At 29.0% G+C, this 72,089-nt stretch overlaps 6 protein-coding genes and 1 pseudogene across 17 annotated transcripts; 3 read left to right on the top strand and 4 right to left on the bottom strand.

Moving 5' to 3' along the window:
- The first annotated feature begins 13,503 nt into the window (after window positions 1–13,503).
- On the top strand, window positions 13,504–16,013 carry LOC113868669 (probable NAD(P)H dehydrogenase (quinone) FQR1-like 2). Of its 3 annotated transcripts, none has more exons than XM_027504472.1 (3): window positions 13,504–13,699; window positions 13,847–14,217; window positions 15,449–15,937. In XM_027504472.1, exons 1-3 carry the CDS (start codon window positions 13,652–13,654, stop codon window positions 15,675–15,677), a joined length of 648 nt encoding a protein of 215 aa, XP_027360273.1. In that variant the 5' UTR covers window positions 13,504–13,651; the 3' UTR covers window positions 15,678–15,937. The 3 variants fall into 3 exon arrangements, with proteins under 3 accessions (XP_027360273.1, XP_027360272.1, XP_027360270.1); XM_027504471.1 differs by having other exon boundaries at window positions 13,504–13,720; window positions 13,763–14,217; XM_027504469.1 differs by having other exon boundaries at window positions 13,504–14,217; window positions 15,449–16,013.
- Window positions 16,014–20,339: 4,326 nt separating this feature from the next.
- LOC113868543 (aminopeptidase P1) lies at window positions 20,340–31,887 on the top strand. Of its 6 annotated transcripts, none has more exons than XR_003505392.1 (18): window positions 20,361–20,565; window positions 20,713–20,776; window positions 21,204–21,343; window positions 21,916–22,200; window positions 22,354–22,476; window positions 23,615–23,932; window positions 24,213–24,299; window positions 24,475–24,542; window positions 24,907–24,973; window positions 26,018–26,152; window positions 26,302–26,382; window positions 26,895–26,949; window positions 27,063–27,167; window positions 27,288–27,359; window positions 27,549–27,673; window positions 28,465–28,624; window positions 28,801–28,871; window positions 31,522–31,887. XR_003505392.1 is itself a non-coding variant. In XM_027504207.1 (17 exons), the coding sequence occupies exons 1-17, from the start codon at window positions 20,473–20,475 to the stop codon at window positions 28,812–28,814; spliced, it is 1,992 nt and encodes a 663-aa protein (XP_027360008.1). In that variant the 5' UTR covers window positions 20,340–20,472; the 3' UTR covers window positions 28,815–29,363. The 6 variants fall into 6 exon arrangements, 4 of the variants coding, with proteins under 4 accessions (XP_027360008.1, XP_027360011.1, XP_027360010.1 ...); XR_003505393.1 differs by lacking the exon at window positions 31,522–31,887 and adding an exon at window positions 29,739–30,093; XM_027504207.1 differs by lacking the exon at window positions 31,522–31,887 and having other exon boundaries at window positions 20,340–20,565; window positions 28,801–29,363.
- A 2,053-nt stretch (window positions 31,888–33,940) lies between these two features.
- Window positions 33,941–35,511, bottom strand: LOC113870284 (UDP-glycosyltransferase 72E1-like). The gene has a single exon (XM_027506873.1). It carries the CDS (start codon window positions 35,423–35,425, stop codon window positions 33,941–33,943), a length of 1,485 nt encoding a protein of 494 aa, XP_027362674.1. The 5' UTR covers window positions 35,426–35,511.
- An 8,683-nt stretch (window positions 35,512–44,194) lies between these two features.
- On the bottom strand, window positions 44,195–45,624 carry LOC113870283 (annotated as a pseudogene).
- Window positions 45,625–49,337: 3,713 nt separating this feature from the next.
- On the bottom strand, window positions 49,338–51,012 carry LOC113870303 (BES1/BZR1 homolog protein 2-like). Of its 3 annotated transcripts, none has more exons than XM_027506895.1 (3): window positions 50,580–51,000; window positions 49,799–50,375; window positions 49,347–49,759 (listed from the first exon to the last, which is right to left on the bottom strand). In XM_027506895.1, the coding sequence occupies exons 1-3, from the start codon at window positions 50,802–50,804 to the stop codon at window positions 49,650–49,652; spliced, it is 912 nt and encodes a 303-aa protein (XP_027362696.1). In that variant the 5' UTR covers window positions 50,805–51,000; the 3' UTR covers window positions 49,347–49,649. The 3 variants fall into 3 exon arrangements, with proteins under 3 accessions (XP_027362695.1, XP_027362696.1, XP_027362697.1); XM_027506896.1 differs by having other exon boundaries at window positions 49,347–49,770; window positions 49,831–50,375; XM_027506894.1 differs by having other exon boundaries at window positions 49,338–50,375; window positions 50,580–51,012.
- An 8,116-nt stretch (window positions 51,013–59,128) lies between these two features.
- On the top strand, window positions 59,129–62,848 carry LOC113870301 (probable L-galactonate transporter). Its single transcript, XM_027506892.1, has 4 exons — window positions 59,129–59,498; window positions 60,618–61,241; window positions 61,442–61,617; window positions 61,782–62,848. Exons 1-4 carry the CDS (start codon window positions 59,407–59,409, stop codon window positions 62,378–62,380), a joined length of 1,491 nt encoding a protein of 496 aa, XP_027362693.1. The 5' UTR covers window positions 59,129–59,406; the 3' UTR covers window positions 62,381–62,848.
- Window positions 61,607–66,165, bottom strand: LOC113870305 (NEDD8-conjugating enzyme Ubc12). Of its 3 annotated transcripts, XM_027506900.1 has the most exons (7): window positions 66,029–66,101; window positions 65,725–65,780; window positions 65,239–65,351; window positions 64,213–64,321; window positions 64,008–64,086; window positions 63,746–63,862; window positions 62,981–63,665 (listed from the first exon to the last, which is right to left on the bottom strand). In XM_027506900.1, the coding sequence occupies exons 3-7, from the start codon at window positions 65,345–65,347 to the stop codon at window positions 63,528–63,530; spliced, it is 552 nt and encodes a 183-aa protein (XP_027362701.1). In that variant the 5' UTR covers window positions 65,348–65,351; window positions 65,725–65,780; window positions 66,029–66,101; the 3' UTR covers window positions 62,981–63,527. The 3 variants fall into 3 exon arrangements, with proteins under 3 accessions (XP_027362699.1, XP_027362698.1, XP_027362701.1); XM_027506897.1 differs by lacking the exon at window positions 65,725–65,780 and having other exon boundaries at window positions 62,803–63,665; window positions 66,029–66,165; XM_027506898.1 differs by having other exon boundaries at window positions 61,607–63,665; window positions 65,239–66,122.
- Between the last annotated feature and the right edge of the window lie 5,924 nt (window positions 66,166–72,089).

Below are 72,089 nucleotides of genomic sequence, written 5' to 3'. Positions count from 1 at the left end.
ACCTTATTTCAAGATAAAACGAGGAAATTCATTTTCATATATAGAGAATGAAGATGATGACAACGACAGACTCGAAGATGGATTCCCATTTGCCATCTATCCCTCGAAATGTCATTGTCGTTTTGTTTTCAATCTCATCTACAGCGATATATAAGACAATGTATTAGTCAAGTATAGCAACATCTTCCCAGTTCTAACTCAAAAATACTACTGTAAACAGCAAAATATTGTTTACCTTTAAAATATATTGCAGCTGGAGAACGACAATGACGGAACGAGAATAGAGGAGCAAAGAAGAGAGATAAAAGATGAAAAAAAAATAGTGTTAAATTACTCGTCAAATTTTTTATTTTTTTCCTTTCCTATCAATTATTTAATTATATATTTTTTCTTTCTCTTTTTACTGTATAAATATTATTGAAAAATTACACCAATGTAATTCGTTACACTTTATTTAGTTGGAGGAGAAAAGTGAAAACGAGAAGAATTTGGAGAGACATAAGGTGTCTTATGTATTTAGTTGAGAGGAAGGAAAGAGGAAATCAATTGGAATTTACTATAAGAGATCTACCAGAAGTGGGAGCTATAAATATATATTTTTATAATATTAAATATTTTGTATAATATAAAAAAGATAAATTTAAAATGATTTTAAAATGTTAATCTTTATTAAATGAATATATTATTAATATTTTTACAAAAAGTCATTTTATGTAATTTATTTATCTTTTATTAAAAAATTATTATTAAATAATAGTGTTACATTTTATTTTATTTTATTTACTTTTTTTCACTTTCAATTTTCTTTTATCTTCCTTGTTTTTGATAAGGGCTTTGTTGTTGTATCTTCCTCCTCTTAAACCGGGTGTTGTGAACAGGGATATATACCATTTCCAGCGACCAAACTCCGTTGAAAATTAGCAAGTACGATTTTTGGTTGATAACGACGACTTTAAATAGATAAATCCAGAGGAAATTTTAGATAAATAAAAAATAATTTTTTAAACTCTTTTCCGTGGATATTTTCTATTTCATGCTAAAAATAGGTAAATATTTTTTTATAAATATTACTCTTTTAATTTTTAAAATATTAAAAAAATAACAATCTTTAATTTAAAGAAAATATATAATGTTCTTTGAAGTTTAGAGGACCGTATCAAGCACTAATTAATAATTTAAGATATCTAAATTTACTACAAATTATTTAAAATAAAATATAAATAAATATTTTTCTTGTAAAGGGTGTCATTAAACGAGCAATGTAAATAAATATTTTTAAAATATATAAAAGTTCGTATACAAGATGTTTACATAAAATGCCTTCATTTAATTATTCATAATATCATATAGTATTAAAAATATTAATATAAAAGTTATATATTTAATAATTATTAATTTAGTTTCAATTTAATCATAATTAAGCAATGCAACGGTAAACAAGTGTTTTTATCAATTCAATCTTTGGTCTAAGTTTTACAAATTTTTGTATCGTTCTCATGCTACAAAAAAATTCTCATTTACTATCAAACAAAAATATTAAACATGAAGATTAATTTTGTTGATATTATTTACATTTAATAAAAAATTATTAATATAGTATATATTTTAAAGATCTACAGTCTACACTAATCTCATGTTTGGCTTAAAGAAAATAAGATGAGGAGTCTTAAAGTGAATAAGCATTAAGAATAAAATAAATAAATTTTTTATTTTTAAAATACTTTTATTTATCTCTCCAATTAAATAAAAATAACTATTCATAATTTTTATGTTTGTTCTCTCATCTAAACATAACATAATAATAAAATATATTATACTAACATTTAAAATATTTATGATAGACTTTATTATTCTATATTTAAAAATATTTATTACTATAAGAACATATCATATTATTAATATAAATTAATAATATTTACATTAATAATTAATTTTTAAAAAAATTGTATTAATAAAAAGTAGTTTAATATTAAATCGTTGAAAAATATTTTTAAAATTTCAACTCTGAAATTTTAAAAAAAAAAAACAGTTGGCATTACGTTAAATTGAGTGTAGTGCAACAGAACCGAACAACGTGGACCGTGATCTGACTGCACTCCGTGTCACCCATGGTCACTTTAGATTTCAGACTTTCCTATCTTATTATTATTATTATTTTCCTAATCTTTGCCGTAGCCTTGGCCTGTACAAAATTGGAGCGAGACGTGGCAACAATATAGTCAACGTTTAGGAGAATATTCAGATTCAATGCTGGACAAGAAATAAAGCTTGTCCACTTTGTCTGTCCTTCTAAAAGGTTTCACCATCCTAACATGTTGCCATTGGCTAACTAGCACAAAAGGTACAGCTCGTGGGATTAATGAATTACCCACAAAAAATAGATAAAGTTCCTTTGATATTTTTCTCCCCTGCTATCCATTAACCATTTCTTTCTAACACATCATCGCCTTTCCTCTCATATGCAATGATCAAAACTAGCTTATCTTCCAGGGTTTCTTAGGGAGACAAGGGTTGTTGTAGTTTCAGACCTTTTTTTTTTTTATCATTATGGCACAAGCTCTATCCGCACCATTCATTGCAAACCTTTCAGCCTATCGTACGAAATTGCATAGCCCTCTCTCCTTTCATGTCATCTTTTTTTGTGAAAGTGAGATTTGGAATAACTTTTCTACTCGCTTAACTACTGGCTATTTTTTATTTTCCCGTTGATTAATCGTTATTTCCATCTTTCATAAACTATTGTTAAGCTAAAAATATATGTTAAAATCTCCTAATTAATCCTTGTTTTAAATGTTACGAACACAAAATTAAGGGAGTTTCAATAACTTGATAAGTTGATCCCCACTAATTTAAGGGAGTCAGAAAATATTAATTACTTTTTTAAGTTTATTATTTAATCCCTCTGCTACTTTGTTTTTGGTCCATAGACCAAAAAACTAAATGGAAAAATCCAAAATTTCGATGGTGAATTTCCACGATCGATCCAGGAGACTGGTACCAAAGAACTAACAATTTGAATGTGATGGCAGCATAGAAGGAAAACATGTTTAGTTGAGATTATATTTGAGAAAATAAATATATATATTTTTATCAAAAAATTATTTCAATTTAACAAAAACAAACAATTATTTTATGAAAGTAACATATGGGGAGAATTTTGCTTACAGAAGGCAGAGGCTAATAGATTTATTTATAACTATGGAGATCAGTGTTCACAGAAAAAACAGAGAAAACTTTGAATTTTTATCTTTTCGCTCGATAAGTTTTTCATAGCGATTAACATTGTCGTTGCTTAAAAATAGAAGTGCATGTAATGTAAACTTTGAGTTACAAAAACTCTATGCAAGTTAATATTTTGGAATTGGCTCTAAATAAATATATATTCAGTAGAGGAATCTTTTTTAAAGAAAGAATGTAGATAAAAAAAGGTGCGTAAAAGTTTTGGACGGTATCCTTTCGGAGCAAGTAATAACTTGCCATGGCAAATAGTTAAAAACAATAAGAAAGGAAGAAAGAATCCTTTCCATAGTAAAAGGGTTTACATTGATTTTGTTTTATATTATTTATTATTCTCTTCTTGGCAACATTTGACATTTGTTTAATATAAGTGTGAGAGGGCTATTTTTCTTTTTTCTTTTTTTTTTTTTTAAATATCCTCCTGCTCCTGCTCCTGCTGCAGTTCTGGTGATGATTAGAGAGAAAAAAAGATGAGAGCTGAGTTGTGAGCCGTTAATTCGTTTGAAGCCGGAATTGAGTGGGACACAAAGTTGAAGCAGAGCCACGGGGAGAGAGTTAGGACGATAAAGACGTATTGTCCATACCAATTGCCAAAGAGACGCACATGGGTGCAACTTAAGAACCTTAACGCGTGTCACCTCCCCTTATGGACTTTTAAGGGACCACACACTGCGTCTCAAGTCCACGCGTAAGCTCACTATTCACCCAAGCTCTGTCAGACCATTTTTATATTTAATTTATCAATATTTCTTTTCACATATATATTCAAAAATAATACATGCTAAATTTTCATAAACGAATTTTTAAAAAAAATTATAATATTGAATATTATAAAAATGTTAAATCTCATAATATATTATAAATTTTAATTAAAAAATAGAACGATATGAATTTTGATTGTGTACTACAATAAATAAATATGAGTCCCTGTCCACTCTTCTTCCCCACCCAATGAGCAATCAGTGATTATGTGATGTTATTATTCGATATTCGGGCTACACGAACTGTAGCCGCCACACTTGACAACGCCCGCACTCAAGAACCATTCCGAAATTACATTTGATTGCGTCCGTTTTTGTCCCTGTGACTGATTTAATTTTACTAGCGTGGAGAGGGGCAGGGCAAAGGCGTTACAACTTACAAGAAAAAGATTACTTAATATGGTGAAAGTGTCTTCCCCTGCGGAAAAGAAAGACAAAGGCTCCTTGTCAAAAACTGGCGAAAAAATAATATACCCCATGAACGAGGATGGATTCAACGAACCATGTCGAGAAAGCTAGAAAGTGAGGGGCGAATTTTTCAACAGTGTCAGCAGCTATGGGGCACTGATTGGGATGGATGTTTAATTGTTCACATTATTATATCCAGGCGCTCACGTCCCTTTCAACCCAAAAGTGAGTTTCGGATGTGTTTTGTCATTTTTCCATTTGTGAAGGGGAAAGCTCGGATTATTGCTGTGGTGGGTACAACAGACATATTTATTTTGAGTAAAATAAGATAAGATGAGATTACAAACCCGAATGCTTCGTCAAGTTTACTTGAGTTTATAACTGGATTTAAAGTAAAGATAAAGGTGGTAATAAAGGATAAGGACCAAGGTGATAGAGCACGGTCAGCAGTTAAAAATAAGGAAAGAGAGAGAGAGTCCCCGAGAGATTCGCCCTTAAGTTATATATTCTTGCAGCTCAAGTTGATTTTTTATGTTTAATTAATTAGGCATTTGTTTAATGGAGAATGGATAATATATGCCAAAGAATGAAGATGCGCATGGCACGGAAGGGATTCCTTTGGTTATGCTTTTGAGTTGTTTGTCAGATTAATAATCTTGACTTTTAACTAAATTAATCAAATAACTAAACTAAAAAGGACTTAAACAAGTGGGTGTCATGTTTATCCCGACACCTACAGCCCTTGTTTCCCATCTCCCAACTTTGGTTTAGTTTGCTAATGAGGTATCCTCATCAAGATTTTCAGTCACACACCCTGGCTAATCAAGTGCATTCCCTTCATTATGGAATATCGTATATATTTAAACTAAACCTACTTAATTAAAGCATATTTGGATGCACCCCTCTACCCGAACAAATTAAATCTAATGATAACGAGAGCCTGTTTAATCCCCCCCACCTCTTTCTTTTCGATAAAGAAACATGATCCAGTTCTTGAGTGGTCCCGCTAGCTTTTGTGAATTTTTTATTTTGGCTCATTGGACTAGTGAGATCCAAGATAAAACTCGGACCCATGACCCATGTGTAACAATTTTTATGGGCATGCAACATTTTATCAACACTTGGTCTCTACCACCTTTTGGGTGAATAGACATCACAATTCTTACAGAAATTAATATCCAGCCAAAAAGAACACTTCTAGGACTTCCCCGAACCCTCGTCCGCTCCTTCCATATCATATTGTAATAAATAATAGTAGATATATTAGTTATGGACATCAGTAACCCCTCAATTCTCAAGCCTTAGTAGGTTCACATTTTATCAAACACATTGGAACCTATAGGTCCTCTTTATGCCTCCCATGCATGCATATATTGCATGTATAATGATATTATGATAAGTATATATACATGTGAACAATGTCATCCGCGCGGTCAATTTTGTTTGTGTTGTATGCGCCACACACAAGACACTTCCATGTTTCCCTCCTTCCAGACTTAGCCCTTTCACGCTTTAGCCTCTAAATATGTGTTTGATTTAATGTCATTAGGTATCAATTATTTTATTATGTACGTAATATACAGGCATAGATTGTGCAATTGAACAAGTTTCCTCCTTTAATATTTTATTAAAAAAATTTAGCTATAGACCTAGTTTTCAACAACCCCTGAATTGCGCCATAATTTTGGCCATTATCTAGTTTCGGCCACTTAATTATGACTTAGGCTAATTGAGCTCTAACTTCAAGATTGAGGGAATGGCTCACGCACCCTAAGCATCACGAGCCAATCACCTCATAACGCACAAACCGAAGTAGTGTCCTTGGTTCACGACCAAACAAAGGTTTATTTCAGCTAGCGCGTTGCCAAAGTGTTAGATAAAGTAACTCACAATCAACTAAACGCAACCCCATTGGTGGAAAGATGCTACGGTAGTTGTCAAATACTAGAAGAAAAATTAAAGAAAGAAAAGCCATCAAGAAAGAGCCGAGCTTTCCATTGGAAGGCAAAGCCCTAGCAAGTTCCTTTCATCAAAAGCTCCACATTTAACCATGAAACACACACATAGCCAAACATAAAAGTTCGATTATTCGCTATACTTAAAAGCAAGAAATCTCCACACAGCTAAGTCAGTATCTTCCAGAGGGTTGTATAATAATCAAAGATTCTACTATTACTTGATTTAACTTTTTTAATCCCTTAATTAATTGCGATTAAAGAAGAGGCAAACGTACGAAACGTGGCAGGTGAACTAGTGGGGATGTGGCGTTTCTTCGTCCTTCGATTCCAATTTATTTCACACTCTTTAAGGGATTCCAAGCTGGCTGTCTTTCATTCTGTAAACTACCACTGGCCTAAGCACATGGTTGCCACTGATATTGTTGTTATCTTTTCCATAGTTTCTTTTCTTCTTCTTATTTATTTATTTTTGCTTCTAAATTTAGGAGGGTGCTTGAGGGTAGCTGATAACCAATGCTTTCGTAATAACATTGGGAAGTAATTAAAGACAATGCTATAAATGGGACATGTGTTAGGCACAAAAAATAGCCGCCTGTCCATCCAGCAGATATGGAATCTTGGGGTTAAAGAAGATCATTACGTTGATTGATTTCTCAGGTGTCCTTTGATCCGAATACAACTAAACAAGACTTCTCACCCGCTCTTTCTTGTACTTTTTAATTTTTGCTTTGCGTGATGCATCACAATGTTTCGTGGTCCTTGTGCTCACCTTAAGCCTCTCTTATTTTGTGGTTTTGGGCTTTGGATTATATGTGGGACACCGACCCAACGTTATATGCTTGAATCAATTCAATGGTACTAGTTGTATGTGAATAAACTATATCTGTAAGTCTGCTTCACTTCAATTGGAACCTAGAAGTAAATTTGGACTAACTAGTATAAAATATGTATGGTTCCTCATGAGGTAAGTATATTAATTTTTTCATATCCTTTGTGAGCTCATCGAAAGATTTCAATGATTAGAAAACATAAATAAGAATCACATTTCGCAATATATATATATATATATATATATATTTTTATTTTTTTTTTATTTTTTTTAATTTGCTTCTTTTGCTTGTGCAAACCCCACTGAAAGAAAAAAGAAAAAAGAAGAGAAACCTACTCCTACAGTTACAGAGCAAGTCAAGTAAGACTTTTCTTCTGTTTACTGCAATGCGTGGAACACATGTGGACATATATTCTATGCGGGCATTTAAGGAAATACGTGATGGTGAGACTTTGAAACGGATAGGGCAACAGATGATCAGACAACGAAGGATAAGGTCACGCGTTATGATATTGTCGTACCTAAAAAATGCAAGTGCGTGAAGACCGAAAGACAGTGTTGCTAAATTATGTAAATCAATACACAAATAAAAGAAAACTTAAACCAAAAAGTTTTTATTATGATAAAATTGATGTTGAATTAGGAAAACAAAGTATCTTAATGTTAGAAATTTTGAATTTGTGCCTGTGTTAATTGGTATATTTAATTTCTATTTTAAGATGGGACATATGCATGACTTTGATGTTTTCCTTATGACAGTGATATGTATACATGTTTATTGAATTCAATCTTCTTATGATAAAATTTTCGATAAGTAATTATATGAATAAAAAAGTAAGCAGTAAATTAATACATTTTGTTTATAATTTAAAAATAGTTTATACTTTTTTATTTTTTAGAAATTTTATTATTTAATTTCTTTAAAATTTGAAGAGTACAAATTATTTTTAACTTTAAAAATTATTTATTTTTCTTATTAATTTTTTGTTCTGAGTACTTTTTTTATAAATTCGCATAAATTAACCTTATTTACTAAATTATAGTGTAGAATTTTGGTAATTTAAGGTGTAAGTGGGTAAAGATTCAGATAATCGATATTATGAAAGTTATGGTACTCTCTTCGGTCTTAACATTCGGTTATGTATTTTTGTTATTAAAGTATATGTAGTGAATATAAGTAGAAAATCAGTTTCTTAGAGTACACAGTTGAAGGTAATCGGTATATTAGATGATTAAAACTCAATTTGGAAAAATTTATTAATAAAATTTATTATAAATATTAAAAGTAAAATAAAATATTTTTGAAATTTAAAATTAACTTATGTATCTTAATTTAAAATATAAAACAATTTTAAAAAATGAGGTATATAAATTGAATTTAAATTATAAAAATAATTATATTTACTTTTTTCTCTCTCCTAATAAATCTATTTAAAACGAACTTAGTTTTGCCACACTCGATTCATCGTAGTTTAGGTCATAGTTACAACGGTATAATTTAACTATTAATTTATAAAACTTACGGAAGGGCCCTTTATTGTTCCAACTGAGTTTATAACGACTTCTTCTGATTTCTTCTATTCACACTTTGAGAGAAAAAAAAAGTGACACTGGTGTGCTTTTCTCAAAGTGAATGATAGTTGTGTTCATATTAGTTAGTACTTTTAGGTATTAACTTGGCATTGATTCCTTTGAAAGAGATTGATTGGATTAGAATTTTTCAGCATATTATGGAATGAAATAATAAATTATAATTCATTAAATTTAAATTAAATAAAAAGTTCAAATTAAATCTAAGAGTTGTTAAACTTATATTAGTATAAGAAAATTTTTTCCAATATATATTATAAAACATACTTTTACTAACGAGTATATGTTTTTCTATCCAATTAATGAGAAACTATAGTAGGTCTGTTCATAATAATTTTATAACATGATCATATTTTGTTTAGATACTATTTGTTTCATACTATATAGTTAAACATTTTTTAATGATACTTTTAATTTTTTTAAGGTTGTGACTTAATTAATTAGGCGTAATGTTTAAATTTATAGAATTTTCAATATGAGTCAATTTAATTCCAGTCCTCACGAAACCATGATCGAGATAGACTAGATGGAAAAAAGAAACTAACTTAATAAACAAATGTACCATACATCAAGTTGATTTCAATCAACAAATGAAGCCAAAATTAAATTCAGTCGTGATGACGTACTAGACAAAGCAAAATAATCTGCTTAAACAAAATGATCACCCTACAAGATAGTAGGAAAATATATTTCTTTCTATTTTATAATTAGTACTAATTAGTAAGCATTTTGTATATTATATAAGGACTTTAAATTAATTTAAAATATAAAATAAATATGTAAAATTAATTTTAATAAATAGTCATAAAACTATAAATAGCTTAAGTTTAGGATAAAAGTGAAATTACAAGAAAATCAAAGAGTTTAAGTTTAATAGTATACAAGTAACTGAATTTAAGAGAAAAATAAAATTTTAATCTACAATAATTAAAAGATGGGAATTTAGGATAAAAATAATATAAAATAAAAATTTGAACAACGTTATTTATTATCCAAAGAGATAAATTACTTAACGAATACTATATTCACAATAGTTTTTTTTTTTTTTCTTTTTCTTTCTCTCTGGTGTAGCTTATTCACAGGAGTTGAATACAGTTTTTGTAGTGTTTTGATTTTTCGCCAGAACTAATAAATATGACATTTAAGTGCTAATTGGGGCGTATAAATATATGTCAACAAGTTTTTCTCCCCTTAAGATTTATGATCAATGCTACATTGGTTCTGTTCTTATTACACATTTGGGCCTTGAGAAAAACAAAATGGATACCAGGTCCTACCTTTAACTGTAAATTTTGAGGGTTGAGCCAAACTATGCATTTAGCCAATGAAAACAGATGGACCAAATTGGATCCCAAAACAAAAACCAACGAAAACCCATCCAAATACAGGGCCTGACAAAGGGCTTGGACCTTAGATCCGAAGTAACATTGACGAAGGCCACTTTGACTCAATGTACAAAAAACAATATGTACACGAAATAAGACTACTCACATATAGGTTTTAATTTGCACAACTCAACCCCTACGATTTTAAATTTTTTTTGTCAAGCAATCTTTTGAATATCTCAATTGGTACTTATAAATTAAAGGAGGCTAAAACTAAGCACTATAGCAGTACATAATAGATGAACAAATAAAAATAAATATGCATGTTCAAATTTGAAAAAAAAAAAAAAGGAATTTCTAAGTTTAAAATATACAAAAACAAGTCTTAAAAAATTCACAACTTTTCTTTATAAGAAAATATTAATGGAGCTATAGAGGATGAAATGTTTTTTTTCTCTCCTTTTGAATTAACATATAGTCGAATAAAAGACTGAACCAGCCTGTCTAAAATAATTACCAACAACTTTAAATGTTGTCTTCTCACAAGAAAAATAATAATCTAGGTCAACAATGGATGAACATGTCAAGTGAAGCTACAACACAATGTTGAGTATATAAGACATGTCTCTGATAATGAGATTACAAATTCTTTGATTTGATTAAAACAGAAAAGAAAAGACAATAAAAGGTGAGAGGTATGAAGATGAAAGAAGAAATAAGAGGGGAAAAAATTCATATAAGAGAGAAAATAACTCATCTAATGTGAATAGACTAAGCAAAAGAGGAAAAAAAAAAAAAAAAACTCTGCAATAGTAGAAGAGGAACCTCTAAGTGGGAGGAGCCCTTAAGGGAGCTATACGATTGTAGTTAGGTTTTCCTCTTGATAAAAAAAGGAGAAGAAGAAGAGAAAAAGTCAAAGGGAACAACAATGCAACATACTATGATTAAGTGAAGTATCATGCTACGTTTGGTTTCACCGAATTTAAAGGGACTGAAATCTCTGAGAAACGAAATACATAAACTTTTCACATTTTCTTGGTTTGATTTGAATGAAATATAGTGTTGAAATGTTTTTATTTAAGTGGTTCCACACTAAAGCATTTCACTACAAGGGAGACATAAAATGCAACCGTGAAAGCGGCAATATTTTTTTTTTCATATTTTTATTTAGTTGTTTAAAAAATAAAAATTATTACTTTATAACACAAAACAATAAAAAAATAAAAAAATAATCACATATTAAGAAATAAATTATAATAAAAAATTTAGGTTTTACCGACACCGGGTTAATTTTATAAATTTACAAATCAATATATTTACTTGTAAAAATGTCAAAATATTTAGCTATTTTTAAGTTATAAAATCATAAAGGTCATTTATGACTAACCTAGAAATCAAGTATCTTATATATAACATTATTGATGAAAACAAGCTTTAAGGGTTCCGTAGTAACACTGTTTAGTTGAAAACTTCTCAAATTAAACCAAAGTATAGCCTAAAACAAATGATTGCACACGATATTGCAAGAGTCCAAGACCGAAGGCATTGAATAAATTGATGTTAATGATTTCAAAGGCTCACCAAACAAAATCATTAGTGACCACAGATATCATTTGAAGGAAAAAAGAATGGATGATGAATTTATATTATTTTTAAATTAAGAAAGTTATATAAAATTTTAAAATTAAATTAAATATTAAGATATTAATTTAATACTAATATATTTTTTAATTTTAAAATATTTATTAAAAATTTACTCTTTATATTAGTTATCTTCAGAAATAACTCCCAAATAAACATTTATGAAATATCAAACATGCACCTCAACATTGTGGGACATGTTTTGTGAATGCGTGAGCGTGAGTTTAATTTCTCGTAATGCACTTTGCGTTTATTCTATTTTTCTTTTATTCCTTTCTTTTTTGTAAGGCTCATTATAAGTCCTTTTCTGGACAAAAAAAATCTTAATTTAAAAAGCACCGTGAAAATTAGAATTAAATAATAAAAAAAAAACAATGAAATAGAAGAAAGATTTAAATAGATAAATGCATATTAGTTAATATATTGTAGCAAAGTCATGCTGTCATAGTGCACTTACCGTGTTGTCTCTTAAAGGACTTTGGAATAATGGAAATCTAATCATGTGTTTGTTGTTGAAATCCATATTTGCGAATGGTAAAAGTAATTCAAACTCCTAACATTTTGACATGCAATCAATCAACAAAAGATAGTTCTTAATTTATGATATTAAGACTTAATAAAAAATATTAGAAACAATTTGATCGAACAATTAACGAGCAAAACCATGAAAAGATACCACCAAGACTTGTACTCTCAAATAGCTCAGCCAGCATGCCTTCAAATAGTGTTTGACACTCAAATCACTTGTCTTCAAACAATATCAAATTCCTTGAATCCTTATAAAATCTTCAATCTCCTCTTAAATTAATCTAGAAAAAAATAAAATAAAGTTTTGTCATGCTATTCTCATTTTTAACCTGTTATTTTTTTATTCACAGTAAATCGAATTGAAAAAGAAAGAGGATCAAAGTAAGAGAAATAGTTCTCATTATAAAGAGAGAGTGAAAAACAGCAATGTTCTTCATTATTCAAAGACGTCCTTACGACATGATACACGTATATTTATAAAAGATTAAATAAAAATTATCTCCTAATTAATAAACTTAACCATCGATCTTTATCTAAGACCACTTCTTCAAACGTTGACTCGTAATAGTTTCTTTAATTTTCCTTTTATAAATCTTATTATGACTTGATTTTGACTAAATTGAATGAAGTACTCACTGTCTGGACTAAAAAAATGTTTTATAAAACTGTGTTTTAGATAAAAAGAAAAGGCTAATAAAATGGTTTAAAGCGGATTGTATTATACTACAGTGTAAACAGTACATTACCCAAGAGTTGGTGCATACAAAATGAAGCGTATTTATAAGCTGAATGATGTGGATTTCTCAAAGTTGTCTTCAGTGGAGGATTTGGGGGCTATCAAATTTGTCAATTCCTTCTAGAAGTCGTAAATGGCATTCCCTTATCATCCATAATAATCAATCAACCAATTTAAATTATGAAACGCATCGTCGCCTTACAATGAGAATTCGTTTATCCTTTTCTCATTAACCAACCAAACCAAACCAACCTTTCAAAACAATTTTAGATATTTTTTATTGATTTAAATGAAGTGACGCGTTTTGTCCATGTCGTATCGTATGTGAGTGGGATTCAAGAAAATAGAAACGATCGCGTTAAGCTAGCGAGCGACAGTGTCGTACGCAGCGGGTAGAAAAACGTCGTCGTTTAGATTAGGTTGTGGACGTGTCCACTCTTTATTTGAACGGAGTGAGGGTGACATCACCAATCATTCGAATGTACTCAAAACAAGTCTGAACTCTCAGCTCTGAAATTCTGAATTTTCAGTCCTACTCGGATTCTTTCATTCCCTTTCGGTTCTCCAAATTCTGCATCGTTGCCACACTCTGCACTCTTCAATTCCCATTTCACATTCCCAATTTCCCTTCGCTTTTGATGGGGAAAGGACTAGGCTGTGTTCCCAGCAAGAAGAAGACACCGCCGGTTACCAACGATTCTCCGCCGGTAGCCGCCGGAGGGTCGAGGGACGCGCCGATCCCGGCGGAGGAGGACGCCCACGCCGAACACACAAATGCGCCGCAAATTGAAGAAACGGCGTCGGCTTCGATTCCGGCTGGTGCGAGATTGAAGATCTTCATCGTGTTCTATTCGATGTACGGGCACGTGGAAGGACTTGCGAGGAGGCTGAAGAAAGGCGTGGACAGTGTGGAAGGCGTGGAAGGGGTTTTGTATAGGGTTCCGGAGACATTGTCGATTGAGGTGTTGAACATGATGAGGGCGCCGCCGAAGGACGATACCATCCCGGAGATAACTCCGGGAGAATTGCCGGACGCCGATGGGGTGTTGTTTGGGTTTCCGACGAGGTATGGGGCGATGGCGGCGCAAATGAAGGCTTTCTTTGACTCAACGGGACAGCTGTGGAAGGAGCAGAAGCTTGCAGGGAAACCTGCTGGGTTCTTTGTTAGCACTGGCACTCAAGGAGGAGGCCAAGAAACTACTGCGTAAGGGTTTTTTTTTTTATTTATTTATTGTGTTAGCTTTTGAAGAGCTCTCTGCATTTGGTAATCTTGGAGTTTGTTTTGCCTCAATGTCGATTAAATTGCTGTGTTTGGACATTAATTGATTGCCTGTACTTTTTTATTCTTTACTGCTTTTATACACAAATGCATAAAATAGAGTCGTTTTTATTCTCCGGTAGACTCGCCAGTGAAAATTGAAAGATTTACAGTGTGGTTGTTGACTGGCAAAACATAACATAGCATAACACTTGATGGTAATGTTATTAACACAATGTATGGAGCTTTCAATTGCTCATGGATGGCAATTTGCAACTTGCTAGTTTTGCGTCCTAGATATTGAGATTTTGTCTTTTTGATTTCTCAACTTTGAAACGAGTAGCTACAACACATATACATTGATTTTATTGTGAAGAGTGGAAAAGAGGCTGTTTTTCGAATTGAATTCACTTCAATAGCTATCCTTTGCACGAAATGAGATCAACGATAGGATTTTGGTGTCTGAAAAATTGGTTGGATTTGATTGTAAATCGTCGTAATGATAAAAATTTAAAATACCTTGTGGAATTGGCTGGTCATTTGTCAAGAACATCATATTTTCACGGGCATCATAAATGTATGTGCATATATATGTATAAGTCTGCAGGTTTACATTTGCATCATCGTTTTTATTTTCTACTAGTCAAGAGAGGGAGAGAGCGTGTGTGCTAATATGTTCTGCTATTGCTTAAAATGATTGTCTGTCTGGTATATTCATTTTTAAGATGAATAGCGTGTATGGAACATCTTTACAAAACCACAGTAAATTGCTTGGTATGCCATATTATTAGCGCTGAAAAGCTTTATCCATGTGATGTTTCTGGTCTCAGTTTACGGGGAGCTTTCTTCGGGTGTCTTAGACAGTTACCTCAGGTTTTCCGTAGAGCAAGAGGACATAGTTTTCTCTTCTTCCTATTCATTTGGAGTATGCTCTTCTATGTTGATACAGTAACCGGAAACTCTAGCTGTCTAGCGGACATGCAAATAAGTCAAAATTGAATGTGTATTTTATAGATGTGCATATCTGCAGTCTGAAATCCGAAGACCATCACACACTCTCTACATTTCAAGATAGAAAGATTTTATCTCACTTGATGGTGGAAATTAGAACGGTATCTAAGATGATACTGCTAGAAAAAGCATTATGAAATAATTAGTTTTGTGCTTTTTGTTGCAGTTGGACAGCAATCACTCAGCTGGCACACCATGGAATGCTATTTGTTCCTGTTGGATATACATTTGGACCGGGAATGTTCAAGATGGACTCCATAAGAGGGGGTTCTCCATATGGTGCAGGAGTGTTTGCAGGTGATGGCACAAGAGAGCCTAGTGAAACAGAACTGGCACTTGCAGAGCATCAGGGCAAGTATATGGCTGTTATAGTCAAGAAGCTCGCCCAGTCATGATGGTGTTTTCTTGATTTCATTCAATTCTTGTTGATCGTCTGTATTTTTTGACCTTTCCTTTGTTGTCAAATCGGTTCTGGCATTTTACCATTGCATCGTGACGAGGAATGACAGCTCTGTTCCACTATCAATTCTGTTGGGGTTGGGGATTCCCATGTTGTTCTAGGTTCTGCATTGTTCCGGAATCTGTAGATGTTGATAATTTTCATCAAATAATAATGTCTATTTGTGTATCTTCCTGTCCCCGTTTTTTTTCTTGGTGTGCCTTGTGCATGAGTGTATTATGACCTGGGAAAATTATGAGTTTGATTATATGAATTATTAAAAATTATACAGTATGTGATACTTTATGCTGTTATTTTTATTCTTTTTTTTTTACCTTTATATATATACACACACGTTCTAAAAATACACTCCAAAAATATAAAAGAAAAATACCTTTAGATGTCTACTTCTAATGATACATAAAATATTTTCTTAAATTTATTTTAATCTTGACATGACCTTTTGATGACTTGTGACCATGACATTATTGGAGAGAGTTGAAAAATAATTAATTTATTATTTTTTAATTTGTTCATATATTACTAATTTATTATTAAATGTAGCCACTAACGATGAAATCATTTTTTTGTTAGAAAAAGGAGCTCAAAAGTCTAAAATAAAAGACAAACTAGGTACAATGTTTAGGACAACTCTGAATACTAAAGTTTAGATACAAGAAAGGCAACAGATGGGTAGAAGGATCCATAATCTGAAAATAAGAAGTTAGGGAATCTAGCCCTAATTTAGCTAAAAAATATGCATATTGATTTATTTCTCTACATATATAAGCAAATCTTACAAATCTAATAGATTTTAAAGTATTTTTAATATTACAAAGTAAAGAAAATAGAGGGTAGGAAGGAAGCTGGACATTCAACACAAGAGCAATTGCATCCTTATAATTACTCTCAATCCAGATTACTTAAATTTTGGCAAAAATAACCATCTGAATACCAAAATAAATTCTCCAAAGCTTAGCAAGGAGAGGAGAGTAAAAACTCAAGCTTCTACTAAATCCAAAACAGAATCTACCATTACAATCTCGAATTAACCTTCCACAGGCAGTCACCCCATTACAATTAGAAATAACTCTATCCACATTTAGAGGAGTTCATCTAACCATCCCAAAATCAGAAACTTAGTTAGAAAAAAGATGTGGAACTAAACCTGCCATTAAAAGAAAAATAATCAGCATCATATACAGATTTTTGGGCAACACTACCAGGCTGAGAAATGCAATTCTAAAAAACAAAAATATTTCTAGCATTCCAAAAATTCCAAATAATACAACCAAACAAGATAGACCAATTATAGAAGCAAGAGTAGTGAGGGTTAGAGAGATTAGACAGTAACTAAAGAAATTAGACAATAATCAGTTGAAAATTTTTGAGCTAAAAAAAGAGACCCACTGATTTGGGAAAATAAAATTATCCCAAACCTTCTTAGCAGAAAAACAATCCCACAATACATTCATAATAGATTGAGGCCCATCTTCATATCTAGGGCAAGAAGAAGACTTAGCCATACCTCTAAGAAATCACTCATCATTAGTAAATAATCTACCATGAGCTAATTTCTAAAGAAGAAAAGTAATTTTAAGAGGATCTTTTCACTTCCAAATAATTTTGAGCAAGTCAATCCTACTAGTCGGATGAACATTAACATTATCCAACATATAACAAGCAAACTTGAGGAAAAATAACCCATTATTGGAACTATTCAAAAAAGCAGAATCAGGCCCTGCAAGTCTAGAAGGGGGTTAATGGAAGAAATGTGCTAGATTTTATCCTAGTCCCAGCTGCCTTAGGCAACAAACAAAGCAACAGGAGCCTCCAACTCAAGCTCAGTGCTAGGAATAACCACATGGTCAAGTAATCTATCAATATGGGGATCCAATTATCAGTCCAGAATTTAATAGACATTCCACCCCTAACACACCAGCTTAGACTTTGAAAAAATTCAAGCCAAATACTCATTAGATTTTTTCATAAATAGGACTAACTGGAAACTTTCTTAACACTAAAATTCTGATCAAGACTAAAATTATATTTATGATAAAGAACTTGAGCCCATAAATCAGAGCGAGTTGAAATCATTTTTGTACTTAGTAGAGCAAGTTAGATGTATATTATGAATAATATATCTGTTTTATTTTATTTTTATATAAGATATAAGTAATTAATTTATTAAAAATAATATGAAATATGATATAATTTTATTGTATCTTCAATTTTGTTTATAAAAAAATAATTGTCAAACTTTTTTATTCTAATTATAAAAAATAAATGTGTTAATTATTAATCTTCTTTTATACCCTTAATTTATTATTAAGTTATATTAATTAAGCACCTACTTATTTTTCATGCAAGCTACTAACTTAGTTATTTAATACAATGAGCATTTTTGAAATAATATTAATATTTAATATATGTATTGTTTTTATTGATTTTATAAATTAGTTGCTTATTTTTTATAAATAGAATTAAATGTAGTATTATATTTCAAAATTAGTAGTTACTGTGTTGTTAAATTGATAAATTATATATTAAATGATTGATATATTCACTTATGAGTAATACTTTTAGAGTTGACAAAATAAACTATATAACTCATTTAAGTTCAAGTTTAATTCTCATTAGGCCTATTGAATGAAGTATTAAGAAAAAAAAAAAACAAATTAATATTTAAAGTTCTAGCTCTATATTTTATTGAGCGAGTTTCATTTTGTTGATTCTAAATATTTCATTAACACGAAATTCATAATAAAAATTGTATAATTATATTAAAAAATAATAATTAATATATTTAAAATAAATTTTATTTATTATAAATAAAATTGGACAATATTGATGATTATTTTTTATAAAAAATTAAAGAAAATAAATAAATAATTCCTTTTAAATTATTTTTAGTAATTGTTTGCAAAAGAGAGTTTTATAAAGGAAAGAGGGAGAATATATTTTGTATTTTAAATAAATATTTAAAGTGGACATTTTTTATAATAAAATATATAAATTGATGTATTAATATAACTTTAATATATTGATTGTGTATTTATCATTATAAATGATATAATTTTAAATTTTAAATTTTAAAAAATTGTGTTTTTCTCTGAAACTCCCTTTCCAAATATGCCTTTAGTGGTTTTGACTCTAGGCTTTCTCCATCTATAGTTATATATAGTAAAAGGACTATTCTTCACATGGTATAGGTCCATAAGTGTACACAGAAGCTTTTGTAAGAGAGAAAAAATTCACCTTATAAATTAAAATAAATTTATAATGTTTACTTTTTCAAAGTATTTTAATTATTTTTTTCAAAATAGGTAATTTATAAATTGATTTAAACTTATAAGAAGTACTTTATTTATATATTTTTCACAAATATTTTTATAAAAATTTATAGATTTGATTAGCTTTTGTCGATTTTTTTTTGGTACCTGCCCTTTTTTTTTTGTCGTTGTTGTTATATATGTCTTAAACCACATATGAAGGGAAAATCTATCATTTTCTACAGTTCTCTCCGAACTGCCCAGTTGGTAAAAGGCCCAATAGCAACCATTCTAGTATATTTTTTAAAATTCATATTATTTCAGGAAAAAAAAACTTTCATACTATTTAACCCTTCTTTTGGCGTTTTTCACTTGGTTGGATATATTCTGTGTATTTCACTGCCAATACTCGTAAGAAAAAAAAAAAAAAAAGTTAGGCCAACCTGCCTCCAGTCCATTGAAAATTAACATAAAATAAAAAATATAAAAAAATATTTAATAATATTTTAAAATTAATAAAAAATAAAATTTAACTAAAAAATAATTATATTTAATTTTAAAAAAATTAAAAATGGGTCAACATATTGGCTCTTTATTAACTTGCATTTAGGCGTATTAAATGAGATGACGGGGGAAGAACCTTTGGCCTAGTTTTCCATTTGAAGTGGATTATGTAAGTCATCATCATACCGGACTTAAATTGATATTCTTAATTTTGCAGAAAATTTTTTATTTTAAATTTTTTAAGTATTAACATATTTAATTTCATTAAAAATTATAAATTTTAATAAAAAAATATTATATATAAATTCTTATAGTAAATTGGTTTTATTTTTACCGAACCTCCAACATACTGCATCACTGTCACCAAAATTTTTTACACAGCATTCAACTCATTGAGCACACGGATCACTGGTTCAAGACACATTAAGGGGGGAGTGTTTTTAAAACCTTCATTTGAAGCTGACATTTTCAAAAATATTATAAGCATTTTGTGTCTGAGCACATCTTAAAATACGTTTGGTTAATATGTAAACTTTGGTTTTGTTTTTAAATAATCTAATAAAGAAAAATAAAGGCAGAACATAACGATGGAAGCAATTTTCATTTTTATATCATAAAAGTTAAATAAAAATATAAAATTTATTTCTCTAAAATCAAATATTATTTGTTTTCTTTATTTAGATTTGATATCAAACAAAGCCGCCCTATTTAAAAATAAAAATATTATATTAAATATATAAAAAAATTATATATATTTTAAACATTATAAAATAATTAACATGATATTAATAAAACAAAATAAAATTAATATAAACAAGATAAACAGAAAAGCTCATAAACATTTTACGTTTCCTAGGAATTCGGCAGGTATACGGGATTATCGTTTTATATATAAACCGATCAGAGTTACTTGTGTCACTCAAACTGGAAGTAGCGAGACTGAGAAAAAAGAACAAAACAAAACAAAAAAAGAAAATGGAAGACACGCTTTCTGCGTTGAGGTCTTTGATGGCTTCTAACTCTCCGCCTCTTGATGCCTTGGTTGTGCCTTCTGAAGATTATCATCAGGTTTATCATCTTTTCTTCCTAATCACTCTAATAATATTACTTAGATCGAAGGTTTCAGTTTTTTTAATTTCTTTCCTCTAAGCTGATTGATAATTATTTTATTTTTAAATCCGATTTCTCTTCTGCGATTCTAATTGCACTTTGCAGAGCGAATATGTATCTGCACGAGACAAGCGCCGCGAATTCGTTTCCGGCTTCAGTGGAAGTGCTGGTAAGTTTCTATCTAGGATAAAATTTCCTGTATGCCTTTCCGTTCTGGTTTGTTCTTTTATTGCAGCATCCATTAGTTTAGGGATTAAGTTGTCTCGTTTTACTGCAATTGTTTCAACACTTCACTATCTCCTACTATTAGCAGATACGCTTACGCATAATTGGTTTCTGTGGAAGTATATTTTGTTTCTATAATTTTGAAAAAAAGATTTAGGATTTGTTGCTAGCTTGTCACTGGATGGGGATTCTATGCCCGGGCCAATCCCCGATGTAAGATGGACTGTGGAATTGTTGTTGAAGTTAGCTGTACTTGTTGTATGCTATACAACTATGCCATTGTCTTGTGTATTTCATAAAATTAGATTAGTATCTTTTGTGTTGTTTTTCATTATGGTTTTAATTTTTTTTCTTTATAAAATGACATTCAGGTTTGGCACTTGTAACAAAGAATAAAGCACTGTTGTGGACGGATGGACGATATTTTTTGCAGGCTGAACAACAACTTAGTGATCAGTGGGAGCTAATGCGTATTGGTGAAGATCCTGCTGTAGATATCTGGATGGCTGATGTGAGTCACCTGCTCTTGAATACTTTTAAATAGCGGCCTTTGATATATATAATTGTTGAGTATTGAGACAAATGCCAAATTTAAGGAATGGTTTCCTTTTAATATGGTAAACTCTTCTGTCTTACCACAGCATAATATTGAAGTTTGGATCAAGAATCACTCTATCTACATCTCTGCATTATTGATAAGTTGCTCACAAGTAGCTTCCCCTTGTTTAGGAAGAGTTGATTGAACTTGGCCTTGCTTTTGCACCATTAACATTTGTAATTGTAGAGATAAAAGAAGGGTTTGGAAGAGAACTAGACACAGATAGGCAGAGGGAAGAGACAACCTACGAACTCTATAGGATGGAAATGAAAAGTAGGAAATACTGTTAGAAATTAATAAAAAAGTATCATGTAAATAAAGCATAAGTCTAAACTTACTTTTTATGAATGAGGACAATATACTGGATTAGTCTTGCTATATCCATGAACTGCCCAAGTGGTCCATTTTCTATTCACGTCCCATTATAAGACTATTGTAATTTGACTGTGGGATATCTGTACTAACAAGTCATTTCATTTCACTAGAACTTGCGAAAAGATGCATCCATAGGGGTTGACCCTTGGTGCATTTCAATTGATACTGCCCAGAGATGGGAGCGTGCATTTGCCGGAAAACAGCAGAGGCTGGTTCAAACGACAAAAAATTTGGTAGATGAAGTATGGATAAATCGCCCACCAGCAGAGATTAATGCTGTTATTGTACATCCATTGAAATTTGCAGGTCGATCTGTTGCAAATAAGTTGAAAGATTTGAGAAAAAAGCTTGTACAGGACCAAGCCCGAGGGATAATTTTCACAGCACTTGATGAAGTAACCGCATCCTCTTGATAACTCTTCCTTTTATGTTTCTTTTACCATGACAAATGTTGCCTGAGTTTGAGGATATTTTCTGCCCCAATTGTTCATCCTTTTTAGGATTATTTTCTTTTTCATTTTGTTTCCAATGATGTGGCTACATTACAGGTTGCATGGTTGTATAATATTCGTGGAAGTGATGTGGCATACTGTCCTGTTGTTCATGCATTTGCTATTGTGACATCCAATTCTGCTTTCATTTATGTGGACAAGCAAAAGGTTTCTGTTGAGGTCAGTTTGAGTAATGTCTCATCAGCATGAATTTTTTCCAGATTGAGGTTATCAAATTGCAAGTTAATCTGTGAATTGTCAAGCTAATTTTTTAATTGTGAATTATTGAATCTTAAGATTGAAAGATACAATGAAAAATAGCTTGAATTATATCTTATAAAAGATTTATAGAGCCCAATCTAACAATTTTTAACTAGAAATTGACAATATAACCCAACGATAAGTCTCACAACACAAAGTCATAAGTCATAACTAAGTGTGTGAAGCCTCAATTTCAAAAGAACAACAAAGCAATTGAACAGCTAAATTGATTGTATAGAATGAGTGAGTAATTATGTGAAGCCCGTGTTTTAGAAGAATGAAATTAAAGTAGTGGAATAATCAAAGGGTGCAGACGATAGTTCTCCTTCATATTCTCTTCATTAAATTATGTAAGCTTATCTGACTTTTCAACTTCTTTGACGATATTTGATGAAAGAAAAGCACAAGAGAAAAAAAGAATTTTTAAATTGTATGATTTGTATCTTTGATACAGAACAGCACCTATGCATCCATTTATTGGATGATTAAAAGTCATCTGCAATTCATCAAATGATGTGAATTTCTGGCTTACAAAATTGTAATAACAATGTTCCAGATAATTTTTTACATGGCTGTGAACAATATACTAATTATATAAGTATATTATATCAAATTACTACATATATATTGTTTAAAAATATGATAAAAATTATTTTCCTTATGTTAAAGATGAGAGAAAACGAGAAAAGCATGTTGTGAATTCCATATATTTTCAACTACACCACAAGCTGTATATTTATATTAATAAAGGTAATCATAATTATAACTACATAATCAGGAGCAAATATATGGTACTAAATTACTATAATTATATGGATACTATTTTCCTAAATAGCATATTTGTATATATTTAACACCTTATTTATGCATATAGAATAATAATCCAAACCAATGAATTATTTCATGGTCAAGTTAAATCAAAGTTTATTTACTTTGGAATGTTAAGAAAGATCTTTTGATAGAGTATTACTTTGGTTCATGTTCTTCATGCTGATATTGAGAGGGCCGAATTTGGAGATATGAAATGAAACTCATTGAAAAGTGTGTTTTGTGCCAGGTAAAAACTCATTTAGAGGAGAATGGAATTGAAATTCGAGAGTATATGGCAGTAAGCTGTGATGTGGCATTGCTAGCAACTGATGAGCTTGATGCTGTGTCTACTGCCAAGGTTGCTTTAGCGGAAGTTACAATGGAGGCTGAAAAAGTTCCCAGTGAAACTAATAAGCGTGTAAATGGTGAACATCAAACAGAAGAAAATAGTCAGAATCTCGTATGGGCTGATCCAGGTTCATGCTGTTATGCACTGTATGCAAAATTGAAGCCTGAAACAGTTCTCTTGCTGCAGTCACCTTTGGCCCTTGCAAAAGCTTTAAAGGTTATATGCTTGTACTCCCTTTTACTTTATAAAGGTCATTTGATTTTTGGTGCAGCACAGAAGTTAGTATTGAGCTTTCTCAAACCCATGCTTGTATGGATGATTGTTCCAGAATAACAAACAGATTTTGATATCCCCTTGATTTATTATTTTAAAAGGAAATGGAGAAAAATAAGTATTAGCAGTTAATTTAGTGAAAAATTATTCATATCTTTGATTTTTCCCCCTATTTCATTACTTGAAACTTTGTTTATTTCTTTTGTTACTCCAATACTTTTAGAACTCGGTGGAATTGGATGGGTTAAGAAAGGCACATATTCGGGATGGTGCAGCAGTTGTTCAATATCTTGTGTGGCTGGATAAGAAGGTTTGCATTTGGATCTTGTGTCTCTAGAATATGTTTATTTTTTGGAGGACAACCATATTTTTCATTCTCCTCTCTAAATTTTTATATTTTTGTTTTTCATTTTATTTTAAGTCACTGAAAAATGCAATATATTTTTTAGTGTAAAATGATGCAAAAAGTTTGGTTCAATGTGCAGATGCAGGATATTTATGGAGCATCTGGTTACTTTTTGGAGAAGAATTCTGTGAAAAAGAAGGAACATCTGTAGGTTTCTTCTCAAATTTAACCTGGCCTGAACTCTGACATGCTTATTATAATATACCTTTGTGGAAATTGAGAAAAAGTTGGCAAGTTAGTTTTATTTGTTAACAGGGGAAATCATGACATTGAGATGAAAGTCCCCTTTATAAAGTTTTTGAAAAAATTAACATATCCTTTATCAGAATGTTGTGAAGGTGAAATAAGAATTATTTTAATCTTTGGTAAGTAACAGTGATGTTTTTTATGATTACTGACAATTTTACACTTTAGAGTCTGAGCATATCTTTCACAGTAATTAGCTCCATATGCATCATTATAAAGTTAGATCACATGGTATACTTATAGAATTCTTTTAAAACTTTGGCAGGGAGTGCTTGAAATTGACTGAGGTGACTGTAAGTGACAAACTTGAAGGTTTTCGAGCATCAAAAGAGGTGGAGCTAACAAAACAATTAAGTATTTATTTGGATAAGCTTTTCTTAGGCAAAGGTTTTAGTTCAAGAAAAAACAGGGAGAAATACCAAAGATTTTGGATTTTGAAATAAGCAGTAGAGAAAAACTATTTTCAACTTTCCCAGAAGGCTGGAATTTTTTTCAATCTTCTTTATAGAAAAAGCACTTTTGATAAGAACACAGTATGTAATTATCAGATATTTTGAACCAGAGGCAGCATCACTGTAATGTAGGTAGATTTTTTTTATAAAAAAAAAATTGAAGATCATTTGGACAGTTTGGTTTCAAGAAATACTTTTTGTTTTCATTTTCTATTTTTACTTTTAATTATAAAAATGTCACCTTGTTTTCATTGTGTTTTCTATTTTCAAATATTGTATTGGAAATGTTGAAAACAATTAAAATGAAAATAAGATATTTTTGTAATTAAAAGTAAAAACAAAATATATTTCAAATCAAACAGTCCCTTAATTTTTTATGGAAAAACTAAATTAGCCCAACTTTGTCCTTCTTCTGCTACTAGATTCGAATAAGATTTTTTAAGATTCATCAGTAGGGTCACGTGTCGTTCCTGGAGTTCCAACTTAAAAATTTCCATCTCCCTTATCCTTGATACATTTTCAATATTTTGTTCTCCGTTGGACTTATTATGCTCTATGGTCAGATGGTCACCCTAGAATCTGATCAGCCCATTCTATGCTCTGTGACTGACCTTTTCAGATGTTGCTTACAGTATTTCTGCACATTCTGGATTTAAGGTGCACTTAAAATGTTATGACCTGTTTTGGTACATAACATGTAGGAGTCACACGTTAATAAGGAATCAAATTTTACTTTTGCAACTTGGTTTTGCTACCATAATTGACTGCATTTGCTTTAGCATATAAAGTTACGAATTTGAAGGGAATGAAAATAATGAGCAAATTTTTTGTTTTTTGTTTTACTTATAAAAACTTCAATGGAATATGAATGCCTGAAAGTTTATGTTTGCTGAAATTATTGTAAGTTTTCCTCCTCCTTTTCAGCATTTCAGAGGATTGAGTTTCCCTACTATTTCCTCAGTTGGCCCCAATGCAGCTATCATTCATTATTCTCCAAATACAGAAACATGTGCCGAACTTGATCCTGACAAAATTTATCTGTTTGATTCTGGAGCCCAGGTCTGTGTAATATTTTAACAGTTTGCACTTTGCAGCAGACATTTGCTGAAGTCTGCAGAAAATGTTTTTATCAGTGAATTTTGTTGTTTTCATGTTTTGCAACCATGATCTCCACCTCTATGTATTGATAACTGGTGGTGTCTTTGAAGTATCTAGATGGAACAACTGATATTACACGAACAGTTCATTTTGGGAAACCTTCAGCTCATGAAAAAGCATGTTATACAGCAGTAAGTGCCTTTATTTGCTGTTTTTACTAGTTATGTAATTTCATATTTGCTGTTTTTACTAGTTATGTAATTTCATAACTATTCTATGAACCATTTAAGGTTAAACTAGTAATTTTCTCTCCGTAATTTTTCTTATTTTTTCCTTTTAGTCCCTATATGAAAAGTGTTATACAGATCAATCTCTATCGTTTGCCAAGTGATGACGGTGTTAGATGTTTATTGAGTTGATTAACATTCCCAAATATAGAGGGTTATTTTTTTTATAAAGGGACCAAAATAAAAAGTGTCCAATTTTTAAATTTAGCCTTCATTTAATATGCAAGATTATTTCCCTTGATGGGAAGTGGGACTGATAACAGGAACAAATTTCAAAATTATTCTTTTTCTGATAGATATTTTGCGAAGGGAAATGCTTTATTATTATTTAATATTATAAACACAAGTAAATCTGGTAGGTTATTAATCAGTGACCTAAACATAGATAATCATACTCTGTTATCCACTTTGTGCAGGTCCTAAAGGGTCACATTGCTCTTGGAAATGCTAGATTTCCAAACGGCACAAACGGTATAACAAAAGAGACCATTTTGTGTGTCAATTTCTGTGAATACGATGCGGCTAGTCACCATATCTCCCATTGAACTTGGCTACTTTTTCCTCTTTCTTTCCATTACTTTCAGGTCATGCTCTTGATATTCTTGCTCGAATTCCTTTGTGGAAGGATGGTCTTGATTATCGACATGGTACTGGTCATGGTATTGGGTCCTATCTGAATGTTCATGAAGGTATTGAAGAACTATCATTATTTTCTTATTGCTTATTTTGATTCTGTAGTCCAGTCTTGTACATTTTCCTGAAGTAAATACAAAATGAGAATAAAAATTAATGTCTTATAAATTGTGCAGGACCTCACTTAATCAGTTTCAGACCACAGGCCCGAAGCGTACCATTGCAATCTTCGATGACTGTTACAGATGGTTAGTATCACAATGACAAAGTAGACCATGCAATTGCAATTTCCACGTTATTTGTCTTTTATTATTAATTTTGTATTTGGTTGTTCTGAATCATGTCCAATTTATCTACTTGACATTTCAAAGACCGCTATTGTTCGATTATACTTAAATGCATTTGTTATATATTATGCATTGAAATGATTTTTTCAGAACCTGGTTACTATGAGGATGGACAGTTTGGGATAAGATTGGAGAATGTGCTTATTGTCAAGGAGGCTGATACAAAATTCAATTTTGGTGATAAAGGTTACTTATCTTTTGAGCACATTACCTGGGTAAGTCCTCATATGTGTATTAGTTTCTGTTCATTCCTGTGGAATGATTTTGAAATATGTAATTTTTTTTTTGTTACTTCACTGAATTATATAGTTCATCATTAGTCCAAGGGTAATAATTCATCTGTGTTTATTTTGTTGTAAGCCAACTGAACTAACATTAGTCACTAATTAATGGCTTTGAAGCAGTTTTTTCTTTTAATTATTATTTTAAGATGTTTGTAGTCAGGTAAAAAGAGATTTAGAAGAATTTTAAAGTGAGTTATTAAAAGAAATTTATTGATAAATAATATTTTTTAAGAATTTAGTTTTTGACTGAATTTAATAGTGTCATGTTATCTATGTAGCAGACTTTACCTAAAGAGATAAGAGTTTATTATTGTTGAATTTTAAGATGTTTATAACTAGAAATATCCTTTTATGATTTATTGTATTACATTATTTATATCAAATTTATTTTAAAGTATAGAATTCTGCAACATATTTTCATTTTCCTTTTAAATTTAAATTGCTTAGCCAACTTTAAAGTTTAATGAAACGGCATACACTTCATCAATGATGTTACCGTGTTTAGATTTTTCAAGGTGTTAGTAGTAAACACTATACGCACTCATATTATTACCTGTTTTAGGCTCATAACTTATGACCTTTGTTGGTGTATTATACTACGTTTAAAATTAGAGAATTTACCTTGCTTACGAAGTGCTTTTTAAAACATTCAACTGTGGCTCAATGACAATTGAATACTATTTTTTATGGCATTTCACAAGTGCTTGATGTTTCTCATCCAGGCACCATATCAAACGAAGCTGATTGACCTGAACCTTCTAAGTCCTGATGAGAGAAATTGGCTGAACTCCTATCACTCCACATGCAGAGATATTCTGGGGCCATATTTGGATGAAGTTGAAAATGCATGGCTGAAGAAAGCCACTGAACCTGTAGCTGTAGGTATGTGATCTGTGTTTGGAGTCAAGAAGTTACTAACTCAAGTTGCTTCAGCGTAATTTATGTACTGTCTTCAGTATTCAATATTATTTATCGTAATATAGATTTTAGGTGTCCTTGGGATGGGTATTTCAAATTTAAGTATGTAGAATATATCAATATTATGTTCCTCGTTTTAGGTGTTCGGTGTTAAATTGGCTATCTGCTCGGCATCATCTCATTTCTTTTTCCCAGTACTGTGAATAGGAAGGTAAGCAACACACCTCTTAATTGGTCAGATTTTTAAAAGGTTAAAATAATTTTTAAAATGTTTAAATAATGTTTCAAAGTGATTAATTTATGTGCAAATACTTTTTTTGAAAATTGACTCTTCACCTGAAATGTTTTGAGGACAGTGGTTAAAAGTGTATTGCTATTAATTTTTTATTATAAATATGATGTATACTTAAAAATGATGAACTACGTTCAGTGGAAACGGTATAGTATTTGAAGATATTTTCTTGTTTGACGTCATTTTTAGGGCGGGCCCAACGTAACATTGGATAGGCTTAAAGCAAATTTCAAACCAAAAATTTTAAATTAATTAAATATAATTCATTAAGATTATAGTATATTTTAAAAGTTATTGATTATATTACTATACAATATAATTAACATTTGTAACTATTAGAATTTTGATTATTTTAATTTATTTTTGTTAAATATATGAGCAATAATTTATATATAATGGGATTATATGTTGACGAAAAAAAACAATAAAAAATTGTTACTAATTAAGAGAGATTTTATTATTTGAGGCAAAAAATTATTTTTAATGCATAGTTATGTCATGGCGTAGCATTTCCTCAGTTATTCTTCCCAGGCATGTTTCCAAAGTCAACTTGTTTGGAAACACGTCTGCATGTAGCATGAGTTAAGTCCAGCACAGTCAGGTAAAGTACATAAAGTTGCAAATTTGAGGTCAATTAAACGCTATGACCATATTCTTCCTTCTAGAAAAGCTCAAAATGACGGATTTGTCGCTTTTCAAAAGCCCACAATGCAACATCATGAAGTTTGAACGTACGACTTGAACCCTTTTTTTTGTTGTCTAATACTTCAACCATCAACTTAACAGTTGCACAAACTTGACTTTAGATTTGCACCCAACGTCACGGCTTGAACCTAGTTGCAACGAGTATGTTGAAAATGAAGACGCAACCTTGTAATCACTCTCAACCCAATTCCAACAGTGATCCGGTGAACCTATTATTGTTAGAAGCATACAAGTGGACCGACTAGGTGAACCAGGGAACCCAGCTTCAACAATGTTACTAGACACAGCTTTTGATTGAACTTAGGACTATGGAGGGGAGGGTCGAAAGGAAAAGGCGGAGAAGTTAAACTATTTTCTTGTTTAAATGTTTATTGTCACAGAGAAAAAGAGAGGATGATGAAATTTAATTATATTAATAATATACATTTTATATATTTTACTTATATATTTTTTTAAAATTAATATTTTTAGTTTTCATAAATTTTTTAAAAAAGTCATCACTTAAAAAAATTAACATTTGAAGAATTTAAAAAATTATTTTTTAAATTCTTTTCTTAATTTTTTGAAAATTTTAATAAAAATTTCAAAACTTTTTTCTAATTAAACAATTCTCAAATAAAAGGTAATCCTTCCTTTCTCCTCCCTCCTGGATAAAACTCTCACAGGTAATGCTACCAGAGGAATCTAGTTTCTGACGCTTTTTGATGAATCTTTATTATAAATATATAATTAAATTTTGTTTGGATATTATTATAGGAATTTTAATGATTTTTGTATTAAAAAAATTCTTGCAAATCTATCAGTTAACTTTATAAAAGTTAGGGGAGTTTGCTTATTCCATAGGTGATCATAGCGGTGCCTGTGCAAGGAACCAAGATGAGGGATCAAAGTTAGCAAAAATATTAGAGTGGAAGTTTTTAATTAAAAATTTATATAGTTTATAATTAATTAAATTGAGTTAGAATCTTTTAATAAAATTAATTATATAATTATTTAAAATTAATAAAAGTGTTAGAAAAATAACATCATCCTAAATAGATCAATAAAATTTTATCTATAAAAAAATAATATAATTTTAATATAATATTTTAATTATATTAGTATATTCAAAATAAAATTATTTACTCTTAAAATAACTCAAAACAAATGATAAGAAGGTGATTAAAGATAGAAATAGGCCAAAATATTTTACAAAAGCTTATGACTTGTATTTTTAAAGTTTAACTCAGCTTGACTTATTTAAGTAATAGTTTTAATTTTTAAAATTTAATTAATTGAATAAGTTAGATTTAAGTTTAAGTATATTAAATTTATTAGAATGACTTATTTAAAATTTATAATAATATATTAAATAATTTTATAATAAAATTATAATATTATTTTAAATAATTTTATAATAAAATTATAATATTATTTTAAATAAATAAAATATTAAAATAAATAAAATTTTAAATTAAAAATTTTAATCTTTTTTATTAGAATTAAAAAGTGTCTCTACTATATATTCTCTAAAAGAAAGTCATGTTTATTAGAATTTTTTGCGTTATTCTTATTTAATTTGTTAATTGATTTATATTTGAATTATTTCAATTATTTCAATTATCTCTATTGTTGGTTCTTTTACCCATCATCTTTTTCGTACTTATTTAAATTATATATAACTTTTTTTCTTTTTTTATTTTGAAGTTAACAAAATAATCAATCATAATTAAATTTAATTAATAACATATCTATAAAAAAAATATTAAAAGTTTTAATACAAAAAAATAGACTATTAAAAAGATTAATAAATTAAAAAAAAATAATTTATAATAAAATCTAATATAAACCTAATCTATTTTCTTTCCTACACGTTAATGATCAGTATTTAATCAAGAGAATCCTTCTTTGAGCACCGAGACACTCGTACACAACTGTCTGCCTCAAATGGGAATGTTACCATTTTGTTGCTTTAATAAATATTCACATATATGCTTGTCGCTCAATTCTAACATGCTGTGTATAAGTTTGGGACGTTAAATGCATGCATCCATGCCTTATTTACACAAGTAACGTTGGATTTTATTTGAATTTAAAACAAATAATAATATTTTGTATCTATGTGGCTGGAAACACATGGTAGGCCCATTATTTTCCCTTATTGTATTTTGTTTCTGATGAGTTGGAAATGTCAATTACTTGTAGCAGGCCTCTTTATTTATTTGATGTTTTTTTTTTTTATTTGAAAAATCCATTATATAAATTTGAGTGCATCTTTACAGCTTACATTAGTAATCGGTGGATCTAAATAAAATAAAGGATATGTATTTATTTTATTAATATCTTTGGTGTTCATAAATCGTTCCGGTTTAGGAGCATTAATTTATATGCATTTTGCTTGAATAATCGTTAGTTTAAACACTCACAATATTAATAATAATAATTTTTTTAACATATTCGAAGATATAATAAAATATATATTAAAATATTTGTTAAAAATATGTATACAATTCAATGTATTAAAATTTACATAAAAATATAAAATATTTTATTTTTTATAGAAATTTATTATTTAGTTATATATCTTTATATGCACATTAAAAGGATGGTTCTTCTGTTTATATGATTTTTTTTAAAATTACAGAAATATGATATTTTTGGTAAAATTACATAAATATAACTTTTTTGTTATTAGCAATTTTTGACTAAAAATTACCAATAATAACTTTTGACTGCTTTTTTTATAATTTTTAAATATTTTATTATTATTTAAAAATTGTTGTTGACAAATTTGAATTTTTTTTAATTTGTTAATATTTTTAAATCATTATTGACGATTTTTAAGACTTTATTATTTTTTTATTTTTAAACTTTTATATTTATTCTAAAAATTGTATAATTTCTAAATCTCATATTTCTGAATTTTTTTAAAAAACATATTTCAATATATATAAATTTTAAATACTATATATAAAAGGATATTTAAAAAAAACTGTAATAATAACTATTTATTTTCTTCTAATTCAACTGTTACTCGTACAAAGGCACGGATGCATCCAAAAGTAAATGTTCCCCAGCTTAGTAAAATCTATCATCTTTGTCAGACTTTTTTTAAAAAAATTATTAATTATATTATTAAAAATAAATACTATATATATTTAACAAAAATTAACTTACATATAAGAATCCTTTAAATATCCTATTCAGTGCATATTTTAAAAAGTTACAAAATCACGTTAAATCACGGATAAACTACAATTTAATGTTAAAATAGATAGATTGTTATTAAAATAAATTTGAGCATAAATTCTATTGCCACTTTTTGAAAGACGTTCCCTTCTTTCGGTTGGTTTAGTATCTTGTTGGGCTTAGTCGTGTGAGAACTACTATTTAACGTTTTCTCTTAGACAAAAAAAGGAAAAAGAAACTCTTACTTTCGGGTTAATGCAAAATATTCATAATAAATCACACAAATTCAGTGTATACTTCAAGTTTAAATAACCATGAATAATTTAATATTATTTATAGTAATTTGTACATTAAATTTATGCATTTTAACATATTCCTGTAAGTACTGTCAAAATTGATGAAAATTTACAAAAATTGTTTCAGCTTAATTATTTGAGTCATAATTAATACAATATATTAAATATTTAGAAGAAAAGAAATCACTTATTCCTGGCACGCATATTCCTCAGGGAATCAAAGAGGGTAAGATTTATTGCCTTCATAGACGATAGATATAAAGAAGAATGGCATTCATCGGTCAACACAGGGGATGGGTCAACCTATTTCACCATCTTACTTCGATTTGATTGATCGAGCCGTTGAACTGGAAATTTCCCACTGTCACTGTCACTGTCACAGTCACAACTTGATGAGTATTATTTGGATTCTCCAACTGGCTCTATGTGAACTCTTTTGAAAAGGACGCCGAAAGTTAGCAATAAAGGTTTTTTTGTATTTTTAAATATTTGTTTCATAACTAAAAATACTTATCAATATATAAATAAATATATTTGAATTATTAAATTAAAACTTGAGCAGCTTTTTAGGACTGTGTGGTAACAACAATGGATTCATGTTAAAACTTGAACCAAGTTGTTTAAAACTAACAACAATGGATTCATGTTAATTAGCTCATAAAAGGGGTGGTTATTTACGCAAACATACGAGCTTTCACTTCAAAATCAACGTCATGTCCTAACAATTTAAGATTAGATTAACTGGGTTTGATATAAAGTCTGTAACCATTTTTAAACACCACAAACTACAGCAGATAATTAAGAAAAAGAAAGAGGGGTTCAAGAGCAAACTAATTCGCTGAACACATCATCATTCTTATCTCCTAAGCAATAATCACCCGAAACTTTTGCCTGCAGATGAAGTTCACAGTCTTTGCTCATTTCACACAGAGAATGGTAAGAAGAACCGAACATAGACAACGCTCTCTCTCCACCAAGTTTCACATCCTTAACTTTTCTCCTCATGGCAACCCCTTCGTCACCCACCATCACTCCTCTAACCAGTTCTGCTATCTTCTCCCTACACACAATTGCTTCTCCACCCTTCACTCTCACCGCCACACCAAGCTCCTCCGACAACATAAAAGCGTTCATCTTCTGCTCCGCATAAAGCGGCCACGCCACCATCGGGATTCCGTTCACAATGCTTTCCAAAACGGAATTCCAACCACAATGCGTGACAAAACCACCCGTCGCAGGATGTCCCAGAATCTCAGCCTGCGGGGCCCACATGGGGACCACAACCCCCACGCCCTTTGCTCTCTTAACAAACCCCTCCGGCAAGAAGCGCATCGTTCCGTCGCGCACCTTCGCCACCTCGAAAAACGCGCCACTCGCGTCACCTTCCTTTGGTTCCCTCGCCACCCAAACAAACCTTTGCTGACTCAGCTCTAACCCCCATGCCAGCTCCCTCATTTGACTCTCCGACATGGTCCCACCACTCCCAAAAGACACATAAATCACCGACTCAGCCGGTTGCCCGTCCAGCCAACGCAAAATTTCATTCTCCGGTTTCGGTCCCACGGTTCTCACTAGCGGTCCAACCGGATAAACCGGTCCTTTCGTAAACCGGCCCAAAATCTTTTCTTCTCTCACCGCCTTGGTTGCTGCGGGCTCCAGATCTTCACAGGTGTTCATCAAAATCCCGTCAGCGGATGCAACCTGCTTCATTGCTCCCACGTAACCCTCGTATATGGGCCCACCCGGTGATAAAAACGCTTCGAGAGTGTCCTCGAACCGAACCGGTTTGCAACCCGGAACCAAGAGCGGTTCGCGAGCCTTAGCATGTCTTTCTTCCATTTCCTTGTCGATGAAGGGGAGGTATATGGACACAGCTGTGAACCACGCGTTGGTGGCGAAGAAAACGTACGTCAACATGCCGAGGTCACGTGCCATGGGAAAAGCTACAGTACCGAAAATGTCCACAATGAGAGCTGAGGGAGGAAGCTTCATGGATACAAAGGAAGAGCGTAGAAAGGGTAGAGACTCCAACATGGTTAACACAATACGCTCTCCTAACGAGGGGTTGGGTCGGAGTTTGGTAGAGACGTCAATGGGAGGCATTACGACAACGTTGAGGGAGCTTAAGTTGGATGTTTGTTGGAGTATGTGAGAGGTTGTGGTTGAGGAATCGGTGGTGACGACGAAGATGGTTACGTTGAATGAATGGTAAGTGAGAAGGCGTTTGGCTAGCTCCAGCATCGGAATCAGGTGACCCATGCCAGGGCTGGCCAGAAGGACTGCATGAGGCTTTGCTGTTATCATATCTTATAAAGAATGATTGCTGATCTCAAGAACTGTTTTTCTTCTTCCTTTGTTATCAGTGCCCTATGTTGCCGTCCTCAAATTGAGATATTTATGGACTGAAAATGGTGTAACCACCTCTAGTTTCTCTCTCTCTCTCTCTTTTTGTTTTTTTTCAATCTCTTAGAAAAGTGAGCGTATAAATAAATGAATTTAAATAAGCTATTCATTATCATTAATTCACCGTTTTATTTGTCATTTGAAAAAAAGTAAATTTATTATTTCATTAAATATAAAACATTAATTGATTTTATCCTTATTTATACCTTTTCTTTGCCCATTAACATGTCTACAAAATTTATATATACTAGGAAAGTGACTCTGAAATAGACGGATAAATTATTATGTTATAATATAATATTATAATTAATATTTATAAAATAAAAAATATTTATATAAAATATTTATGATAATATTTAAATTATTTTAAAATTTAAAATTAATTAATATATATTAATATTATTACTAATAAAATGATTTCATATATTATATAAAGATTTATAAATTAACTTTAAAGTAAAAGAATTAAATTTAAATATAATTTGAATTTATAAGATTATAAATTTAATTCTAATAAATTTAAAAATACTCTTATAATTAATTTGTAATAATTTAACATATATATATATACAACAATATAAGGATCTATAATAAACAAAGTAAATTTTACTATATTTAAAATTTTTTAAGATAAAAATTATTGAAGAAATAAAATTATATGTTTTATTTTATATTATAAAATTATATACTGCACAATTTAAAGATAAAAAATATTAAATCTTTTATTGAATAAGCCTATTTTATGTTTCTAAAACTATAGTAATGTATTATAATTTAACTTTTTACTATTAAATCATATATATATATATATTAGTTTTAAAATAATTATAATTTAAATATAAAATTAATTATTTTTAATATAACAGAAAGATAAAAAATATCAAATGAAAATTTTGATTATTTTTTAAAATAAATTATCTATAAAAAATAAATATAAGAGTTAAAAATAACTTATATGTAACTTTAAACATTATAAATGTTATTAATAATAATTTAATAATAAATTAGTAAATATATTTATATGTCACAACAATTTATTTATATTGTATATTAGTATATATTAATATAATAAATTATAATTTAAATATAAAATTATATAATAATAAAATTATATTATATTGAATAATATCAAATATAAATAGATTAAAAAAATAATAAATATATTTTCATATGCAAATTTTTATATACTTTATATGTTTTAGAATTTCAATTAAAATTTAAATAAAAAGTAAAAGAGAAGAATAATTTTACTGATTACAAAAATAAATCTTATATCAAGTAAAAGAGAAGAATAATCTTATTGAATATAAAAGTTAAAGTAATAATAAAATTTATTCATTTAATCCACTATTATTCATTAATTAGACACCAATTAATAGTTTTCAATAATAAATTTAAAGAAAACCATTAATATGAAAATTTATAACTGTCATAAACTTTGCAAGAATAAATATATTAATATATTAATATTAAAGTTACAAATACTAAATTAATATTGATTCTTACTATTCCATTGTTGTATGACCTTTCAAATACATAAATTAATTAATTATAATTATATGCATTACATTTCATTATTTCAATACAAAACATACATAATTTGTCTCAATTATTTCATGTATGGTCATATTTTGAGCTTTGAGCAAATCATCTTCCATTAAAAACAGAAGAGTATCTAGACAGACTTAATACTTGACTTATACCTGCATCATTCATATTCATCCTATACTACAAATTGGATAGCTTATAAGTTAACAAAAATACGAAACATCATGCAAAACATAATGATGTCTCTATAAATAAAAAATAATTAAAATACTTACTTATTCTTATAATTAATAGTCTATTTTATGTTAGAATTGATATACAACTTTGTTTCATTATAAGCATTTGATATGCTTAAAGTTCCTGAAACAATCATGAAATATAATTTATTGATAATAATAATTATCACACAATTAAACAAAGTTTAATATAGAGATAAAGAATTATACCACCAAATATTTTCATTTTACATAATTGAATAATCACAATGGGTAAAGCATTTGAATTTTCATTATTTAAAAAATTAACCATTTGATCAACAAACTCCTCCCATAGGCCATAAAGTGCAAACAATTCTTTGATTCATATGAAACAAATTTAATATAATATAACCTATTAAAATATGTTATAAAATATTTTACCTAATAAAATATGTTATAAAATAATACCCACTCTAAATTTTCGAGAATCAAATTAATATGTTTACTTTTCTTTCTATTTTTTTCTACATCTTTGAAATTATTTTTCTTAACTACATGACCAATGACATATAATTGAACATGTGTTAAACATCATTTTAAAATAACAAAGTAGTATACATGGATAAATATGAAAGCGATTAAAATTAAAAAAAATAAAACTCACCAATTAGATATAGTTCATCTATCTTACTTAAAAAATTTTAGAATGGAACAAAATTGAAACAGTTAAAAGATATGTTGTCACATTTGACTTCTGAAACTCTAGTGGTTGTCATCAAATTTAATTTCTATTTGTGTTTAATGGTTCACGTCTTCCTTTCAGGAGTAATTACCATAAAATTTTCTATGATATACACATTGCTTTCATGGAATAATTTTTTGTAACTTGATATAATATCCTTCTTAACAGTACAATGAATCCTTAAACTCCGAAATAATGAGAGAACATGAAGGAATTAAATAAATTAAATAAAAAATAAATTTTATGCACTTTGACTAAAGAAATATAAAAGCTTCACCTTTTCATCAACTAAAATCATGTTCATGCTATTGACTTGAGTTTTAGTTCGAAACTCATGAGAGAACTACAAATTAATGATCTGAACCATTATCTTTCAATCCACCTTCCCAGGTCATATTTCAAAAAGCACTAAATTAGTAGGCGCCATTTTGTAAGAATTTTAGTTTAAAATTTTATTTCGAACAAATAACGTGTACTTTTCCTTATATATATACCTGATAAAATACAAATTCTTTCTCACTTGAAGTTTTTTTTTTTTATAGTAAACTTAATTTAAAGTTCAAGAGTTTTATGTAATTTTATCATTTATTAATTTCTAATAATAAAATTTATAATAAACATTAATATTAAGGTTCAAATCTGCTGCAAATGATGCACCTTTTGAATATATAAAAAATGCTAATTAGAAATAAATGTATTTAACTGATTTGAATTAAACCATTCAAGACGGTCTTAAAGGTAAAAATATATCAAAACTGTCAATTAGAAATGCATGGATTTAATTGATTTGAATTAAAGGATTCAAGATGACCTTAAATAGTAATTATTAATTATTATATAAAGATTATTATGTTAAAGAGTGAAGAATTTTTTTTTTTTTCAAAATTCATTACAAATTTTTCTCAAAAACTCATATACTTTTATACATATAAAGATAAAGATATATATATATATATATATATATATATATATATGAAAAAAATTCATTAATTTTATAAAATATTAATAATAAGTTAAGATAATAAAATTTTTAAAGTGTAAAAAAATGGAATGAGTTTAGAAGACATAAACAATACAACTATTACAAAATTCAAAACCAATTTATTATCACTGCATGGAGACCTCAATTAGGGATGGAAAGGTCGGCCGCCTAACAGTTGATGACTTTTTATATACTTTGAATATTTTAAAATTTTAATTAAGATTTAAATAGGAAGTAAAAGAGAAGAATAATTTTATTGAATACAAAAATAAATCTTATATCAATTAAAAGAGAAGAATATTCTTATTAAATATAAAAGTTAAAGTAATAATAAAATTTATTTATTTAATCCACTATTTTTCATTAATCGGATATCAATTAATAGTTTCTAATAATAAATTTAAAGGAAACTATTAATATGAAAATTTAAAACTGTCATAAAATAATTATATTTTTATTAATATTATTCAATAACAATAGTCATTATAAATTTTTAATATTATACAAATTTTTTTTTTTTTTTATCTTTTCTTAAGCAATTTTATTGGTATAAAATTTATAATAAAAAATTTTGTTGATTGTATTTACTACATCACAACAAATTACAAACCTAACACAACCAAAACTGCTATCATACTTATTTTTTTATTATTGTTTTATTATTATCTATAGTTACTTTGAATATAAATATAAGGTAAATTATTATATTTGTTTGAACATGAAGAGCAACAAATTCTCTGAATAAGATTAGAATACAATCAAAATTAAAGAAACTAATATTTAAAAGTAAAAAAAGAATATTATATTAATTTATTTTTTATATTCTTAATTTTATTTTAATATTTAATTATTATATTAATATATTATGTTATAATTTTTATTTATAATAAATAAAAATTATATTATATTCGAAACTAAAAAGATTTATACACGATTAAACGTGTTTAAAAAATAAATTTATTTAATCATAAATTATTATATTTGTTATATTTAAAGAAACTGAAGAAGAATAAGATACGATCAAAACTAAACGAATTAAAATTTAAAATTAAAATATTAATATTTTTTAATAAATTTTTCATATTTTAAATTTTATTATTATTAATATTCAATTATTATATTATATATTATGTTTTAATTTTTTATATTTATAATAAATAAAAATTGCTTAAATATAAATTATATTTTATTAAAAAATAAAAACTTATAAAAAATGATTAGAAAATAAAATAAAAAATTTATTATAATATATATATTAATATATATATATATAATCAGACGATGTACCAAATAATATAAATAATATAATTATAAATAAATTATATAATAATATATATTTTTGTAATTTACACGTATATTAATTAAATTATTAGTTAATTTATTAATTTATATGTAATATATAAATATATGTTTTAATTTATTGTATCAGTAATATTTTTTATATTACATTAATGTTATAATGTAATTAATTTTATGTTTATTTGTTAATTTAAAATAACAAATTAATGAAACAAATAAAATTAAATATTTTATATTTATTTTTTAATTTAATAGTTATTATTGTCATTATATATATATATTGCATTAAATTTAAATTTATTTATTTTTTAAAACATAATAATTTTATTTTAATTGATTCTACAAATTATGTGAATGTTATTTTTTTTATCAATTTTATGTGTTTACTGTAACTTTTTTTGTTGAATATAAAATATATTTAAACAAACAAAATATGTTTCTAAAATAAAACTAAAATATTTACTATTTATATAATTTTTAAAAAATAAATCAAGAGAAATATAAATATAAATTTTATTAATATAAATTATTTATAATTAATACTTAAATAATATTTTAAAAATTATATAAATATTATTATTATTATTTAATAATTATTAATAACATAGAGAAAAATTAAAAAAATATATAAACTAATTTGATAATAAAATATTAATATTTTTGTTAATTTTTTATTTTTTTTTGTAAAATAAAGCTTTTAACAGGTAATAGGTCAGATTCAAATTTAATAATTATGTTACAGGTTAAGTCTGTTTAGAGTAAAGTCTAACATGTTTCCATCTCTAATCTCAATGGCAAAATATCGTTAATACTAACAGACGAATAAATTTAAATAAGATGTTCATTAACATCACTTAACCACCTTATTTCTCATTTAAAAGAATAGTGAATACTATTTTATTAAATACAAAACATTGATTTTATTGAATATATTTTCTATTCTTATTTACATTTCTAAAAAAACATACAGAATAAAAAAGTAATTATTTTATTAAAATTAATTACTAAATATTGTATTTTTTTTATTCTGTACGTTTCTATTTACATTTACATTTATTTATACTACTTAGTAATTATAATTTTAAATAGACAAAAAAATATTAAAATAAGAATAACAACCAATATTTATTTTAAAATTTTCTATGGACAAATAAAAAAAAAGATAGTATGATTTGTGAAGGTCATTTAAATACTATCGAAAACAAAATATAAATAGAGTTAGGTCAACTGTAATTAAATTTATATAATTTTATTATACTGGGAAAGAAAAATAACCACAACATGACTTATTATTATTTGTATTTCATCAATTAAATTGATTCTTGCAGTTTTTTCTTTCATAAGTAATAAAAAATAATTACTAAAAACATGTATATACATATATTGATTTTTTTGAAAATAATAAATTATTACATAATTTAATGCATTAATAATATTAAATGTTGCATATTTTAATAAAAAATACTATTAAAATTTAACATATTAAAACATAATACATTTACATGTCTTGAAAATTATACCGGAAAATGTTTTAATTATTTTATCAAAATTAATTACTAAATTTAATATTTTATTTATTAATGGATCTTTTTTACTCTTACAATATTTATGTAGTATAAATATTTTAAATAGAAAAAAAGTATTAAGGTAAGGACAGATACTATAAAATTAAAAAAAAATTATATAATAAAATGCAGTCATCATTTAAAGATTCTCTAAAACAAAATATTTATAAAAAAGTTATGAGTGTCTGAGTGCATGCAGGGAAGCATTAAAGCCGAATTCAGATTATTAGGTTTGAGAACTGTCCACCCCTTCATTGGGATGGATAAGAGACATAAACAGTTCAGTATGATGACTCACATATTTTAGTTAAACAATTTAAAGTTTAATTAATTTTTTTAATCAGATAAGGATAGAGTTAGATAGATTATTCACCTTTCCACTCAAGTTTTTTTTCACAGCTCTGTTCTTATTATGGACTGTGACCTGAGTAAATGCACGAGTGAGATAAGATCGTATGAGGTTTAAAAAAAATTTAAAAATTAGAAAATCAGATGTAAAAGAGATACAAAAAATGGTGTGAGGTATCAAAATCCTAAAGTCTTCAAGGAAATAGATAATTCAACACTTTAAAAGGCAGTATTAAATGTAATTAATAGCATGGTAACAAAAGAAGAAAATAAAAGAATTGAATGAAACGTTTGTGTTAAAAAATAGATACAAAAAATAGTTAAGACTTTTCATAACGAGTGACAAAATAAATTATAAAAAATATTAAACTAGTCTTCAAAATTTTAATCATTAATTATTTTTTGATAAATAATCATTAATTATTTTGATTGTTTAAATTAATAATTATTAGTTATTTAAATTTATAATATTTATGATGTTTTTATTCGATCCCTGATTTTTATCATTATCAGTTTTTTTACGTGATAATTGTTAGTTATTTTTATCCTTTGCTTTGGTTCCAAATCTGAGAACCAAATCGATTTATGATTAATAAATTCAAAGGTTTAATTGAGAATTGTTATCATATTTAAGGTTTAAAATTATTTCTAAAATTAGGAATTAAATTCATTAACGATATTAATTTAAGGATTAAATTAAATGATATAGACTAAGTTGGGCTTAAATTAAATTTTTAGAATATTAGAGACTAAATTCACCCGTATATAATTTCAATGACTAATTAAATATGTTACTTTGAAAAGGACATAAAAAAAAAAAACAGTTGGTATGATAATTTAAATTAATTTTTTTTACCGTTTGACACGTATTATAAAAATTAGTATATTCTCTCATTTATTTTTTACGGTTTCATGCATATTTAAAAAAAGAAACCGTTTTATTAAAATTTATAATAATTTTTTTGATAATTTTATTCTTAATAATTAACGTCCATTTAGTTAACATTTTGAATCTCTAACATTAAAATGAAAAAAAGTATATAAAATCACAAAATGAAAATTTATTCAACGTTAATTTTAAGTTAATATTATCAATGTGATGCTTCAATTTAATTTGATAGAGAATAAATTCTCATATATATATATATAAGGAAATTTAATCATTTGTTAAAAAGCATGCTTTATTTTAAATACCATATTAATTGATATAGCAAATAAGGAGTATAATAAGAATTTAGTAAGAAATTTTTATGAAAATTAAAATATAAATTATTTTCTTAATTATTTGTACAAAACTTTTAGCATAGAAAAAAATTTAAGAATATTAACCAAAAACTTTGTACTACCCTACACGTATTTTTTTCAATAGTATAATCATTACTACACGTGTTATATTTCAATTAATATTATTCTTATTGAAAAAACTGTACTATAAAAATAAGAAAAATATACTTCTATTTTATTTTCACTTTACTGTTATTCATAATTGTTTTTAATCATGTCTCTTCCCTCCTTTGTCCATTTCACGCTTTCTTGCACGTGATTTATGCATGACCCTTTGTTTCCCAATGGAACCAATCTGTGTCAATTTTGTCACACCTCACATCTTCTATTTCAACAATCACAGCACGTGTAAGAAAACTGCTCCATAGTAACCAAAATGTTTGATGATTTAACAGAGACATGTGGGGCATAGATTGAGTGAAGAAAGAAAGAGAGAAAAAAAATCGGATTAAAAAGGAAAAAATAATAAATAATAAAGAATAAATGTTAAAAAAGGAAAAAGAGAGTTGATATAAAAATAAAAAGATTATTTACAGAAACACATTACATAGGCCCTTTCTCACGTTCCTTTATTCAATACTTGGGCCATATATACATCCAACCTCACTGCATCAGGCTTCGTAGTTGGTACAATAATATAGTATAACTTATTGTTACTGGGCCTATGGGGAAGGCCCACAAGCCAGTGGACCGGTGTATCATTCCTCACGTTTCTGAAAGTACAAGAGACAGAGCAGCGTGAGAGGAACTACCTTTGGTCAAAGATTTAATTGCACCGTGTTTGATCTCTTGGACTCTCTCCTTCATGAGATTCCTTTTCCCGTTTCTCCATAATCAACCTCACCATACTACCTATCTCTTCTCTCTCCACCACCTTCTTCGAAGGCAGCACCTTGGGCCGCACCGCCACACCAAGCTCCTCCACCAACAACGTGGCATTCATTCTCTGCTCCGCGTACAGCGGCCACGCAATCATGGGCACACCGTTGACAATACTCTCTAAGACAGAATTCCATCCACAGTGACACAGAAACCCCCCAACAGAGGGGTGCCTCAACATGGCCACTTGTGGGGCCCAATGTGAGACCAACAGGCCCATTTTGCTGGTTCTTGATGCAAACCCTGCCGGCAAGTAATTAAGCACCATGTCATTCTCGTTGCTATACTCGGTGGTAAAGAAGGCCGCGTCTGCAGCATCTCCGGTGGGTGGGCGCACCACCCAAACAAATCTCTGTTCACTCAACTCTAAACCCCAAGCCACCTCCGTCATTTGCTCATACGACAGCGTTCCACCGCTGCCAAACGAAACGTAAATCACAGACTCGCTCGGTTGCTTATGAAGCCAATGCAGAACCAACTCGCTCTCGGGGGTCGTTTCTGATACGGGTTGCCTCACTATAGGCCCAACACCGTATACGGCCACTTTCAGGATCCGGCCCAATAAATCACTGTCTCTCAGAGCTTCAAGGTCTTTGTGTTGAAGTTCCTCCCACGTGTTCACCAGTATTCCCTGGGCTTCACCTCTTAGGATCTCATTCCCTATCCCTAGATACTCTTGATACTGCACGTCGTTTCGGTCCAGCATGGGATCAACGACATCTTCAGGACGAACCGGTTTACAACCTGGGATTTGAAACGGTGCTTCCTGCTCCTCGTACGGTCCTTCTATCTGTTTGACCAACACAGGGGAATACAGTACCAACGATAAAAATCCTGCGTGTGAAGCACAGAAGATGTACTTGCGTATGTTGAATTCTCGGGCTATGGGCAGAGCCTCAGTTCCGAATATGTCGACGATGAGAACAGAGGGACGAAGGGTCATGCTGGAAAGCGCAGACCGAATGGTGTGCATGGCTTCACATCATCACGCATAAGCGAGTGACGATGCCAGCGTTTGCCTTGACGAGTGAAGAGATGTCTGGTGACGGAATTTCAACCACCTCGATGATATCGGGTATGATGGCTGATTTTAAAACATGAGTTTCTGCTTCTGAAGTTTGAGAAGTGACGGCAAGCACTGTGACTTTGACGGTGTGGTGTAGGACGAAGCGCTTTCCGAGTTCCACCATGGGAATAACATGGCCTAGGCCTGGGCTGGAAAGAAGAGCAAGATGTGGTGGGTTGTGCATCTTCATGATGATAGTAAACGGAAGGAGGAGAATTCGAGAAGGATGAGTCTGTCACATTTACAGCATACGAAGACGATGATGGAAAGTAGTAGTTGTATAATAAATTCTTCAATACTAATAATCACCTAATCACTTAGATACTACCAATAGAGAGTAAACACGACTCTTTCTTCAACACATTAAACTACGGGTTAGTGACGAGTTGAAGCGAAACATTTTCAGTTGGACTTTTCTTGCATTCTAAGGTGAATCTCAACATCATGAGTTTGTACCACCATTATCATGTGGGTTTTATTTTTCTTCTAAATTATCTTATAGAATAAATAGTTTTATTATAGATAAATTAATCAAGTTAAAATATTATATTAAGAATTATATTATTTTTATAGATAAAATAAAAAATAAATAATTTTATTAATTAGATTCTTCATAGAATTAGGGATAAAAATATGTCAAATTATTTGAAAAAACTTATAATTTGACCTATTTAAAGGTTTAACTTTTTTTTTTATTAAGCATTATACATTGACTTGTTTAAATATTAAAGAGGTTTAATCGTCATTTAAAGGTCTTAATATAAAAATAAATTGTTAAAAAAATTAATAAGTCAAGTTAGACTACTAAAAAAGATAAATCAAGCTTAATAAAAAAAAATATATCACATATAATAAGTTTGTCTTAAACTTACTTATGCAAAGTGTCATTTAGCTTACTTGCATCTTTACCGAAAATTAATCTCAATATGTCATGAGTTTATATCATTGTCATCAGGTGGGTTTTGTTTTTCTTCTAAATTAGTTATATTAAAATATTATATTAAAATTATATTATTTTTTATAGATAATTTTTTGTTAATCCATCTATAATAGATATATATTTATTTCATATAGTAATTTAGATATACCTTTATCATATATTATAGTAATACATGGTTTATTGAAATAAAATACTATTTCATACGATTAATACATCAAATTATACATTTTTAAGCTTTATGCTGACATTATAATTTGTGTTAAACACAAATCATACTGAAGAACAATATTATAATGCTTGATAATGTTAATTTATCTATCAATGAAGAGTAAAATTTTCATGACAAGGTTATGATGCAATTTGATTTATTGCCTTCAATTTTGTAATCTTTTTCATTTTGGTCTTCAACTTAATAAATATTTAATCTTAATCTTAAATTTATTCAAATACATTTTATGTTAGTTCGACAATCAATTAACATTATAAAAATTAATAAATTTATTTATCTAATGCGCTAAATTTTACCCTTAATGTGTACAAGTAACTCCAGAAAAAATTATTTCATAACTCTTAATTAAGAACTTAAATATTCAAATTTATATTCAAATTTATTAATTCTCACACATTTATAAAATTATCTTTTTCTTCATTGTCTGTATTAAAGCACTGTTGATATTCGTTGTTTAATTTCTAATATTAGTTCCACCTATGATAAACATGTTTCTCAAATGTCATTAATATTAATAAAATACTAACATGATACCTGTTTTAACAACTTATGAATAAAAAAAATTAGACTACAAATATCTTCTGTCACAGGTAATTTTGTTTGAATTAGAATAAGATTACTAGACAATATTTAATATAGTTACGTTAAGTGAGATTCAAACTTGAAATTATATATTAATTTAGAAAAACACTTTAACAGTGTTCAGCAATCTAAGAAACATTTTATTAAGTTATGGATGAAAGTTGAAAGTTACAAAGTTATGGACGAAAATCTTCACATACAGGTTGAAAGAGTGTACTAAGTTTAGTTTTCTTTTAAATAAAAGAGACAAAGGAGGGGTGCAGTTATATTCAGTTATATGAGATTTATAAGAAAAGTAAAACTTACTATACATAATGAAAAACTTAAAAAAAAAATAGTGCATAAAGTTTAAACGCTTAAAATTAATTCAAAACATTGAAAATAGTTATTCTGAAACTATACAAAAGAGAGAGAGAGAGAGAGAGAGAGAGAGAGAAATGTGACAAGAAAAAAATTTGGAAATAATTAATAATTTAAATTTTTCTCAGAAACATGGAAAAAGCACTAAACAATAATCAAGCTACATGTCTTAAAGAGGAAAATAATACAACAAAAATTATTTTATTCTAAAAATGAAGAACTTTATTTTATTTAGATGTGGCAAAGAGAGTAAGACAGAATATGCCCACTAAAATAAAAAGGTAAAGGAGAAACTTTTGGAGTGATATTAGTTTTGAAAAAAAAAAAAATAATCAAACTCATGCAAACTTTTCTGTAATTAATTTTAGCCTAGTCTATATATGCCAATTGTTAGATATGGATTCAAGCTGAGCTGTATTAATTATTTTACGACTTAAATAAAAATTGTGATATTTTTTAATCCATAAAAAGGCTTAAACCCTGAATCGAGTTAGGTAATCCATTTTTATTATCACTAATTATATTCTGTAAAAATTATATTTAAAATTTTTAATTAGTTTTTATGTATATAAAATGAACATTAACAACGTATGTCTTTATTTTTTTTTCCGGTCCAAAAATTACCATATTAAAATATTATTATCATTTAACTATTGTCATCTCGAATTACATTGAGCAGAGGATCCATGTAATTATATATATTCTCTAATTTCTGGATAATTTTCCAAACATACCAAAAAAAACATGCAAGGTCCATAGGAAAATAGATTCCTTTTTAAGTATTTATTCTTAAAAAGAGAAGATTTTGTACAAAAAAGGAGAAATTTATCTCTGGATCTTAAAAATTACGAGTCTACAAGTGTTGAGGTACTACTGAAGTTAGATGGAGAATGTAAGTGGCGCTATGTTAGATAGAGAAGTTCTATAGAAGTATTGATTGAATCTATAATTGAATAAAATATATGACTAACACCAGGGATTATCATGAATTTATAGCGAGAGAGATAGAGAGAGCAAAATAACAGGATGCATCACTAACACTAACTAACAAGGTGATACAGTTATAAATTCTCAGTTCACAACCATGCTTTTGTTGTAGCATTCAGCATGAAGATGAACTGGGTTAAAAAAAACATTTGTATTCTGCTGTCTGGCAAAGCCACTATCGACCAATGTTGACATAGATCTTCATTTACACATTAGACTTGCTTTCAAATAATCTCAGCAGAAGTTCATAAAACTTACCAGCTATTCTCATGGATGTTCTCACAAGAATGAGACATGCTAGAGCTAGGTCACTAATTCTGTTGACAAGTGCATACTTAACAATAAATGAGTAAAGTTTAAACAACATTGAAGCAGTTTAGATGACGAATATTAAAAACCTAGAAGATCAAAGACAGCTCAACCAAGCAAATAAAACAGAGAGTACTGCAAACAAGTGTCAAAGGCATTAGTTAAGAAATCAATAAATGAAAAATTTTCACTGAAAATCACGATGAAAGTGTGTTAATACTACTACGAAAAAAAAAAATTCAGTTTTAGTTCCCTAAAGTGTCGTAAAACACTTGTTAGCATTCTTCATAAATTGAAAGGCTGTAGTATACACAAGCATGTGAAGATTAAGTGAAAACATGCTCAAAAAATAAGTACTAATCTTAACCATATAATCATAAATGAAATATCAAAATTAGCTCTTTGCTAATTAAGTTTAACTTGATATGCCCAGTATATATATAGGGAGAGAGCTTCCCAATCTTAGCACATCAATTTCAAACAGTCCCAGATAAATATTCAGCAATGTGTAAATAATAAGAGGAATAAGATAAGAATATCACCTCGTTTCCCCGGTCATAGTAAGTTAAGATTAAAAGTCTCAAATCAAAACACTTGCTAAACAGTTGCTTCAAATGCAACCTTTGAACAATCAACAAAGCATTACAATGAAGTGAAATTCCATGTAATGTAACAACTAACCACTGCTATATAAGAGGAACTGTACACATAAGTAAAATATAGAAATAAAGCATAAAAACCAATTGCCTGACGTAGCCAAGTAACAGATCCAAGGAAAAGGCACAATTGGTTAGGGGATTGCAATGTTTCAAGCCTTTCCACACCCAAGAGTAAGCTCCAACTCATCCATTCCCACTTCATGTATTCTCTCACCCTCCCAAGGCTTCACTCTGCCGTTCTCAAACTCAAAATCTGACCCTCCTCTGCTTCTCTCTGCACCCGAACCCCATTGTACACCCTCATTCATCTCCTGAGGAATGATCTGCTGCATCGCGGGTTTCATAAGATTAAAGGTAGGCGAAGGAGGAGCGGCAGCAGCAGCTGAACCCGCCATTCCTTGAACCTGAAAACTAACCCAGCGACCAGAGTCCACGGTGGAAGCATCAGACTCATCGCATTCAGGAATGGTGCACGTGGCCACGTGGTGACGGCGCGTTGGACTCGACGGAGCAGAGGTTGCGAAAAGAGGGTGTCGGAAGGAGTTGAGGGAACCGTTGGAGAGAGATTCAAAATCCGCTTTGCGCTTAGAACTTCTGGGAGAAGAAAGCGGTGGGGTTACTGGAGCACTGTTAGATATCCTTAGAGGTGGAAGATTTGCGGGTATGGAAGTTATGTTGCGGATGAATGGGATGAGAAAAGAAGAGGGGTTTCCCTCAATGCGTGAAGGACTGGGAAAAGAGGACGAGGTTGGGCTCGCATGGTACGATGGTACAGGACTAGGAAATGACGAGGATTGTGGACTAGGTTGAATGGAAGAACAAGCACTTATGTTAGGTGGAGTTCCTCCAATTTCAGTTTGGGGTCTCTTGCATCCCTGTATTAATTTCGTTAAACCTCGTATTAGGCAAAGCAACATAGACAATAATTATCGTATGTTTCTGTAATTTGAAAACAACGTTGTACACTCAGATCAGGACGAGGAAACGTTGTTTGTTTGGAGAATTAAAAGGTTCCATTTCGATGTGTAGTAGATCAACAGATTTATAAAAATGCAAGTAGATCTAAGATTGAGGGGAACCTTTCGATAGGTAGTGCCATCTTCTTCTACGATCCAACCAGCTTCGGCACAGAGAGCCTTCAAAACCTCGTTGTTGTCACAGTGTTTGGGAAGCTTGTAGTTTCCCTGAGCTCGAAGGCCAGCATAGATCTTAGCAGCAATCGCTCTGCGTCTTCTCTCCCTTCTCTTGTTGTTCTCTCTCTCCTTCCACGTCGGCAACCTCCCCGTCGACCCACCGCCGGTCATCGTTCCAGCGAACCTTTCTTCTTCTCTTAGCACAGAGAAGAAGTGGGGGATTTGTGTGTGTGTGTGTGTGTGTCACGAGGAGAAGGCTGGGTGGATTGAAGTTTCTTGTACTGCAGATGAAGAAGGAGAAATAGAAATGTTGCTTCCTTTTTAGATTCTTCCCTTACCCTCTTCTCTCTCCATCCCTTTTAGTTTTCACACTTGCCGTAGTTTTCACTTCATTAATTGTTTATTTATTTTTTGACGAAAAAATGTTTGATTGGAGAACCAGAGACATGGACCCCGGCGAAGTTGATCAGGATAAATAACAACTGAAATCTATATTTATTTATTTTTTAATGAGAGGTGCCCAGTATTAAAAAATTTACAATTTCATTTATTTATATTATCTAGTATACCAATTAAATCCCTATTTTCCTGTATACTGAAGTGTATTGAACAAAAATAAATATATTATTTTTTAATAAATATAAAATGATGGAATTTAACCAACCATTGAAAATTAATCCTTCTAAAGTGTGTACTTATCAAGATAGATTTAACTTCTCTTGATACCTCCTCTTTTTTTTTTTTCTATATAGACGATAAAATACAAATTTTAATCAACAGTACTAAGGGAATCAACCATGCACTTTTGTGAGGCTTTCTCTATTGATACATAGATTGACAAGATTTGAAGTTATTTACGATGATTTCTTTTATTCAAACTTGTATTTTGTTTCCTCAATCAACCTTTAATTATTTGAAAATTTAAAGTGATTCTTATGAAATTATGCAAATGTACAGACAATTTTAATGACATAAATAAAGCTTTTGAATTTATTAATATTTTGTTATTTTATGTGGATGGATGTTATCAGCCAGCCAATAACTATAATTAATGTATATAAAAACAGAGTTATAACGAGGAAATACTAGTCAAACCGTAAATGCAATCAAATTTGGGAAAATGAATTAATTAACAAAGCTTAGGATATTTATGCTGACATTCAATTCAATTCAATTGGTCTGATGATCTGCTAATCCAAATTAAACAGTGGAGCCACAAAGCGTGGAAAATCAACTTAGTTGAAATAGGAAACATGCCATCGGTGACCTAACCCACCCTTCCTTCATGGAAGGCACATGACCTGTTGGTTAACAATTAGCATCGTTACAGTGTAGCGCTGTAGCTTAATCACGGATACCACAGTCCAATTCTGCGGCTCGGACTTAGCCACATGACTAATACCGAATACGAGGGACCCCTACACCCAATGGTGCCCTATGCCCTAGGTATGGTACGAAAAGATAAAAGAATAGCGCGACACGAAATAAAAATGAAGAGTAATAGTAATTAAAGAATATGTATGGTACGTGAATCTGTGACCTCGCTTCGCTACTGTTCCAGACACGAGTGTCAGTTAAAAAATATATACTGATGGAAGGAATCGAAATTTACATAGTAACTGACAGAGATTTCTTATGATTTGCGAGTCTGGGTATCATGTAACCATTGTTTTTTCCGGCCTTGTCACTTCATTTTGGTATGAAACCCAAGCAAATTTTGGTGGTACAATTAGCGCATCAAGACCGGTCAAAGTAAGTTGCAGCCCACATGCAAATTCGTGGTGTGATGAAATGGAGATAAAGATGCACAGCAGAACCACCCCAAAATGGGACCCAGAGAAATAAGCATCTCCATTATTGCCTATTAGTTTCAATTAATATTCGAAAACCCGATGTGCACGATCGCAAGACATTTTTATGCGTACACACTTCTAAACAGTATGTGATAAAATATGTATCACATACGGAATTAATAAATATAATATTTAATTTAGAATAAATATAAAGTGTATCACACGTGAATTGAAACATGTAAAAACCTCCCCATAATTGCATACCAGTTCATAGTATAGGGATGCTTTGACATGGCCCCACCCGTGGCAAAAGTTCATGCATACTGTTGGACGGATGTAATTCTCTCCAACCGCATACTATGATTAAAAAATGAAACGCGGTATTGACGAACAAAATAACTTAAAATGGTAGAAAAATGGTTGTCAATAAAAGAAACATCAATAATAATAATTATGAAGTAAATAAATTGAATGATTTACGAATTATTTAAGAGAAATTCATGAAATGCGTGATTAAACTCCCTAGTATAATAGCTTAAAGATATTAGTAGTATGTAAGTTATCCTAAAACGAGAAAATGTTTAGTGATTACTAACAGAGAGTCAACGGAGGAAGCATTGGGCATTGAATTATGCAAGTTAAAAACGATAATTATAGGCATAGATGAATTAAGTAGAATGCGATGATTGGGAACATGCCCCGTTCTCCGGTAATTGGGGATTGGTCTGACGTGACGTGATGTTAGTTGGAACGGGCACAGATACGGACAAACAACGAGATGAGAGTGTGTGGGGCCCATCCAGCGAGGGTTCAGTCGGCTCCACACGTGCGACACAGAAACCCATAATAAAGAAAGGAACAGCGTGGGTAGGACTGGGACCACCTTTGACGTGTCGAGTGCATGGGTGTGGCTGTAACACGAGAACCAGAATGCGGTCCCTCCTCTCTGCAAAATATTTCTTTCTGGCAACAGAGGAATCCCACGGCTCGGCGCGCCAATCCATTCTTTTCATGCTACAGTACACATGAGAGTTGAGTTTAGAGATGCCCCTTGTGATTTCACTCTTCTGCCCTCCTCCTCAGGTCAACTTTGCCCTTCTTTCTTGGAAATCCTTCCTTTCCTGCCTCGCCTTAGAATCTATGCAGAGGAACGTTACAAAGCCACATTATTTATAAAATCAATTATTAACATATTTCGTTGATTTTTAATATATTTTATAAATTTTAAATCTTAGTCTTTTTTTAAGACTATGTTCTTTTCAATCATCTCATTTTTTTAATACAGGTTTTGTAATAAATAAAATATAAATAATTAATAGATAATACATTTAAAAATATTTATTTCTTCTATTTAGAATTAAACAAATTTGGTAGCTCTCTTTTAAATAAACCTAAAAATAATAATATTTTATATTTATTAAGAGACGTATTAAAATGGTTTCTTTTAAAGCGTAAATATTATTAAAATAAAATTTGACTTTTTTTAATAATTTTTTTTCACATGGCCAAGAATCAATAACCTTTGTTTGTTAATTATGTTTAAGAGACTCAATTATGCGTCAACTTTTTTTTTAAGTCAATTATGTGTTTAACCGTGATAGATATAAAGTATATTTAAGTGAATAATTTAAATAAACCTTAATTTAATAAACTATTATTATGTAAAAATCAATGGCCTTTGACATAAATGATCTTACGCATGAAGAATAACCAGATGTACTTGTAAAATGTAACTACTTGCTATTGCAATATATCCTTCAACTTCTCACACTATAATTGTTTATTTTTTAATCTTAACTGAAAGAATAACTTGAAATTCAAGAAACACGTAACGTCTATGGATGAAAGCGTTAATAACAAAACAAGAGTGATAAGTAAATATTGTAAAGCGAATACTAATATCTTAACAATACTGATTTTTAACAAATTCTATCATGACTTTTAATAAAATTGTTTTCTTATTTGATTTTTAATTGATGTATTAAAGCGAGGTTATGCTGCACCCAAAAAAATAATTAAAAAAATAATTTATCATAAATTTATATTCTTAATATTATAATTTTTTCTACTATATTTTTGAAATGTTTAAACTGATACTTTAAAACTAAAATTAATTTATCCGAAGAATAAAATAGAGGCTACAGTGCGGGAATAAAAGTAGGACAGCAATCGGACGATGCAAAGCCAGTAATAAAAGGAAGCATAAATTGGCACACGTGCGTTGGGAAGGTACCGGTGGGTGCCATGTGGGAACCACAGGCACGTGTCCTCTTATCTATTGAATTATATATTATTTATATATAAACATTTTGAAATAAAAAATATAAATAAAATGTTATTTTATGGTTCAAAATAAAATAAAACATATTTTATCAAATCAAACTGCCCTAAACATTTCCATTCATGATCTATAAGGAAATATATATTAATAAATGGAGCACTAAATTTGAGTAATGCCTACATGTATTAAAAATTAAAATAAAACTGAAACCTTTTCAACCCATAAAAGATATCTGCTCAATTAAAAATAGAAAATCACACCACCTACACCTATTTTCTTTTTCTTTTACCTTTTTTTTTTTTTTTGAAATGGAAAAGTGCCAACCGAGGTTCTCAATAACGGAAGAGAGCACGTGGGGTAGGGGTCCATACAGTTGGATTGATGAATTGAGTCGTGAGCTGCTTAGATTAGAGATCACACTTTTTAAAATTAATTGGAAAGCATGTTTATTTTGTATATTCATTTTTCATGTTATAAAAAATTGTCAGTAGTTAAAATTATTGTGTTGACACTATATTTATTTAACACAAATTAAATTATTAATATAAATATTACATGTTTGTTATGTACATAATAACAAATAATAGTGTTGATCTAAAAGCCAGTATATAAAATAAATGCAGATATTTTTAGTGTATATCCGTCATGTTTATATTAATATGTTAATGCTACTTTCCGTTTTTTAAGTCTAGGTAAAGTTTTAATTTAAGTTTTATATCAAATTTTTAAATTTTTATTTAATTTAATCTTTTAATTTTTTTTAAATATAAAGATATTTTTTTAGATTTAAATTAAATTTTATTGGCAATATAAAAAATTTTATATCATCATTTAATCGCAAGTTGATATGTCAATAAATTATACTTTGTAAAAACTGATTTAAAAGCTGTATTTATTATATGTTTTAATTATTTAATAGTATAAAAATCCTATCATTAACAGTGTATTAAAATTAAAATGTTTATTATAATAATTTAAATTTTTATTTAGACTGTGACGACAATATGTATGGAAAGTATCTTACACGAATTTTAAAAGTTAAATTGACACAAACTTCAATCAATTTAATAAATCTCATGTCACATTCAATAAATTCCAATAATTTGTATTTTACAATAAAAATTTTTAAAGCGTGTTAAATAAGAAATTCTTAACGTTTTCCTGTATATATCATGAAAAAAGTTCATGTTAAAAATATATTAAAAATAATGACATATTATACCATTTTTTAATAAAAACTAGTTGGCCGGTACCTCGCGCAAATATTTTATTTTTAAATAAATAAATAAAATTTAATAATTAAAAAAGTTTATAAATAACTATATATAAAAAATAAAATTATTTTTAAAAAATATATTTTAATGTAAATTTGTAACCAGGAAATATTAAGTCATAAAGAATTTTTATTTTCATGAATATAAAAATGTATAAAAAAATTATAAATTTATATAAAATAATAAGAAAAAATAAATAATATTTATCTCTAACATTTTAAAATTAATAAAAATTAAGTAAAAATTAAACTAATTACAAAAAGAAAATAAAATTCCCATATTATTTCTTAATTAGGTTTGGATTTGGCTCGCCCATACTCGTGTTCAACTTATACGAGTGAAAATTTGTCCTTTCAAAGCATATTCAGTCATTATTGATTATTAACTTAAAACAACCAATAAATCACTTTTGGCCATAAACTCCCGATTGAAGATAAATGTTAAATGATACGGAATTGCTTTAATGCTCTGGGTTGGAACTCATGCTAATTGTCTCTTTTGTACCACTTTTTAATATTATATATACTATTTTTGTAAGCATTTTTTGTTCATTTGCACACACTATTTAGAATTTAATAGACACATCGTATGGAATATCTGCGTTTAGTTTATGTTTTATGCAAAAGATGAAATCTTGAATTTCATGACTTTATGAATTAAAAATAAAAACCCTAGATGATATTTTTCATAATTATAAATCTGAAAAGGTTAAAAATCCCAAAGAGTATCATTTCGTTAAAAATCATTTTCCTAGTAAAACTTCGTAGACATAATGTTACTGCAGATTTTATGTCAAAATTTGAAATGCCACGCATTTATTAGATTATAATTTAAAAACTTAATAAAAGAACATTGTTTTTTCTTTATTTCATTTGTTAATGAAATACCACAAAATAATGGAATAAAATAGAAATGAAATTTGAGCAAATAGACGTGGAATTCAAACTTATTTTGGTAATAATGCAAAATGCGATGTTAATCAAATTATCAAAATAACATCAACGTGTGTTTGTGTTAACTAACTTATTCTAGACAAATAAATTTTTTTATCAGCTAATTGATTATAAAAGAAGTGGTTTTCAAATACATACCAAACTTACTTTGAATATAAAAGTATTTAAACATGATTCATTCTTTTATTTTTCAATCAAAACTATTGTAATGAAATGAAAATAACTTAAAACAAGTTTAAAAATAATAATTAGGCATGTTTTTTAAGTTTAACACAAAGTAATTCTGTAATATATTTTTTAAATTATTATTTTGTTTTAAAATTTACTCCTTATATATTATTTATCCAAATTTCAAATCTGTATTATTATTATGTTTTTTTCAAACATATTTTAAATTAAAATTTTTTTAAACCAAACAAACTCATTTTTATTTTATAATCGAGACAATAACTTTGACTCAAAACTCACGTGAAGCATTTTTTATTTTCTTTTTTTCAAAACCAACTTCTCCGTTTGCTAATATGAAAATGTTACTAGAATTAAACAAAATCTTACAGATACAGTGATTTCCAAATTGCCAGAGTATTATTGGCAAACAACACGAGGAAGGAACACGATTAGAAAACAACTATAGGAACGTGAAGTCATAATTTAAGTATAACAAAGATTAAACTTAATGAAGGTTTTAAAACATTTTTGACAACCACCAATAATATATTTTGTTTGTTAGTCTCTGAACTTGAAAAAATATTCTATATCTTTTTTAATATTTTTTTTGTGATTTATTACATCATGTTTTAAAGATTATAAGATATTAATAATTTTTAATTAAACTATTAATTTTATTATTTATTGATATAAAATTAACGATAATAATTCTTTTACGCATAAGAAATAATACTAAGCCTCAAGTCTTTCAAATAAAAAGAGTATGGTAGATTAAAAATTGAAAAATATTAATATATTTTTTAATTGTTAACTTGACTATCTACTAGTATAAGTTTAATAATGACGATTATTACAAGTAGGATAACAAACTTTTCAATGGTAGAATAAATTTTTTCATTATTTCTTTTATGTTAACGCTCCAAACGATTTTAAATTTCTGTCCATATAATTTGCGTTTGTCGCCTAACAGTGGTCAAGCCCATATAGTTTGGGCCTATGTTAAGCTGCGTTTCCCACTTCCCAAAAACAATTATTTGTGTTCTTTGTAATGTAAGCAAAAATGTCAAACTACAAAAAGGCTAAGCCCAGTTTGTTGAGTATTGTAATACAGCGGCAGCGTCCTCCTCAGCAACCCAAAAGAATTAACAATCAGAAATACAGCAATTTTGGTTTGAAAAAATTGATATGAAAGTATTACAAATGTTTTATAATTAAACTCTGTCGAAGACGGGAAAAAAATCAACCAAAAAAGTTAAGAAAGCTTGTAAGTCATTTTCATTTGATTTTATATAATAGAAATGATTAAGAAGATATACATATTGTTGGCCCAATTAGTTGGGTGGATTTATCCCCTCTGGCATTATTTTATAAATTCTAATTGTTTACATACTATGGTATCGTGTCCAGCACCATTTGTAACTTCGTGGCTTGAAGAATCGTTGACAATAATAATAATAAAAAATAAAATTCAAACAAGAAATTAAAACTTTCGGAGCAGACGTAACCGTAGGTAACACGTTCCACTTTTGGTTGGCCGTTGGCGATTGGAACAAGGGACCATTACGAGACAACCTAAATTAAATCCCCTACCATAACGCGAATAATATCCACTGTATTTACTGTTTGAAACCATAAATTCAGAAATAATGTAAGTAACCTTTTTTTTTTATTACCTTATTATTTTAATATATTATCAAATTATTTTTTAAGAACTAATTTAGTCATCTAACAAATAAATTAATGGTAAAATATGACTTAGAAAAAACAATAACTAAAAATAAAATAAACAATTCATTAAGAAGTTTGCATCACAGATGATATACATACATGTCCACATTGACCACTACTAACTCACCGTAGCAGCACTTGCATGACCATGACCAAGGGGAAGGAGATGATGATAATGGCTTTCATACTTCTACAATACCTATACGTGTACTTTTTATTTTTTAAAAAATAAATTTAAGAAAAAAATAACCATACAGCATAATTATTATTTAAAGGGAAGGAGGATGCAGTTCAAGTTAATTGAGAGTTAAATCATCTTATCTACGATCTCTTGCAACTAAGTTACGGGGTGAGAGAGAGACACACGGACAACTTGATTTTTCTGTTGGCCTTTCGTTTTTTATTTCGGATTATACAATAATATTGGAAGAGTTTGTTTCATTAAAAAACAACAACACGTGCATCGGAATTTTCATCTAGTTTTTTGGTTCAGTTAAATCTGTTGATAGTTTATTGCATCAGATCCACCATGGACGCAACTTTGGGGGCCTTTGTCTGAATTCCTCTTTCTTTGGGATGGGACTGAGTCGAACTCCAAGACATAATCCTGTTCTTCCATCCACATCTCCGATTCTCGCTCCCACTTATTCACGTTCTCAAACCATGAAGTGAGTACTTCTTTTTCCCTCTCTCTAATATCAAATCATGATGTGCAATGTTGGGATTTCTAAGTAAGGATAGGGATTTTTAAGCTTGGTTCATCTTCAGGATAATAACATGCTGATGGTTATCCATCTATTTATTTGCTTCTAAACTCTGATGCCTCTGACTTGTGTATGCTCTTCTTCAGTTATGAATCTTCTGTTGATTTGGATTATCTAAAACCCCTCTTCTATGAACTCGAAGCCTAGTTCTATGTGAACAGTTTATGTTTTTAACTCTGACGCTGTTGTATTGTATGGATAGAACTCTTCATGGATTATAGTGCATAGCCTTTTTCTAATACTTCATTCATTCCTATAAGTAGCTTTTGGACTTAGGGAGTTTAATATGAAATATGAAACCGTTATTGAAAAATCTGTATGCCAGCTTCATGAAGCGAACATGGAAGAAACATGAGGTTGTAGTAAAAAGACAAAACTTAACGACGAAAATCAATTTTTGCCGGAATGACTCACGAATCACCAGTTTATATACCTTTCCTATTTGGGGGATTCATGTATGTCAAGCCTAATATTGATGCTTTCATTTTTTGAGTAGTTATGTTATAGTTGGATATTTGTTTTTATTTATCCTGCTGCGCGTAGTTATCCTTCATTTAAGGTTTTGAAAATATGTTGCTATGTCAACATTCGCTAACATGTTCTGAAATGGGACAAACAGATCTCTTATGAGATGGTCAAGGATGCATTGGTAATGATATGCAAGCAACCGTGCTCGTATAATTATTTAGATTAACACACATCATTCTTAATACTTTTGCTCTAATTAGTCAGTGTGAGCCATATGATCTAAATTTTAAGGCATCATTCTTAAAGGACTTAGTATATATACGAGTTTGGAATTTTTATTAAAATATTTTTAGTTCTGTGATATTAAGAAAAATGAGATCATAGGGGCCTAGACTGCATCATTATTCACATAATTTTGCATGTTCTTCTGCCTTTTTCTGCTTTCCTTCTCTTTTCTTTCTGTGTCTGAGCTGAAACATTGATTTGCATCTATGGCTTACTCATGCCTTATTCTTCACTTTTAAGTTGGCCTAACCATAATTTTCTTTTCTACAGGACAACACAGATTTTTGGTGTGTCTCTCTCGCTCATTCTTATCAACCTGGCTGCTATTATGGAGCGTGCCGACGAAAACCTTCTTCCCTCAGTCTACAAAGAAGTTAGTGAAGCATTTAATGCTGGACCATCTGATTTGGGTTACCTCACATTCATAAGGAATTTTGTTCAAGGATTGTCCTCTCCTCTGGCTGGTATACTTGTTATTAACTATGATCGGCCAACAATTCTTGCTATGGGCAGTTTCTGCTGGGCTTTATCTACTGCTGCTGTGGGTGTTTGCCACAATTTTCTGCAGGTTGCATTCTGGAGAGCTATAAATGGCTTTGGTTTGGCCATTGTGATTCCAGCACTACAATCTTTCATTGCTGATAGCTACAGGGATGGAGTGAGAGGAACTGGATTTGGATTGCTGAGTCTTATTGGTAACTTAGGAGGCATAGGAGGTGGTGTTTTGGCAACAGTCATGGCTGGCCAGCAGTTTTGGGGCATACAAGGATGGCGATGTGCCTTCATTTTGATGGCAACTTTAAGTACATTAATTGGATTCCTTGTTATGCTATATGTGGTTGACCCAAGAAAAAGGTTTACCTCCACTCGTGATGCTAGTGAGATTTCAGACAGGTAATGACTAATGACACTTCACAACTTACATTATCCATGAGGGCATTGAGCACAACTTTTAGTACATTTCGCCCTCGTAAGAGCCTTCAAACTGTCTGTCATATTGTTTCCATCCTCATTAATAATAACTGACACATTACTGAATGCTTTATATCTCTTTAACTTGTAATTTTTGGTAAATCAGTTGTGTTTGTCAACAGGGATGACTCTACATATAAAGGCAATGTTAGTGCTGTATCAATTTGGAAGGACTCTTGGGCAGCCACGAAAGCTGTAATCAAAGTGCAGACATTTCAAATAATTGTCTTACAGGGCATTATTGGTTCACTACCATGGACTGCAATGGTGTTCTTTACAATGTGGTTCGAACTAATTGGTGAGCATGAAGCCAACTTCTATACATAAAGATGCTAATGCAACATTTCATGATTGTACTTTTCAAACAGTTGTACTGCAAATCAAGATCACTAATAACCTGCATAAATATTCTAACCTTTATCTTTTATGAGGCATGACATGATGAATTGGTTCATAATGCAGGTTTTGATAATAATACTTCAGCAACCCTTCTCAGTCTTTTTGCTATTGGATGTGCTATGGGCTCCTTCATTGGTGGATCAATAGCTGATCATTTATCACAAATCTATCCTCATTCTGGTCGTATCATGTGTGCACAGTTCAGTGCCATTATGGGCATTCCATTCTCATGGTTTCTTCTTAAGGTGATCCCTCAGTCAGTAAGTAGTTTTTTTACCTTTTCTGTGACCCTATTTATGATGGGTCTAACGATCAGCTGGAATGGTACGGCTGCAAATGGCCCAATGTTTGCTGAGGTGGTCCCTGCCAAACATCGTACCATGATTTATGCATTTGACAGAGCTTTTGAAGGCTCATTTTCTTCTATAGCGGCTCCCCTGGTTGGGATTCTTTCAGAGAAAATGTTTGGTTACAACTCAAAGTCTGTTGATCCCATCAAAGGATCTTCACCAGAGGCTCTTGCCTTGTCTAAGGGCCTTCTTTCAATGATGGCACTTCCATTTGGAGTGTGCTGTTTGTGCTACACACCACTATATTGTATATTTAAGCGGGACCGTGAAAATGCTAGAATGCTCGCTGTTAAAGAGGAGGAGATGATGTGAGAAACACTTTTCTTGGAGTGGTACATCTTCTGAAAAAAGCCCGTCATCTCTGCTTGTGACTTGGATCCCAATTCGATTGGAGTTTAAACGCTCCTCAAAAACGTGGTATCATCTTCCCCAGTATACACGAAACATTTGAAACCATCTTCAAATAATGACTTCATTTCATTTTTATTTTACGAGTCTAGGTTAACCGCACATTCATGGTTCCATCATCGGTAGGCTTCTTACTAAGGACTGACTCGTTTTGAGCCATTGCTTATTCTTGAGATGGCATATCTGATTGAACAGTTCAAAACCATTTATGCAGACGTCTATTTAACTGTAAACTTGAATAGCACAAAAGGATTGGTCTGTGGCAAGAGAAATGTCACTTGGGTTCCCATCAATTGTGCATTGTGAAACATAAACAAGTTAATTTGCATGTTTCGTTTAACATCACGAAACAATCTCAATGCTAGTGAAGCATGTTTTCAATAACTTTCTTTATTTTCGGATCAGTGACTTACATATATTAATCCCCCTGAAATGGCAGACGGCCTCGAGGGAATTGCATTGTATTCAACCTTAGGCTAAATTAACATAAAAACCAGAGTTTAAATGAACATTGAAGAATATTAGCAATTCAAGAACGAACACGAAATTGAACATTCTCTGGCATGTAGACATCTAGAACCCTTAAAAGCAGCTACCAGAGCACTCAAATCAACTAGTTTTAATAAACTTGTATGTCGCTAGACATTATGGAAGCAGATACCAGATAACAGCCCTAGCTATTTTTGTATCTACTTCATGGATTCTCAGAAACAGAAACAAATTATTTCAAGGGCATCCGGGGGATAAATTTTGGGAGTTGGGAAGGAAAGGAATCGGAAATCATCAAACACCGCTGAACACATTTTCTGCTTGGTCCACTTTAGAATAATACGTCAACATTCAACAAAGCACAGAAGTTATACGATAACATTCCACTTGTTTGTGGCTTTTAGACGCGCTTGGTGATCTTAAGAACTTGTCCTGTTGAACCACCAAGAAAAATAGCATACTGACGAAAGTAAAATGCGATTTTTTGACAAATTTTACAAAGCATGGCCCCTCAGACATTGATAAGATTTTTGAACAGAACTTCAAGGTATTGAGCAAAGGTTTAAATACAGCGTGGAAAAAAGGTTTGCCCCACATACCCACCAGCCATTGCCCTCCTCACATTAGATTCAAACATCTTTGGGTTCTCTCTCAACACAGCAGCAGCTTCATGATTCAGCGGATCCTCATAATTTGGTTCCTGCACACAATTATAAAATAGGATTCTCAAAATTAGGAAGATGAAAAACACAAAAATGGGAGAAAAAAAAAAAGACATACCGTGAAGAGATGATACAAGCCATAGATGATGGTGTTTATATTAAGGACAGGTTTCCAATCTTCTCGTAAGATGTTGAGACAAACATTTCCTTCCAAATCAATATTTGGATGGTAGACCTGCACATACGACATAATGCTACAAATAAATTTATGATGTTGAAACAGAACAGGAAAACAACACATGTAAGCAATGCCAAAATTAAACGTGCTGGGTACAAAATGAAGCACAAATTATGGTAGAAGATAATCAAGTCCATCCTACCTTTGTCTTGCACTTAACCTTAGGTGCTTCATGTGGATAGATGGGAGATACTTGAAAGGAAAACAAATATGTGCCACCTCTGTAACAACAAATAAAACATAGTAGAGACTACTTGAGTTTTTTTATTTAGCATTTAAAAAATAAAAACAAAACAAGTTTGATCTCAAAGTTCATAGTATGCCAGATGACATGGAAGCATCCTTACAAGTAATATCCATCATCAGGTTGAATTGAAACTTCGAAGTTCATCAGGTCATCTTTCCCATTGGGGAATTGTATTGTACAAGATTTTGGTAGATTCAGCTCACTTATGTCTGAAAGATATGCAATACAACATTGTGACAACAACTTGTATAAGAAAATAAAATGGCAGAAACTACAGGCTCGGGCAAGATTGAAACAAAAAATGTCCTGAAGCAGCAATTAAAACACTACAGCTTCAGAAGCATGTCATATTTTAACCAGTGCACTTGTGACTCTTTACAGGTCAGTAGCCCATAATAAAATAAAAAAGCCTTCCTGGAATGTACAGGGAGAAGATATAACAACTCTACAAACAGGGAAGAAAAAAAAAAAAGATTAACAATCACCCCACCCCCCCCCCCCCCAAAAAAAAAAAAACGGGAGGTTAATTCACTTAAAAATTCAGACTCACAGCATAAGGCCCACCAGAACCAGAGAAAATCAGATCAAGAAACCATTATAGTATGAATTTGCCAAAGATTGTTTCAATGTTTGTTTTAGCAGTTACCTTTGCAGATATACTGCGAATAGGTTATTTCAATACTATAATCCACAGACAACAAAAACCTCCACATCCCCCTTAAAATAGGTTATTTTCCCATTTGATATTATAACTTTAGTCAAATAAAGAAATGTAAATCATAGTTGCCTTAAAATAACAGGCAACAATATAGATTCTAACTCACTCCCTAAGTCAGAACCAGAAAGAAAGTAGCAAAAGATTCATCTTGCAAAATAATTACAACTTTACAAAATGCAACAAGATGTACGATATTCACTTGAAGCATTTTTTCCTTCAAAACTTAAATTTTTATTGGTCACAATGTCAGATGTCAGATACAATATTAACATAGACCTTTCATTTTCCTTTGCACTAAACATTTCCTCTGTTTTTGAAATTTTGGGAAGGAAGGTGGGAATGTCTCACAGATTTGACATGATAAACAAACATTAGACATTCTGTTCAAAAGACAAAACACAAGAAAACCTTTGTGGAGACGCAACTCGCCAGCACTTTGCTTCTTAATGGGAGGTCCGCCACTTGCATTTTCTGCAAGTTCTCTCTGCTTTTCCTTCACTTTAAACAGTTTAATCATAGTCCTACATCAACGACATCAGTTCCAACATTATTTCACATTTTATCGTTAGATTACGAAATTGTCCAAGAGAAAAAGATCAACAACTTCCATAAAAAAAGAACAGCAAGCATACCATCATTCCTATTCTGACCAAGAATCATATTAAGCTAAACCATCAGCATTAAGACGACAAGTAAACTTCATTCAAGCATAAACTTTTCCAAATAACCTTTTCATTGGGAAGCAATAACACATTCACAAGCTTAATAGGTTAACCAACTACTCTATGCATTCGACTTCACCTTTCTCTACCAATAATCACATCCAATTAATTTTCGCAAAAAAGCAATAATACAGTTTTTAACTTTCTTTTTTTATTTTACTTTCGCAAATACCTTATAAGCTCAGCAATTCGCGTTCATCATTCAGGCCTATCAAAGGGCACTGCGATCTAATCACAAACAAGAAAATCCACAGCGGAAAAAAAAAATGAAATAATCGTACTAGAGAACTCTTTTCAGGAAAAAAAAATCCAATCCAATTTCAATGACATGTCTAAATCATCAATTGAAAAAAGAATCAAGCGAGAAACCCTAGAAAGAGAAACGCAAAGAGATCGGGAAATCAGAGATAAAAAAATAATAAGAAAATAGAATAGTCAAAAGAAGAAGAATATCAGATTTGTCAGAAAGAAGGAACCTGGTTGAGAAGAAATCGCGGAAACGAAGGAACGATAAACAGAGTTTTGGGGGTTTTCGTAGCTCAGCTCAATGCTCTGCATAAACTGAGTACTAACCCTTTTAACTACTTTATAAGCCTTCTTATATGGATAATTTTTGCGGATGCATATCACATGTTCATCTTCTCTGTTTTTTTTTTATTTTTTTATCATTATTATTATTGAATAATATGTTGCTTTTTCCGCACGCTGAATTATTTTTTATTTAAGTATTTATCTTGCATCGATGAAAAAAATAGATAAATTATCAAATTATAAATATGAGAAAGTTAAAATGAATGAAGAAACATAATAAAATAAAAAGCAATTGCATGCACAAAATATTAAAATAACATTTATGTAAAAAAACAAAAATTAATTTAAATATTTAAAAACAAAAATTAAACACAGATTAACGATTTTATCATAAATTTGTGAGTTTTATAATATTAAAGATAATAACATGATATAACTTTTTTTGTGTTATGATATTTTTATAAATTATAATATATGGTATTTAAATGGTTGAGTGTCAACATTATTGAGTTTTGTAAAACTTGACATGAAAAAAAAAAAGGAGAAACTTGTAATAATGTAATTTTTAATAGTATGAATAATTTGATTTTAAAAAAATAATATTTTTTTAATAATTATATACTAAATATTAATAAAATATTTGATTTTATTAAGTATCGTTCTTTAAAATATTTTACAAAACTTTTGACAAATTTGATTATGTATATAAATTAGATTAATAATTTTTTGACATGTATTGGTAATTTTTTATATAGATATAACATGTTAGAATGTATTTTGATTTTATTTTTAATAAAATATTAATAGTTAAAAAAATTAAATATTAATTTTTAACATATAAAATATTATATAAATATATTTTTATTAAAATATAATAATTAGTATTAAATTTTATAATTTTTAATAAAAAAATTACTATATATAACTTATTATTATATATAATATTATATAAAATAAAAAAATCGATTAAACACATTCTATTAAAGGTAATGAGAAGAGTGAATGATATAATAATTAATTAGATGAAAAATAATATAAAAACGTTAAAAACATTATTAAAAATGATTTAATAATAAAATATTTTAGAGACTTAATTTTTTTACAACTTAAATAATATTTGTGTGTCTTATGTAATCTACTTCTTCTGATTAAATAACATTCCGTGTTTGTTGTATTTATACTTGATTACCAGTTTTTTGTATTCTCTCCTTTGATGAAGGAGAAGCTGGTGGATAATTAATGGGAGAATGCAATGTAAACGTTATAAAATAAGTTATCAGAATTGTTTGTTTTTTTCACTAAGTAGTTATTAACACTGGGTTAGAAATAATTGATTCAAGTGACCTGAAATGAGTTTAAATCTTTGTATAGCAACTGGAAAAAAATATAAAGTTTGGATCAATTTGATTGATTACATAAATCTAGAGATCCAAACTTCTAACAGGTCCTCTTAAATGTATTAATTATATATTTAATTGAATCTGTCTATATTTTTTTTTTGAGTCGTATATTTAAATATGATAAATAAATTTATTATGAAATTTTTTTCATATTCAAAGATTTAAATATAAAATTTTATTTAAATAATATCAAATTACTTCCACTTAAATTAACTTTCGTTAATAATTTTATATTTTTTTATTAAATTATAAAAATTATATGCAATGATAAACATATATTCTAGCAATTGCCATTACATAATTATTACTTTTAATTTAAATTACCATGATTCTTATGGAAAATAATTTTTTAAAATTAAGAAAGTTCATGACATGAATAATTAGTACAAACTCTTTCTGTTACTTTTTTTTTATATATATATTTTAAGTTTTAAGTAAAAAAACAAGTATCTATCGCTTGAAATAATATCGGTTGGTTAAAAAATTAAACTTAAAAAGGTTGAATGATATTTTTAGACTTAATACTTTAATTTATATTCAAATTTAATAGCTCTGTTTTTAATCAACACCATAATTAATCTTTCTAGGTTTTCAAATTTTATCTATTTCTCCAATTTTCATAAAACATTTAGTATAAATATATACTCACCCTTTTAACACTTTGTAAGCCTTCTTATATGATTATTTTTTTCTATGCGTATCATTTTTTTTAGTAACATGTCACCTTTTCTACACGCTAAACTATTTTATTTTATTTTTAAATAAATAATAACAGTATAATTATGCACAAACTATTTTATTAATCTAATTTATATACGTAATCAAGATATCAGATTTGTTAATAAACTCTTATTGTGATATATCCTTACCTCTTGTTGGTTCGTTATCAATAATACTCATTGGCACAATTTTTTGTCAACTCTCATACCCACCAATTCTCTTTCTCGTAAGTTTTAATCAACAAATGTTCACTTTAATCAATCTCATTTCCATGGTAAAACAATTTAATTTTAAATGAATAAATGTAAAAAATTTAAAACTAAAATGAGAGTTTTTTATATTTTTAAGACAAAAAAATATAAGTTAGCTTATACTTAAGTGTACAACGTCTTGTATTAATAAAATTATGTAAAGTATTACTTAAATGTTTAAGTATTACAAAATATCATACATAAAAAACATGTTAAATTTTAATATTTTTCATTATTATCTAAAAATGGTTTTTAAAACATGTTAAATAATATTTTTAAAATGCATATAAATACATTACATAACAAAATAATCATTATGTATACAATTATATGTTTATTTATATATTCTTAAAATAAATTATTACGAATTATCTTAAATTTTAGTTTATAACTAAATTATATATAGAGAGATAAATTATTCTCGCTCATTAAATATATTTTAAGGTAACAGAATTTAAAGACATATTAATAAATTTTTACAATATTTAAAAATTCACTATAAGTCAATAATTTAATTTAAACATTATTGGTTCATTGTACTTATTTTTTGTACATTTAATTGCAATAAATTGAATTTTTGTTTACTGGTTATAAATAATAAAGTAAAAAAATTAAGGTCGTATATATTATTCAACTTCTAAGATCTTTTATATATTTAATGAATAATATCACATTATTCTATATACAGTATATAAAACATCAGGATTGATTTTCTTGCAAATTTTATACGTATTACTAAAAACATATTGGAAATACAGAATTCAGGTGTTGTAGTATTACAAAATCGATTTTCATTTTTTGAGAAAAAAAAAACCTATTTTGAGAAAATAAAAACGACACTTTTATCGTTTGTATAAAATAATACATGTAGATTTTCATTTTACATATATTTTTTATTACTTGTTACATTTACAACTATATATGTTGATCTACTACTGTTATCCGGAGAAAGATTGATTTATAATAAAATTTATGTTTAATTATATTTTAATTTTTATATTTCAATATACGTGTAATTTTATTCTCTTTGAATTTAAATTTTATCACATTTAGTATACATAATATTTTATTATTTAAATTATTTTTTTCTAAAATTTTATTTAATAATTAATAAAAAATTATATCATTAATATATAAAATATAAAAAGAAAAAGTTGCATGCAATAATTAAATAAAATAATTTTTACATATTTCATACTTTTTTACTCCCTATTTTGTGATGCTTTGTATTTTTTTTTAAATTTCTATAAATTAATAATATGTGATATTTCTATTATATTTTTATTTTTAAATAAAATTGTAAAATAAAAGAATAATTTAAATAATTCTAACAATAAAAAATAAAATGACATGAAAATTAAAATATAAGGACAAAAAATATATTTAAGTTTAAAAATAGAAGTTATTAAATAATTATTTTTTTTGGCTAATAGATGGGGCTAAACGTCTAAAGAAACACAGGACTAGATTAACAGCTTAGGAACTCACGAATTTAAGGAATCTAATCTTAAGAAGGGAATTAAAGAGGAAGGAGTCTCCTCAAAGCAAAAAAGAGAGTCTTTACACTCTAGCCCACATTGATTGGCCTCTCTCAAGATATGATTAAATCTAATGAACCTAATATCTCTCAATAACTTCCTAATCTCCTTTATTACAAAATAAAGAGAATAGTTACTACTTTGAATAGTCAAAAATAAAGATATCATCTTTTTGGAGTCACATTCAATCCAGATATGTTGAAATTCCTTAAAGATGACAAGCTTTAAACCCAATAGACCCCCAAAGCTCAGTAGCTAAGGGAGAACATAACGGCATAAATCTATAGAAGTCAAAAATGAATTTGTCGAAACTGTTCCTGAGAATCCCACCACAACTAGGAGATCCTATAGAGTAGGAGACAACTCCATCAACATTGAATTTAATTTGAGGGTGAAGAGGAGGTTGCCATCTTGTAAAGCGGGAGAATCCTAAAAATTTGCTTTTTTTTTTCTATTATTCCATAAGTTCCACACAGTTATATATTTTTATTTTAGTATATTTTTTAATAAAATATACTAAAATAAAAATATGTATGTTTAGTGTAGCTTATTTTAAAAAAATAATTTTATTAAGTTTTTTAAATTTTTTTTTAAAAAAATATATATATTTTTCAATTAATAAGAAGATTGACTAAACGTTGATATATAAAATTTATTGATCCCATATCGGCCTTTTTCTATATAATAAAATCATAAAAATATTACTAAAATATGGTATTTAAAAAATTATAATTTAAAAAAAACATCGTTGATACTATTAAAATTTATTATTTTTAAATTATTACTGATGATTTTTTATTTTTAAATTTTTTATTATTTTAAACTTTTAATATTTTTAAAATTTATTATTAACAATTTTTTAATTTTTTTAACTTTTTGTTATTTTATCATTATTTACGTGAAATATTATTATTAAAAAAAATTAATACTATATTTTCATATATTTTTTAAATAATACCAGAGAACTCGAAGTGGATCAAAAATTAAAAATAGAGATAGAAAAAAAAGTAGGTAGTAGTAAGACTACTAAATGTAATACAAAAATATAAAATGCAGAATGTAAGTAAATAAATTTAAAATATAAAAAATTAGAATGACGGTAGAACTAACATAAATCTAAGAAGAAGAAAAGAAAGTTGAACGACGATAATTCAAAGAGAACCAACCGAAAGGAAAAAGAGAAAAAAATATACAGAAACAAAATTTTATTAAAACTTTAAATTTTATAACTTCTAAATTATAACTTCTAAATTTATCACATGTAAAAGCATTGATGATTAAGAATAATATATTTCAATATAAGCAAAAATATTAAACTAATATTTACTTTTCATAAAGTTATATTTAAATCTAACATGATCAAAATATTTTAAAAGACAACTAGTATTTAATGTTTTAATTGATAAAATTGAAAACTACTAAATATTTTAATATCTAATTTAGGGAAACCTCTTAACTAACCCTTTTTTTACAAGTTATCCATCCTTTTTGTGTTTATCGTCTCCAAACACAACGAATAAGGCTCTTTTATATTTATTTATTTATTTTTAAAAAGTATTTTTATTATCAATTTAATTGAAAATATATGATAAAACTAATTTTCAAAAAATCAAAACTAGTTAGTTATTTTCTCACTTTATAAATAAACTCGTTTTGAGGATTTCTTTTACCCCCAAACACAAACATTAGGAGAAAATACGAAGACTATATTGGTTTTTTTTTTTTTTTAATAAATTATATGAAGCATAGGAAGGAATTAGACGATCCCGGGGAAGCGAACCAAAATTGGGAACAGATTCCCCCTCCCTACAAACTGGTTGAATTCAACGTTCCATTTTGTCATTTACTAATTGGGGTTTTGTGGGACTCGTCCATTCTCACTCACTTTACTACTCTCTATCTTCTTTAAAATATTTACGTAGGATATTATTTATCAAGGATATAAGATAAAAAAAAAAATTTATTGTTATTTATGTTATATTTTGAACAACTTTTTTGTTTTATGTTTTTAAATAAAGTGTGTCATTTAAAAAAATTATTTTAAAATCAATAAAAAATTTAATATATATTTTATTTATATAAATTTTGTACATATAT

Source organism: Abrus precatorius, unplaced genomic scaffold (assembly GCF_003935025.1).
Source record: "Abrus precatorius isolate BTA unplaced genomic scaffold, Abrus_2018 Scaffold6, whole genome shotgun sequence".
Taxonomy (NCBI): Eukaryota; Viridiplantae; Streptophyta; class Magnoliopsida; order Fabales; family Fabaceae; genus Abrus; species Abrus precatorius.
The sequence above is the reverse complement of the archived record's forward strand: the minus strand, read 5'-3'. Positions and strand labels throughout refer to the sequence as shown.

What these genes read in the sequence shown, in the direction of transcription:
- LOC113870284 (XM_027506873.1), bottom strand. Translation starts at nt 35,425, where the DNA reads ATGATAACAGCAAAGCCTCATGCAGTCCTTCTGGCCAGCCCTGGCATG.
- LOC113870303 (XM_027506894.1), bottom strand. Translation starts at nt 50,804, where the DNA reads ATGACCGGCGGTGGGTCGACGGGGAGGTTGCCGACGTGGAAGGAGAGA. An exon ending in ATGGCACTACCTATCGAAAG is followed by an intron (nt 50,376 to 50,579) that starts GTTCCCCTCAAT and finishes AAATTAATACAG; the next exon opens with GGATGCAAGAGACCCCAAAC.
- LOC113868543 (XM_027504207.1), top strand. Translation starts at nt 20,473, where the DNA reads ATGGAAGACACGCTTTCTGCGTTGAGGTCTTTGATGGCTTCTAACTCT. An exon ending in ATTTCCAAACGGCACAAACG is followed by an intron (nt 26,950 to 27,062) that starts GTATAACAAAAG and finishes CATTACTTTCAG; the next exon opens with GTCATGCTCTTGATATTCTT. An exon ending in CTTTTGAGCACATTACCTGG is followed by an intron (nt 27,674 to 28,464) that starts GTAAGTCCTCAT and finishes TTTCTCATCCAG; the next exon opens with GCACCATATCAAACGAAGCT.
- LOC113870305 (XM_027506897.1), bottom strand. Translation starts at nt 65,347, where the DNA reads ATGATTAAACTGTTTAAAGTGAAGGAAAAGCAGAGAGAACTTGCAGAA. An exon ending in CGAGTTGCGTCTCCACAAAG is followed by an intron (nt 64,322 to 65,238) that starts GTTTTCTTGTGT and finishes CATATCTTTCAG; the next exon opens with ACATAAGTGAGCTGAATCTA. An exon ending in GCTTGTATCATCTCTTCACG is followed by an intron (nt 63,666 to 63,745) that starts GTATGTCTTTTT and finishes AATTGTGTGCAG; the next exon opens with GAACCAAATTATGAGGATCC.
- LOC113870301 (XM_027506892.1), top strand. Translation starts at nt 59,407, where the DNA reads ATGGGACTGAGTCGAACTCCAAGACATAATCCTGTTCTTCCATCCACA. An exon ending in TCACGTTCTCAAACCATGAA is followed by an intron (nt 59,499 to 60,617) that starts GTGAGTACTTCT and finishes TCTTTTCTACAG; the next exon opens with GACAACACAGATTTTTGGTG. An exon ending in GCTAGTGAGATTTCAGACAG is followed by an intron (nt 61,242 to 61,441) that starts GTAATGACTAAT and finishes GTTTGTCAACAG; the next exon opens with GGATGACTCTACATATAAAG.
- LOC113868669 (XM_027504469.1), top strand. Translation starts at nt 13,652, where the DNA reads ATGGGGAAAGGACTAGGCTGTGTTCCCAGCAAGAAGAAGACACCGCCG. An exon ending in GGAGGCCAAGAAACTACTGC is followed by an intron (nt 14,218 to 15,448) that starts GTAAGGGTTTTT and finishes TTTTTGTTGCAG; the next exon opens with TTGGACAGCAATCACTCAGC.